The sequence below is a fragment of the Bubalus kerabau genome, chromosome 1 (genome assembly GCF_029407905.1).
Source record: "Bubalus kerabau isolate K-KA32 ecotype Philippines breed swamp buffalo chromosome 1, PCC_UOA_SB_1v2, whole genome shotgun sequence".
Taxonomy (NCBI): domain Eukaryota; kingdom Metazoa; phylum Chordata; class Mammalia; order Artiodactyla; family Bovidae; genus Bubalus; species Bubalus kerabau.
The window spans coordinates 56,792,951-56,865,039 of NC_073624.1; the positions used below are offsets into that span (position 1 = coordinate 56,792,951).

General features: G+C 39.5%; 2 protein-coding genes across 8 annotated transcripts; both read right to left on the reverse strand.

Moving 5' to 3' along the window:
• Positions 1-19,591: 19,591 nt before the first annotated feature.
• On the reverse strand, positions 19,592-35,628 carry SPIC (Spi-C transcription factor). Of its 7 annotated transcripts, XM_055575686.1 has the most exons (7): positions 35,285-35,418; positions 34,616-34,722; positions 32,673-32,698; positions 32,025-32,118; positions 30,199-30,311; positions 28,569-28,677; positions 19,592-21,213 (listed from the first exon to the last, which is right to left on the reverse strand). In XM_055575686.1, the coding sequence occupies exons 3-7, from the start codon at positions 32,673-32,675 to the stop codon at positions 20,786-20,788; spliced, it is 747 nt and encodes a 248-aa protein (XP_055431661.1). In that variant the 5' UTR covers positions 32,676-32,698; positions 34,616-34,722; positions 35,285-35,418; the 3' UTR covers positions 19,592-20,785. The 7 variants fall into 7 exon arrangements, with proteins under 7 accessions (XP_055431661.1, XP_055431697.1, XP_055431644.1 ...); XM_055575722.1 differs by lacking the exons at positions 34,616-34,722; positions 35,285-35,418 and adding an exon at positions 35,491-35,628 and having other exon boundaries at positions 28,569-28,626; XM_055575669.1 differs by lacking the exons at positions 34,616-34,722; positions 35,285-35,418 and adding an exon at positions 35,491-35,621.
• Positions 35,629-49,002: 13,374 nt separating this feature from the next.
• On the reverse strand, positions 49,003-49,692 carry LOC129641495 (cytochrome c oxidase subunit 6A1, mitochondrial-like). The gene has a single exon (XM_055566202.1). The coding sequence runs from the start codon at positions 49,550-49,552 to the stop codon at positions 49,223-49,225; it is 330 nt and encodes a 109-aa protein (XP_055422177.1). The 5' UTR covers positions 49,553-49,692; the 3' UTR covers positions 49,003-49,222.
• Between the last annotated feature and the right edge of the window lie 22,397 nt (positions 49,693-72,089).

The window sequence follows — 72,089 nt, forward strand, 5'->3', positions numbered from 1 at the left end:
AGTCCACTATTTTTTCAAAAGCTGTCATACAAGTTCCCCAGGTAATAATTTTTATGTCATGATGCTTAGGCCCTGAAATACATCATGTGATATTAATCAGGATTTGTAGCTGTAAGCCATAGTTTCAATAAAACTAAAGCTATCTTCTTACTGTAGTAAAACATGGTTTCAGTCTCTTAAGAGATCATCAAAAAGCAAGCTGGGATAATTTTATAGCTGTGAACCTAATTTTACCTCCTAATAAAAATATGATACTGCCTATTTGAAAAATTCAAAAAGACTCTATTTACAGATTTAATAGTATTTTTTAAAAAAGTTTGTTAAATTACAGATTATCTAGTTTTGTGAAAGCACAGCTCAGGACCCTGCTCTCCTAGAAAATTTTTGTTTGATGTGAAGTAAGAATTCTGAAGTGGCATATGATTTCATCATTGCAAGATATCAGACATGCAGTCCCAATTTAGAAAGCCCAGAATAAGAGCATACTGAAAGACAGCTTTGATCATTATAAGGATGTGGGCAAACATCATGCATCTGATGACTGTAAGAGCTAACATTTACTAATCGCCAACCTTGTGTCAGGCGGTGTTCTAAGTGTTCATTTAATCCTCATAAAACCCAGTTCTGAATGAGGCAGACACTAACATTTCCTCCAGTTTACAGATGAGGAAACTGAAGCACTGAGATTACGTTACTTTCCTAGGATTATACCCTTAGTGTAATCCTAGGATTGGGTGCAGAGCCTACACTTGCACAGTCCAACATGGTGACCACTGGCCCACGTGCCTGCGGAGCACGTGAAATGCGGCCAGTGGGAGCTGAGGTGTGCTGTAAGTTATAAAATACACTCCAGATTTTGAAAGCTGAGTATGAAGTATACCTCTTATGTATAGGAAGTATGCTTAGTATGAAGTATAAAGTCTCTCTCTAACAATTTTTCTAATGATTATACATTGAAATGATATTTTGGATACACAGCATTCAATAAGACATGATCAGAATTAGTTTCATCTATTTTTTTCTTTTTCATGTAGCCATGAGAAAATTTTCAGTTACACTCATGGCTTTTATTCTATTTCTACTGGAGAACTCTAATCCAAACTCTTAAACAGTCTCTTCCTCTGGTAGCAAAGCCTTTCATTGCTAACTGTTTTCATTTTGTATAAGACTATTAGCAATGTGAATAAACTGTCAGCCTGAATGATTCAATGAAGAATGTGAAGAAAAACAAAAAAAGAGAAGCAGAGATCTCATCCGAAGTTATCAGCCGTAAAATCTTGAAGCAGGAAGACACGTTGACTATTGTCTTCAGCACATAGAGCTCTGTGGTGCAAATTCATTTATAGAATGTCTCTTTATTTCTAGACTCAGTCCTGGCTGAAAGCTTTGATGAGCAAACATCAGCAACCAACTGACATATTTCTTATTGCCTTCTCAATGACAGAAGAAAAACACTTGATTATTTACCTTCCACCCCATCGACAGAACACTTGTCTGTCCATCAAAGGCTACCCAGCGTTTTTATTCACTCATGGATTTGTTTATTCCCAAATCATACAAGACCCCTGCCTTGGTGTTCTGAGGACATACAGGTTTCTTCTCCTCCTTTTTACAGACCCTAAGGGGCAAAGTCTGTGGGGCACAGGGGTGAGGAGGAAGGGAAGAAATGAGAAGAAAGGCTCTCCATGTGAAAAGGAGTGGACCATAGTGGTCAAGGCCCAGGGCACAGAAGAGAACAAATAGCTCCTGCTGTCCGTCCAGGGCTACTTCCCCTCCCCAACTCGATCAAAGTATGACCTTTGACCCCTGCCCCCCACGCTCCTCACTACTCTAATTCAGAAGGCTCTTTCAGGATTTAAGTTTTAGTTGTTCTCATCTGAACCTTCAAAGGGGTAGAATTATTTTCCAGTTTGTCGTGCAGGAATAGAAGAGGGTGTACCACAAACAATATGAATCCTGATGATCCGGAAAACTCTTTTTAAGACCTAAAGGGGAATGTCCCTGGTGGCACAGTGGATAAGAATCCACCTGCCAGTACAGGGGACACGACTTCTATCCCTGGTCTCGGAAGATTCCACATGCCGTGTGGGCAATTAAGCCTGTGTGCCACAACTACTGAACCTGTGCTCTAGAGCCTATGAGCCACAACTGCTGAAGTCCATGCACCCAGAGCCCACGTTTTGCAATAAGAGAAGCCACCCCAATGAGAAGCCCATACACAGCTAGAGAGCAGCCCCACTCTCTGCAGTAGAGAAAACCCGCACGCACAACGAAGACCCAGCGCAACCAAAACCAAAAATAGATAGGTAAATTATTTTTAAAAAAGAACAAGACAACCTGTACTCTCTGCAGACCCTGAAAGCTGCTCATCCATCTTCTCCCTTGATTCCCGCAAAGTGTTTCCACCTTCAGTGCCAACTTCAGGTAGAATATTTCAGAATAGGGAGAGCAGCCAAGACGGCAGAGGAGAAGGACACTGAGCACACCCAAATCACAACTATCTGCAGGACAACTAAACCGAGAAGGACCCTGTGGGGCTCTTGGGCGTGGAAGCCTTTTTTTGTCCCCCGTTTATTATAGCAAGATTCCAGCTTCCACAACCTTCCCTGAGTTCCAAGGGCAATTAAACAATTGCTCATGAAGGGAGGAGCAGCCAAGAAATCACCTGAGGCAAGATTAAAGGGAGGGGGACTTCCCTGGTAGCCCAGTGGTTAAAACTCCAGACTTCCAGGGCAGGGGGTGGGAGCTTGATCTCTGGTCTGAGAACTAAGATCCTGCATCACGTGTGACCAAAAAAATTAAGGAAAAGGCAGGGGCTGGGGGTGACCAGAGAAGCTCATAAGATTAGGAGACTGACCACCTGAGACCCTGCACACATCTAATCTTGTCAGCAGCCCTATCCTTGAACTATCGGTATGAAAGTGAAAGTGAAGTTGCTCAGTCATGTCCGACTCTTTGCGACCCCATAGACTGTAGCATACCAGGCTCTTCTGTCCATGGGATTTTCCAGGCAGTAGTACTGGAGTGGATTGCCATTTCCTTCTCCAGCGGATCTTCCCAACCCAGGGCTCAAACCCAGGTCTCCTGCATTGTAGACAGACGCTTTACCATCTGGGCCACCAAGGAAGTCTACATCAAATCCCACCAGGCTGGGACACATAGTTTTCGAGAGCAGGAGCCCCCTGTGTATCCCTTTGCTTGGCAAAGTAATACCCGAAACTCTGTCTCTGATGCAGAGAGGCCAAGCTTTGGGCATTGCAACCAGCAGTGAAAAAGATAGGAAACTCCCAGGAAAGATCTTCTACAGCTAAAGATATAAAGAAAGAACCACAAAACAAGTAGGAGAGGGGGTACTCACAATATAATTAAATCCCATCCTCCCAGGGTTGGTGACTCACACATTGGAGAGTGATTATATTGCAGTTTCTCCTACAGGAGTAAGAGTCTTGAGCCCCACTGGCTTCCTGGCCCAGGGATATCGTACCAGGAGAACAAGCCCCCAGAGCACTTGGCATTGAGGGCCAGAGGACTTAACTGCAGAACCGCCTGTCCCTCAGGACTGGGGGAATAGACTTCACTCTTGAAGGGAGCACCCAAAATCTCAGTGCACCGGGACCCAGGGCAAGAGCAGTAATGAGATAGGAGCCTGAGCCAGACCTACCTGCTGGTCTGCAGAGATGCCTTAAGCCAAACAACTAAATCATTAGCCACAGGTTTTCTAAAATTTAGAGCCCACCACCACCTCTGGGCTCTCGCATCCCACAGAAGGGCCAAGACCCAATTCCACCCACCAGTGGTCCTGCACTTGCTCTTCCCACCAGGAAGCCTGCCTGAGCCTTTTTTTCCCCCAAGTATCTATTCTTCCCCACACTCCCCTCCCATCTAGGTAAGAGGGGAATAATTCCTTAAAGAGGTTGGAGAAATGTGTGTGTGTTAGTTGCTCAGTCACGTCCGACTCTTTGTGACCCCACGGACTGTAGTTTGCCAGGCTCCTTCATCCAAGGGATTTCCCAGGCAAGAATACTGGAGCCAGTTGCCATTTCCTACTCCAAGGGATATTCCCAACCCAGAGATTGAACCTCAGGGGATAGGCTACCCACTCCAGTATTCCAGCCTGGAGAATTCCATGGACTGTAAAGTCCATGGGGTTGCAAAGAGTTAGACACGACTGAACAACTTTCACTTTCACTTTCACTTCTGCATTGCAGGCAGATTCTTTACCATCTGAGCCACCACGACCTGAGCCTCTAAACTGGCCTCATCCACTGGGCTAGGGGCAGGCGAGGAGGGGAACACGCACCAGAAACAAAAAAACTATGATCTCTGAATGCAGGCCAGACCCTACCCTGGGGCTAGCTGGGCCCACTTACGGGCCAGTGCAACCTTCGGGACGCCCAAGAACCCACACTCAACTGTGTAAGGAAACACCCCCCACCCCCCAACTCATGATCTGAAACAAGCTCTGGGATCCCTGGACCCTGCAGCCAGACTCCAGGAACCAGCTCTGCCTGCCAGTTCAGTTCAGTTGCTCAGTTGTGTCTGACTTTTAGCGACCCCATGGACTGCAGCACGCCAGGCTTCCCTGTCCATCACTAAGTCCTGGAGCTTGCTCAAACTCATGTCCATTGAGTCGGTGATGCCATCCAACCAGAGTCTGGAACTAATCCAAGGACCTGTCTTCTTCACCTATAGCGGTGGGCAATAGCCCCTGAGTCGTCTTAATAATGTTTTCTTTTTTTTTTTTTTTTTGGCACACCATGTGAGGCTTACAGGATCTTAGTTCCTGACCAGGGATTGAGGCTATGCTCTCGCCTGTGAAAACTCAGAATTTTAACCACTGGACCACCAGGGAAGTTTCCCCCAATAACTTTTTAAAAGGCATATTGGTGTATCTAAAATAACACAGATATTTCCTCTTTTCTACTTCATGTCCTAGATCACTGATATATGCTGGCCAACTTAGAAGACATTCTATGCAGAGGCTGCATTTTAGCTTAGGACCTATATGTCAGATGCTGTGGACACAGAAAGCTGAAGACTCATAACCTATAAAGCAGATACTAGGGGGAAAATCTGAGGAAGTGATAAAAAGTTTTAAGGAAATCCTTGCAGTTGTACTGCGTTTACAGTTTTACATGAATTATCCCTTTAAAATACAGAATACCTGACAAATCAGGACAGGAGGTATTGTTCCCATTTTACAGATGAGATTGAGTCTGGGAAGTTGAGCTGTTTGCTTAAGGTCAGCTGTTAGGAAGTGGCAGATCCATGCACACCCAGGTTTTCGTACCACTCTGAATTGTCAACTTTGCAAAGAGCTGCTACCAAGAGGCTCTGACCTAGTCCTGGGGAAAATTCTAACTGACCATTTGTGCTTTTCTAGCCACATGAAGCTACTTAAATTAATTAAAATTAACTGCCACTAAGCATTCAGCCTTTCAATTGTTCTAGCCACATTTTAAGTGCTGTGAAGCCATGTGTAGCTAGAGGCTGCCGATTTGGATAGGACACTTCCATAATCCCCCAAATTTTTACTGGATAGCACTTTTATAAATTCATTTTAATTGGTGTTTACATTCAAATAATAGTCAAAGTGTAAGGCTTTATTTAAACCTCATAAAAACTCATAGAAGAAGGCTCTGTTTTATCTCCATTTTCAGATGAAGGAACCAAGGCCAGAGGGATAAAGCAGCCCTCTGGAGATCATGTATCTAGTGAGGAGATGTAGCAGGGCCTTGAAGGCAGCCAGTCTGGCACCCAGAGTTCAGTTCAATTCAGTTGTGTCCGACTCTTTGCAACCCCATGGACTGCAGCACGCCAAGCTTCCCTGTCCATCACCAGCTCCCAGAGCCTAATCAAACTCACATCCATCAAGTCAGTGATGCCATCTAACCATCTCATCCTCTGTCATCCCCTTCTCCTCCTTCCTGCAATCTTGCCCATCATCATGGTCTTTTCCAATGAATAAATTCTTCACATCAGGTGACCAAAGTATTGGAGCTTCAGTTTCAGTATCAGTTCTTTTAGTGTATATTCAGGACTGATATCCTTTAGGACTGACTGGTTGGATCTCCTTGCTGTCCAGGGGACTCTCAAGAGTCTTCTTCAACACCACAGTTCAAAAGCATCAATTCTTCAGCAGTCAGCTTTTTTTATGGTCCAACTCTCACATTCATACATGACTACTAGAAAACCCAGAGTTGGTTGGTGTGTTTAACCCCTGTCAGTCATTCTGAAAGTGTGGTCCCTGGATCAGCAGCATTAGCATCACCTGGAAACTTGTTAGAAATGCAAAGTCTCAGGCCCTACCAGATATACTGAATCAGAAACTCATTGAGGGACCCAGCTCTCTATGGTTTAACCAGCCCTCTGGCTGACTCTGCTGCATGTTTGAGTATGAGAACCACTACACTCTCATGTTGCACTCCCACTTTTTTTTCTGGATGCTAGTGCCTCTCTCACCAGTGCACACTGTTCCTACCACCTTTCCTCTCCCCACTGGTAACCACTAGTTTGTTCTGTATATCTGTGAATCTGGTTTTTTATTATATTCACTATTTTGCTGCATTTTTTAGATCCCATGTATAAGTGATATCATATAACATTTATTTGTCTTTCCTGTTTGACTTATTTCACTTAGCATAATACCCTTGAAGTCCGTCCATGTTCCTATAAATGGCAAGTTTTCCTTTTTCATGGCTGAGTAGTATTCCACATCTTCTTTATCCATTCATCTGTTTATGGATGCTTAGGTTGCTTCCATATCTTGGCAATTATAAAAATGCTGCTATGAACATTGGGGTGTATGAATCTTTTTGAATTAACATTTTCTTTTTTTTTTTCTTTAGATATATATCCAGGAGTGGAATTGCTGGGTCAAATGGTAATTCTATTTGTAGTTTTTGTGAGAAACATTCATACTGTATTCTGCGGTAGCTGCACCAATTTACATTGCCACCAGGGAACTCCCACTTTTTAAGCATCTATTACATACCTAGCACTGTGCTAGGTCACGGCTATTGTTATCTTTTAAACTTATAATGGTAAGCCCCAAAAAATCTTTTCAGCAGAATAAAAAGGATAGTTAATTAACCTGAACTGAACCCTTACTCTGTAGTGGACTCAGGGGTCCATTTCTCAGTCCAATGGACTTGGAACCATCATCTAACTTGCCGGTGGTCACACAGCCAGTAAAGGTTTGGGCAGCAATGTGAATCTGGCTCTTGGCATCAAAGCCCATCCTCTTCTCCATGGACCCTATTTAGAGGATAGTGGAGAAGGAACACTGTGTCCCTAAATACAAATGAGTTTTAAAATTCTTTGCTGCTGCAATGTGTTCCACTCTGCTATTCTTCTAGAGGAGACTAACTTTCCCTTCTCCTTTCCAGGTTACATTCTATCCATTTTTTAAATTTAGTCCTACATAAAAATAACTTTTCACATCAGAAGATATGTATCCTAGAATGTACCAACCTGGAGTTCAGAATTTCTATTCTTGGGAATATCTTGGCAGTTCAGTGGTTAGGACTCCATGCTTTCACTGCCAAGGGCATAGGTTCAATCCCTGGTTAGGGAAATAAGATTCCACTAGCCACACAGCACAGCACCACCCCCCAATTTTTTTTAATTTTAAAAATATAAAAAGAAGAATTTTGATTCCTAGAGGTTATCAAACAATGGAAATTCACTCATTCATTCTTCATGTAATACATTATTGAGTGCCTATTGTGTGGCAGGCATATTCCTAGGCAATGCTCCTGTCCTCTTGGGGCTTATGGTCTAGTGGGAGAGACAGAAAATAAAATAAGTATAGATTGTAAAAAGCAGTAAGAAGGAAATAAACAAGATGCTGTGTTAAGGAATAAATGATGGCCATTAAGGATGCCTTCTCTGAAAATGTTATCTTTGATGGATACATGAAGCATGAGAAGAAGCCTGTTATCCAAAGAGCCAAGGAGATGGCCTTTCAGACAGAAAGAACAGCATGTGCAAAAGCCCTGAGGTTGAAAAGAGCTTGAACTAAGACTGTGGAATATAGGAGCAAGGGAAGAGTGATGTGGATAGGCTAAGCTGAGGTTGTAGATGTAGGAAGGGGTCAGGTCATATAGGGCCATGTGGGCCAAGGTAACTCATTTGCATCTTATTCTAAATGGATTTTGTGCTTTCACAAAGGAATGCACAATCTGATTTATACTGTTAAAAGATCACTCTGGATGTGAAATGGTTTTTAAAAGTCAAGAATGGAAGCAGGGAGAATAGCAAGGAATTTGTTGCTGCGGTCCATAAGATGATGATGGTGATGGAAGTAAGAAAACACATAAAAGTATTTTGGAGGTAGATTATGTGCTCTGTACCTGACTAATACAATTTTGTAAAGTTTAAAAATAAAATAAAATTTAAAAAAAAAGAAAGAAAAACTAAAACATAAAAAAATAAATAAATTAAAAAAAAAAAAGTAATGAATAAGCAAGTGTTCCAGGATGTCTCTGGTGGTCCAGTGGCTAAGACTCCGAGCTCCCAATGCAGGGGGCACAGGATCGATTCCTGGTCAGGGAACTAGATCCCACATGCCACAACTAAAAATCGAGCATGCTGCATTTAAGACTCGGCACAGCCTAACTGATTAATTAATTAATTAATATTTATAAATAACTGTGTTCAGTGAATGAATGGATATTTCTAAATTGCACCCCTGGACACTGTCTTATTTAACATGTTTCCCCCATACTTATCATGGTACCTATTTAATAACTACTTGAACAAATGAATCTGGCGAGAGGACTATAAAAAGGATTCTGGGAAGAAGAGTTCTAATTTTTCTTCTGAGAATAATAAAGTAACAGTTGTCATTTATGGAGCACTTTTTATATGCCAATTGTGCAGTCATCAGTTTGTCCTTACAACGGCCCTGGGAATTGCTACGATTATCATCCTCATTTTAGAGCTGACATTCACAGACTTCCATGCAACACATTTATTTAATAAGTGCTTGCTGAGTGCCTGAAGTTTTGGGTCTTGTGAATAATAAGTGGCAGATCTAGCCTTGAACTTAAGACTGTCTAATTTTGAAGCTCATGTTCTTTGGAGTTTTACTAGTGCAAATTAGAGAATTAAAAACTTGAAAAATCTATAACCTTCCTAAACCTGCTCCGTCATTTATAGGTAACAGCAAGGACAAATGTGAGTCGGTTAGGCTGGGCTTCAGGCACACCATAAGCCTGTACCCCTGACCTTTATCCCCAACTCAGAACGCCTCTATGCATGACACCAATATCTTTTGCCGCGGGTGGAGACAGAGAACTGGCCAGCTCCACACGTCTGCATTCCCACTTGCTCTCCCAAAGTTCCAACTGCCCACAGCTCCCCTGACATTATGCTCTGATTGCTAAGTCTGGTCTGGCACAGGGACAGAGGGACTCCGAGGCCGAGGAGTTGAGAATTCTTGCTGGCCGCTTTGGGAGGGCCGGATAACACAAGTGAGATGCTGGCATGCTAAAAAGAGGGAGGGCTATTTTGAGACTCTGTTCAAGTAATGTTTCACAGTGGAAAAACGGTAGCACTCTGCACAGGATATGACTTGACAGGAGTTATGGTTCAGGCGTCAGTGCCCTGGGTTTCTATTTTCATTGCAAAAACTTGTAGTGTGAACCTAAAAAGGCTGGCCCCTAACAAAGAAGTAAACATCGGTGTGAAATCTGGAAACTTTTCTGAAATATGTCATAGTTCAAGATTGGAGGCTCACTGTTTTAAATACATCATGGCATAGCTACATAAGGAATACCAAGTGGCTATTAAAATGATGGGCTTCCGGGGTGGCACTAGTAGTAAAGAACCCAGCTGCTAATGCAGGAGGTGTAAGAGACGCAGGGTCAATCCCTGAGTTGGGAAGATCCCCTGGAGGAAGAAATTTCTTGCCTGGGAAATCCCATGGACAGAGGAGTCTGAAGGGCTACAGTCCATAGGATTGCAAAGAGTTGGACACAACTGAAGCGATTTAGCATGCATACATACATTAAAATGATCATATAAAACTATTTTTGGCCACAAAGAAATATGTTCATGCTACATTCTTCAGTGCAAAGAGATTATTAGAAACATATGGCACCATGTGTAAAATATGTGCATGGCTATTGTGTATAGAAAAAATTTGGAAGGAGATTTTTAAAAAGGGTGTTATTATGCCTTTCTTTTTGTTATTTTATCAACTTATTGTAAGAATTAGTTGGATTATCATTATTACAAGTTGGACTATTATGGATTTTTTATGTATAACCAGAAACAAAAAATGAAGCAGTTCCCATTTTGAAGGGAAAGATGGTGATCAAAGGGGTCCCTGACCAACTGGTTAAGGGTAATCCTATAGAGTAAGTATTGGGTAAGAAAGGGCTAAAGTCCCTAACTCAAGCTTTATTTCTAATATTCTCATGAAATAAAGTATTTTATTCTAAAATTATTCCCAACTGTTTATATATTGTGTTGATTAGAGGTATATATTTGAGTTCCAAGAACATCTAAAAAATCAATAAAGGAAAAAAGAAGAAATACACATGAATCAGTCATCATACCCACAAGTGTATAGTCAGTTAATAGGAACTAATTAACACTGAAATCTTTGGGACAAGAACAGCTGTTAAAGTAGGAGTCTAGTAAAGACAGAGAACGCTGGGAGAGGAAAAAATGAAATCTGCAAGGTAGGAGATGCGAGAGCTTCGGGCACCTTGACCGTGAGAGCTAACGTGAAGGACACATGGTGGAGGCAAAATAGAAAGGCTACCACACCCTGTGCCAGTGTCAAATTCATCTGCCAGGTTCCGTTTTCCTGCTCCTTCAGTTTATTTCCCCTCAATTTTTCCCTGGACTGGATATTCTGCCTAAATGCACAACATTTAAACTGCACAACATTTTGAGTAAATATTTAATCTAAAAGAGGTTTTTCATTAATACTTTGGAAGACTATATTCAACATTATACAATTGTGATAGATAGCACAAAGTTCCACATCGTTATGCTATGAGTTGAACTGTGTTTCCCCAAAATCCATATGGTGCAATTCTAACCCCAAAGCATCTCAGAATGTGACTTTTTGGTCAGAGTCCATGCAGATGTAATTCATTAGGATGAGTTCACACTGGAGTAGGCTATGTTTACTATGCTCAGTCTCTCAGTCGTGTCTAATTCTTTGCAACCCCATGGACTATAGCCCACCAGGCTCCTCTGTCCATGGGATTTTCCAGGCAAGAATACTGGAGTGGGTTACCATTTTCTTCTCCAGGGGATCTTCCCCACTGAGGGACTGAACTGAGTCTCCTGCATTGCAGGCAGATTCTTTACCAACTGAGCCACTGGAGTAGGGTGGGCCCTTAATCTGATATGACTAGTATCCTTATAAAAAATGGAAATTTGGACACAGAGAGATGCATAGAAGGAGGATAATGCGAAGAGATTACGGGGAGAAGATGCCATCTACAAGCCAAAAAGACAGGCCAAGAACACATCCTTCCCTCATAGCCCTCAGAGGAACCAACGCTGACAATGTCTCGTTTTCCAGCTTCTAGTCTCCAGAAGTGTAAGGCAATAGATTTCTGTTGCTAGAGCCACCCAACCTGCTATCCTTTGTCACGACAACTTTAGCAATCTAATACAAGGTGCGATATATCCTAACGATATGTGTGTGTTGAATTCTACCAATAGGCATCTGAGTTGTGTCAGCATAAATTTTCCTATGTTATGGGGGATGTCACCAAGTTCATAGGTAAAGAACTTGCCCAAGGTCAGTCAGAGCTGGAAGTCATAATAAAATTACTATTCTATACATAGTCATCTGATTTATGTACATGCTAGAAGTTTATATTTTCAAGTGGCTCAAAACATTATTTGTTTTTTTTACATCAATAAGGTATCAAGTTGGGGGCTTCCCCGGTGGCTCAGATGGTAAAGAATCTGCCTGCAATGCGGCAGACCGAATCTGGGTTCTGTCCCTGGGTTGTGAACCTTCTCTGGAGAAGGGAATGGCAACTACTCTAGTATTCTTGCCTAAGAAATCCCATGGACAGAGGAGACTGGCAGGCAATGTCCATGGGGTTGCAAAGAGTTGGACATGACTGAGCAACTAACACACACACACACACACACACACGATATTAAGTTATATTTGGGGCTACTTTTAGGTGGGGTGAATATAGGTAGGTCATTTAGTCCTCAGGATAGCCTTGAGAGAAATATCTACATTATAATGACAAATAAGTTGAGTGTCTAAAATTTTAATTCACTGCCCAAGACTGAAGATTCAAACATAGTCTTTTCTAAGCTTGGTATACATTCACATATGTTTTAAAAAGGCTTAGTACCCCTATATTTTACTATTTTATTATGTGAATAATATCTTCTATGCCATGAGCCTCATTATAACACTTTCACCTAGTTAATTTATTTGTGATTTCCTTTCTTTTATAATATCCTCTCCACAATCCCCTTATCAAAAGTCATATGGCAATCCAAGAAATAATTTAAAAAGTTCTCTCATTTACTGCAACCATAATGAGTCTCCTTGTACTCCACAGAGTCAAATGATCTGATTAAGTTATTCAGTATGGAGGTAATAAGATAGCAAAAATATTTTTATGGGTTGGAATGACATATTCCTTCTGCCACTCAGGGGACATGATAGGATATTCTTACTCTACAAAAATGTTTTTACATCATCATGATATCATGTGGTCCCTACATATAATTACTTCTAAAAATATCCATTTAGAATGTTGGGTTGTTTTTGCCTCTGAAAAAAATTGCATAGGGAAACCTAGGGAAAATGCTAATTTCTTGTGACCAAATGGCATAGAACTGATAGTTTCCTTTGTATTTGAAAGTGCCTTACATATTTTAAAGTATGGCAATATAATTATTCCTTTTAGATAGCCTAAGGATTACTAGTGTCTCTTATGTTGATTATCTAACCTTGTATTAGATTAGGCTGATTTCCTAGTGATTTTAAGAAAAGTGCCATACCAAATTAATAAGTCATGTCATTGTGAAGAAAACCTCAAAATAAGCTTACCCAACATGGCAATGAGTAAAATAGTGTAATAGGTAGTTAAAAATAGATAAAGTTTATCCACCCATCTGCTTCCCAAAAAGTCTATAAAGCAGCAGACAATGAATACACTTAAAGGTATATTTGATAAATAAAGATAAAACAAATATAAACAAGAAGGGTAATTAAATCAGAAGTCATGAATGAGAGTGTTTAAATAGATGGATAAAAAAATTAATGGGGTTGCTTATTACTGAATGTCTAGGATGTGATGTTTCAAATTTCCTAACCATCAGAGAAAAAAAAAGAGGATGTGAACTTCCCTTGCAGTCCAGTGGTTGGGACTGCCAGGTTCCAATGCAGGGGGTGCAGGTTCAATCTGTGGTTGGGGACTAAGATCCCACATGCAGGGTGGCACTGTCAAAAAAAAGGAAGATTAAATGTAATCAGTATTTCTCAAATCTTCCCCCTAAAGTTCAAAGAGAATGATTACTAGGGTATGTAAACTGAAATAATTCACCAGAAGTGAAAAATCACTTTATGATTTAGCATATGAATTCATGGAAACATTGTATTCTAACACTAATACACTGAAATTTATTTTAACAAAAAATAATTTTTTTATCATTTCTACCTGTGAGTTTAAATTTATTTCCAGAATAAAGTAGCACATTAATCCTGTAGCTTAATACCAAATTCTAACAACATGGTACATTTTCTATTATTCCTGGGAAGTAACAAATTACAAAACTCTCATTACCTGATTTGTTTTCTAAAATCACACAACAGAATTTTTAAAGTGAAATCTTAAGATGTAAGTATAACATATGTACAGGGATTTACTTTAGAAGATAGTAGAAAAAATATGTTATAAAGACTGGAACCCAGTCTTGTATGAGCTGAGTCCCTGCCTGAATTAAGGTGATCTGCTACCAATCTATCTTCTAATCAAAATTAAGAGAAATCCTTCTGGGGGAAATAATATCATCAAGAATCCCTATAATTTTTCACATTCAATGCCTGAAATTCAAATGCAAAGAAAAACAAAAGCTTGACTTTAGTCTCCCTTTTCTTGGTTTCTTAAATTCTCTGTTCTCTTAAAATGCAGTTTTCCACCTGAAGCTTGGCACCATATGATTTAGACTCCACAATATATGTTGCTTACAATATTCTAAAATAATACCAGTTGCCACCAAGGACAATGAATTTCTGCAAAACAGAATTTATTGATTAGGGATCCTCTCTGTGAGCTCTTGTTACTCACCTCAGTTCTAGAGTGAGGAGAAACACTACATTTGATTTTAAATGACCATATATACAGAGAAATGGAGCCAACAGGAAAAGCAGACTATAGAAACAGATCCAGAAACGATTCAATGGAGGCGCAGTAACTACCTTAGCCAAGAAGAGAAAACTTCAAAAACCACAAAGAAGAAACATAAGAACAAAGTTGATTTGCCTCTGCCTGAGAAGTCCAAAAATTCGGAGGCACCAGTTATCAGGGAAAGCAGAGAGCAACACAGAATTGAAAACAGAGTGATTAGTTGAAAGTCTTTAAAAAGAGAAATTGCATCCCAGGTCCTTCATCCAGAAAAGTAATTCTTCTATCTAATAGGAGATCACAGATTTATGATGTAGAGAAACTGGATTAGAATGGCTCCAACTTAGGTTGGGAAGTAGAGTTAAGTGTGAAGATGAAAATACTAATATTAAGGGAATATCTGCTTACTGAATGGTGGGCTCTCCAGGCCCTTATTCAACTTGTTCTGAAAACCCCAGGAATCAGGAGTATGCCTTTTCTGTCTCCCTAAGAATATTCTTCTCAGGTAGGTTCTTTTGCAGGTGATAATATTTGGGGCCCCCAGAGAAATAGCCAGCTCCCAGCCAAACCACCTTGAAGTCCATAGCCAGCAACTTCTACCCAAAAGTGGCTTTTAGTGCCTTACACATTAGTGGAGAGACAAGAATCACCATTTATTGGAAGAAAGTCACAAACATAAAACAGAAGAAAAAGCAAATAGGAAAAACAAAGCAGGATCAGGGGTGGTGCTTGGAAAGAAAGGAGATTATATTAGAAATGAAGAAAAACTGAAAGCTACATATATATGTTTGATAACTCAGAAGAACAATTTTTTTTAACCTTGAATGCTCTACCAAGTCAAACTAAAAATCAGATATGAGGAAAGGGAATTCTCTGGCAGATTAGGACATCATGATTTCATTCCTGAGGGCACTGGGTCAATCCTTGGTGTGGAAACTAAAATCATGCAAGTCACAAGGCAAGGCCAAAAAAAAAAAAGATAAAATGAAGATATTTTTACACCTGTAGGGATTAAAAATGTTAACTTGCTATGAAGTTATAAAACTGAGCGTCCTAAGTAATTTGATTTAGTTTAGGGCTTGTGTTGGGTCCTCTCCCTCCTCCAGAGGCAAAAACTGAGATAAGAATGTGAATGTTAGTAGTTTGAGAGGTGGTTCCAGAAAACACCATTAGGGGAATAGGGAAGTCTAAGAACACGTCTCAGCATTGTTCCAACTAAGAGGTGAAGAAGCAGAGGTAAGTATTGAACAACCCGCAGCCTTCGCTGGTTGAGAGCTGGTCTTACAGGACCACTGAACTCTGAGCACTTTCAATCTACTCCTCACATCCTCAGAGCCAGCTCTGGCAACCAGAAAATGCTCTTGAGAAAAGAATATCAGTTATCTTTTATACTTGTAACTGGCCAATTATGTTATTTTGAGCTCTTCAAACAATCTCAGTGAAACTAAATCATAAAACTAGAACATTTTAAGAATTTCCTGAACAAAGGAAAACAGATATGAGTGAAGCCTCCTAGACTGTAAAAGCTACAAATTATAGGCTTTAATTTCTTAAATCAGCTTCAGTTATAGAAATATGTCACAATTTTACTTGATATCCAGAGAACTTAAATAACATGCTGAAATTACTTCTCAGAAAGATAAGGAAAAGTTGTTTAGAAACTGTTTAAATTCCTATGACCACAGAAGCACTAAGAACAAAGAGTATTTTTGGAGATTAGCCAGGTAGGGCAAAGGTCTTTAAAATCAAACTATACATGCTCTGATCCTTGTTATTGTAGTTTAAAACTCTAATGAACATTTATCATTCTTTTGGCTGCCCACTTTCTGAACCCCTTTCTATGTTTGGGGAATTCTTGACCTAATGAGTCTCGATAGGATGAGAAACAGTCTCCCGGTATAAGGATTGAAAGTTCCAGATAATCACTTTTCTAGCTTTCTTTGCAGCCACACATGAACACATGACCAAGCTTCAGCCAATCGGAAGTTTCCATCACAGATTTCAAATACAGATCTAATGATGTACAGAAGCAGGGAGGGCAGACAACCAGCTCTGAATGCAGCAGCAGGTGCAGCAAGATAGTTGCTGGGGGCAGGAGTGATCTATGCCAGCTCTGTTCAGTGACATGCGAGAGGACGTAAGCTAGGCCTCTAGTGGCAGTGATGTCCTCACTTGGCCAGATCTTTGGTGTGGTCTGGGGCTTTTTATCTGGCTGCTTGTTCTCCAGCCTTCTCATAAATTTTGTAAGCAATCTAACGCAGTTGTGCTTATCCGCTCAGTTGTGTCTAACTCTTTGCGATACTTTGGACTGTAGCCCGCCAGGCTCCTCAGTCCATGGGATTTTTCAGGCAAGAATACTGGAGCGGATTGCCATTTCCTCCTTCAGGGGATCTTTCCATCCCAGGGAACCAACACGTATCTCTGCACTGCAGGCGGATTCTTTACCACTGAGCCATCAGGGAAGCCCCAAGCAATCTAATACCTTTCAATAAATTCTAGTGTATACTCAATGAGTCCAAGTTGACTTCGGTTAGTGACAATCAAGGAAGTTTACTGCTTCAAAATTCAGTACCAGAAAGAAGGGTATTGTCAATAGCAAATATTAAAACAGTTTGAGTCAAGGTTTTTTGTTATTTGAAGCCCAGGGCATCCCAACTGATCTCCCTGATTTTACTGAGTTAATTAGAAGAAACAAAGTGTTCCAAAAGCTATCAGTCTGACTCAGGACTTCCATGGTGGTCCAGAGGCTAAGGTTCCATGCTCCCAGTGCAAGGGGCCTGGGTTTAATCCCTGGTCCAAGAGCTATATCCCACATACCACAACCAAGTTCTCATGCTACAACTAAAGATCCCAAGGGCCCAAACTAAGACCTAGCACACCCAGAGAAATAAATAGTTTTTAAAAAAAGGTATCAGTTTGACTCTGAAACTCGTAAATGTGATCTTTCATCACATGACTTGTTATAATTGCTTATGTAAAATTATTAATTAACAAACTGAATTTCCTATAATGACCATTTCATGATCTGGGTGAACAAATAATACTTTACATAACTATGAAAATAGTTCACCCAGATCATGAAATAGTCATTATAGGAAATTCAGTTTGTTAACAGTTTGTTAATAAATGGTACATGAACTCTCTGGCCTTTCATTGGTTAATCCATCACTACACATCCTGAATGGGTTTGCTTATCAAAGAGAATCTTCACTAGCACCTGAATCTTCACTACAGCCCCCGAGAATAAAACTTCTTCTGACAGCCGATCCAAACACTGCACAAAGTTTTGCTTTTACACAATTTGCAAATATCTTATTTTGAACCATATCTATTTCTTCGGTGCCAATGATGAACTCATCAGATCACCATTCAAATATTCATGGGCCCTCCATATTGGGATTTCTGATCATGTGACCCACTACTGAAAACACCTGGACACTCTGGATTCTTTTTCCACTTTCAGCTCTTTGCTAGATGAGTCCATGTCCTGGGTAAGTCAGGGCTAATCTTGACAACTCTTGAAGTGAACATTTCAAACATTCATGGGGTACCTCGCTGTTCTTGCCTGGCAAAGAACACACACGCCCTTTTTGTGTTGCAGTCCTCTTTCTTTTATGTTCCCTCTGCCCTTAAAATCCATCCACATCTAAATTAGAAAGGCAGACTGAGTGTAAATACTGAGTCCTACCTTGACGTTAGCACTGATTGAAACTTTCTCAGCCTGTCCTGGCTGCTCTACTGCTACTGCTGCTGCTAAGTCGCTTCAGTCGTGTCCAACTCTGTGCGACCCCAGAGACTGCAGCCCACGAAGGCTCCCTCGTCCCTGGGATCCTCCAGGCAAGAACACTGGAGTGGGTTGCCACTTCCTTCTCCAAGGCATGAAAGTGGAAAGTGAAAGTGAAGTCACTCAGTCATGTCCGACTCTTAGCGACCCCACGGACTGCAGCCTACCAGGCTCCTCCGTCCATGGGATTTTCCAGGCAAGAGTACTGGAGTGGGGTGCCATTGCCTCTAACAGAATACTGTAAACTGGGTGGCTTATAAACAACAGGACTTTATTTCTCACAGTTCAGGAAGCTGGGAAGTCCAATCAAGGTGCTGGCAGATTTAGTGTCTACTGAGGGCTTGCCTCCTGGTTCACCCTACTATCCTCTCAGGGTGGAAGCAGAAAGGGAACTCTCCCATCTCTTTGATGAGGGCACTAAACCTATTCATTAGAGATTTCCTTCATGACCTAATCACCTCTCCAAAACCCTACCCCTAAAGACTATAACATTGGGGATTATGTTTCAACATGAATTTTGGGAAGACACAAACTTGTCTATAACAAACCTAGACTACATGTGGGTATGGCCAATATTGAGTTAGTCTCCATTTAGTCACCTGGGATCTACCATGTTCTTTCCCTGAGGAAGAAAGGGCGCCGGGAGGGCACAAAGGAAAATGGGAAACTGGGAATGCCGGACACAGTGCAGAGTACCATCCACTATATGGTCACAGCAATGTTGCAGATCTAACACAGCAAGCTCCCAGGAGCTCTTGACCTGCTGGCCAGGCCTTTTTGGCCCAGACTGAAGATGGCCTATTTAATCTAGGACGTTCTCTTGCTTCATGGTAATACAGATGGCTTTCCAGGTGGCAGGAGTGGTAAAGAACCTGGGAAGATCCCCTGGAGGAGGGCATGGCAACCCACCGCAGTATTCTTGCCTGGAGAATCCCATGGACAGAGGAGCCTAGCAGGCTACAGTCCATAGGGTCACAAAGAGTCGGACACAACTGAAGTGACTTAAAAAACCTGCTAAGCAGCAAGTAAGAGTTTATTCTGGGAGTTTCTTATGGGACAGCTTCCATGCAAGACTGCCCACATCCTGGCTCCGCTCCTGGGTTTATTATTTGCAAGCCTCCATCTTTTATTAAAGCCTTCCCCGCCCCCCCCCCCCCCCCCCCCCACCAGCTTCAACTGTTTCGGCCTCCTTTAGCTGGGCTAGTTCAAGGAAAGATCATGATCCAGGGTTGGGCTCGAGAACTAATGGTGCAAGAGCACCTCCCTGTGGTTGAGTGGCAGGAGAGCAAGAAACTTTAGCTCCTGGATCTACCCAAAGCAAGAGAGAAAAGCAAGGAAATGATTTGTGATAAGTGTAAGCTTTGGAGTTTGTAGGTGACATTTTCCTTAGACCATTTCTTTAGTGCTGAAGGATTACAGACCATGAGGTCCGAGGTGCAGAGGATAGCCACTGAAGTTTTTATTTTTTAAATCTTTATTTATTGTATAGAAATATAGTCGATTTACAATATTATATTAGTTTCAGATGTACTACACAGTGATTCAATATTTTTCTAGGTTATACTCTATTCAAAGCTATTATAAAATGTTGGCTACATTCCCTGTGCTGTACATTACATTCTTGTATCTTTTTTGTTTTATATTTAGTAGTCTGTACCTCTTAATCCTCTATGCCTATCTTGCTCCCCTCCCCCCAGCCCTCCCCCTACTGGTAACTAGTTTGTTCTCTATATCTTTAAGTCTGTTTCTATTTCATTATCTTCGTTTGTTTCAATTTTTAGATTCTACATATAAATGGTAACATATAGTATTTGTCTTTCTCTGTCTGACTTATTGCAGTAAGCTTAATATCCTCTAGGTCCATCCATGTTGCAAATGGCAAGATTTCATTTTTTAGCTAAGTAATACTCTGTGTGTGTGTGTGTGTGTGTGTGTGTGTGTACCACATCTCCTTTGTTCACCTGTTGGCTAGAAGGTTGCTTCCATATCTTGGCTATTGTAAATAATGCCACTATGGGAGTTCCCTGGTAGTCTGGTGGTTAGGATTTGGCATTGTCACTGCAAAGGCCTGGTTGGGAAACTGATATCTGACAAGCCACACAGTGCAGCCAAAAAAACAACAAAAAATTTTTGTATCTTTTTGAATTAGTGTTTTCATTTTCTTTGGATATATACCCAGGAGTGGAATTGCTAGATCATATAGTAGTTCTAGTTTTAGCCACTGAAAATTTTAAAGCCCTGAATATAATTTAGCAAGAATACCATCACAGCAATCAGTTTTTGTTCTGTTGCTAAAGCTATTGGATATATGCTAAAGTGATTTTTTTTTTTTTTTGGTCTGAGTGACAAGAAAATAATGTTTAATCAATATGCAAATCAAACTGTCTCCACCGGCATTATTAATCTAGAAAGAAATAATTGCATAGTTACTAGTAAGAGGAAGGACATTTAGTCTATACTTTCAAATGGGACAATCATTCTAAAGAGCTGTTCACTGGCAAAATTTCTCCGCAAGTTAGTATAGATTATATGCCATGTCATAAAAGATAACAATCATGAAGTGTTTTTTTTCAGTATTTGCTTTTAGAGAAAAATCCTAAAACTTGTAGAGACTTCTGATGTCAGAAAATAATGAAATGTAAGAGTGTATTTAGCAATCAGAGTGACTTAGCTCATGGTAATTGGCATATGTATAATTATAATTTGCATTCCAGTTATTTAAACTGAGATATCCTTGATCAGGTTGAACATACTGTGAATAGAAGATCTCTTTTTCCAAGAAATAAGGTGCAGACAGTCTTTGGAGAATGGCCTCACTGAACTGGTAAGTTAGCTTTCTCCGGATTTTGATGATTTCCCCAGTTCTTCCATAATTCCTCAGTGCTCTGGCCATTTTCTGGTAAGTCATGGTCTTCCGGTTGCCTTTTCTTTTTCCCCAGAGTTGGGCAAGTTTTTCTTTGTTTTTTGATACAAACTGAAAGATGCCTTTGGTTTGATCTATCCACTGAATACAAGATGCCATCTCTGGATTACATAGGGATTCATGAAGGTATTCAAACAGTCGGAGCTTCTTCCTGCCTAAAACAGAGGAAAACAACGTCATGCTTCACCATGGCTCTACGCAGAGCACCTTCTCAGGAAGGATTTGTTGAGTGACTACAGAATTGAAAGTTCCATTGGGATTGGTTTCCCTCCTATTCACCCTCTTAGAATGTATTTATGATATCATTTTATGGGACTTGGCCTATTGCAGTTTCAAATGAAACTTTCTTTGTTGGGGAAGTTGTCCAAAATGTAGTCCTTCATTGGAAAAGGGAAGCATGGAGCCTCTTTACCCTAGTCTCTTATCTGTCATGTGGTCTTTCTTTACAGTTAAATCTTGACTTCTAGTTTTATGTTAAACTGTCTACAGAACAAGACTGAGAAAAATGTACTACAAAGTTTAGTGGTTCTAAAGAGAAGTTTCAGGACTTCCTCAGTGGTCTGGTGGTTAAGAATCTGCCTTTCAATGCAGGGGATGTGGGTTCGATCCCCGGTTAGGGAACTAAGATTCCACATGCCACAGAGCAACTAACACCCGACACAGACAAATAGTTGTTTTGTTTAAAGGAGAAGTCTCAAAAGACGTTTCCCAAAAGGCAACTCATTTGAAGCAGCTTTATTCAAGTAAGTTAAGTCAAATAAGCTAAAGAAGGTGAATGCATTTTGTAAAATGTAAAACAATGTGCAAATTCAAGTGAAATCAGTAATGCTGCTGCTACTGCTGCTAAGTCACTTCAGTCGTGTCTGACTCTGTGTGATCCCATAGACGGCAGCCCACAAGGCTCCGCCATCCCTGGGATTCTCCAGGCAAGAGCACTGGAGTGGGTTGCCATTTCCTTCTCCAATGCATGAAAGTGAAAAGTGAAAGTGAAGTCGCTCAGTCATGTCTGACTCTTAGTGACCCCATGGACTGCAGCCTTCCAGGCTCCTCCATCCATGGAATTTTCCAGGCAAGAGTACTGGAGTGGGGTGCCATTGCCTTCTCCTGAAATCAGTAATAGACTTTTGTAAAAATGCTAACTCTGGTTCTGCATAATTACTTGAAAAAAAATAGAAAAAAAGCAAAGTTGAAATGCCAAAATATCTTCATGACATTCTGACATTATTAATGAGAAATGACAAAGAGCATGGTGATGTTTTTCATTGCTGTGAAATAAAATGATACTGCCAGAGCTTTTAATCTCTTTCAGAACACAGCCCTTTATATTTCAGAGTAACTAGAAAGGAAACTTTGAGAAGATTTGCTGTGATTGTTGCTTGTTTGGCTGATTGGAGAACAAAGGTGACAACCCGTTTTATGACTTCTGAATTGGCCTATAAACATCATGGTCCACCAGATCTGTCAGTAGCTAAAAGTTCCATGGCCAAATTCCATTTTCCCCTTGAGAAAGTAAAACAGTGGATTCCCAAACTGCTTTAAACAGTCTCTGGGGTGTAAGACTCATACATTGGTCATTATTCATCCAAAAGCCTCAAAGATTATCTTTTGTGTTATATTATCTTGAGTTTATGAATTGAGAAATGAAAGGGACTTACCAAAAAACATATTATGAATTAAAGTCACAGACTTAAACAAGCTCTCTGGCTCTCATCCAATGGTCAAATCAATTATAATGGATCCTCATCTTTTAAAGTTTGTTTTCGATTTTGAAAAAAAAGATGTTTGAACTTTTGTGTTTTGAAAATAAAGGTATATGATAAAAAAATTCAAACAGAAGCACAAGCTGAAAGTAAAAACTCCAATCTAGTCTGAATATCTTTAGAAAATAATTTACTTTTTGCATATATAATCATATGCATATTGGAGAAGGGCATGGCAACACACTTCAGGATTCTTGCCTGAAAACTCCCATGGACAGAGGAATCTGCCAGGCTACAGTCTATGGGGTTGCAAAGAGTCAGACACAGCCAAGCAACTAATACTTTATCCTTTAAAAGTGAAAATTGGTATAGTATTTTGTACTTTTTCCAGTGTCTAATATATCTTAAATAAATCATTGAACCATATAGAGACTAGCTATAGATAGAGGAAATACTAAAGTGTTGACAACAGTTAGTTCTGGGGGATAGCATGGGAAGAAAGAACATTTTTTCACTCATTCTTCACATACTTCTGAATCATCTGAAATTTTCATGAGCATTATTACTCTTGAATTATGGAATTACAAAGGATTAAAATCCAAACCAAAATGGTAATCAGAGATCATTCTGCTTCAATACTTAAAGTATGCTCTTTTGCATTTTAATAATTATATATGTTCTATTTGTGTGTGTGTGTGTGTGTGTGTGTGTGTTAGTTGCTTAGCCGTGTCTGACTTTTTGCAACCCCATAGACTGCAGCCCCACCAGGCTCCTCTGTCCATGGGATTCTCCACTGGACACTGGAGTGGGTTGCCATTTCCTTCTCCAAAAGGAACTACAGAAAGAAAGAAAGTGAAGTCGCTGTCTCCCAATAATGAATTCTTGAAGTATTTTGAAATTTCATTGTTTCAAATGTATCACGACTTCAGGTGGATGACAACTCTAAAAACAGAAAATAGTAAATTATATTTTCCCTAATTGCAAAGATCCACAGCCCAAAACATCAGTGAAAAGATATAGGCATCATACTCTGGACTTAGTTGGTTTGTTTAAAAAAAAAAAAAAGAATAGGAGACAGAGGTAGAAGCATTATTGTCCTAATATTAAATTACTGCCATTATTCAATACTTAGTAGTAATGTTCAGTAGATTTACTTCACTTATGTGATATTATACATTATTCCTTTCTGGATTAGAGTATTACTGCATAGTTAGATTTTATAATTCTAGAATACAGTATACTGTTTTATAGGAACAAAACTGCTACTGCTGCTACTAAGTCACTTCAGTCGTGTCCGAGTCTGTGTGACCCCATAGACGACAGCCCACCAGGCTCCTGCGTCCCTGGGATTCTCCAGGCAAGAACATTGGAGTAGGTTGCCATTTCCTTCTCCAATGCATGAAAGTGAAAAGTGAAAGTGAAGTTGCTCAGTTGTGTCTGACCCTCAGCGACCCCATGGACTGCAGCCTACCAGGCTCCTCCGTCCATGGGATTTTCCAGGCAGAAGTCCTGGAGTGGGGTACCATTGCCTTCTCCATAGGAACAAAACTAGTTATCCCCAAAAATATTCATTTAAAGTAATTTTAAGTATGAACATGTAAAAGAATAAAATTAGAACATTTTCTCACAGATTTATAAAAATAAACTCAAAATGGACTAAAGACTTAAATGTAAGACCAGGAACCAAATGTAAGACCAGAAACCATTAAACTCCTAGAAGAAAACATAGGAAGAATGCTCTTTGACAAAAAGTGTAGCAATATTTTTTTTTAATCTATCTCCTAAGGCAAAGAAAACAAGAACAAAAATAAACAAATGAGACCTAATTAAACCCAAATGCTTTTGTACAGCAAAGGAAATCATCAACAAAACACAAAGATAATCTACTGAATGGGAGAAAATATTTGCAAATTATATGAATAAATGGTTAATATCCAAAACATGTAAATAGCTCAAGCAACTCCATATCAAAAAGTAAACAATTCCATTAAGAAAATGGGCAGAAGACCTGAATAGACATTTTTCCAAAGACATACAAATGGCCCCAACAGGCACATAAAAATCTTCTTATACCCAACATTGATACTGATTAGAGAATCAGAATCACAATGAATATCATCGCACCCTATCAGAATGGCTATCAGCAAAAAGACAAATGGGACTCCCCTGGTGGTTCAGAGGCTAAGACTCTGACTGACACAGAGGCTAAGACTCTGTGCTCCCAATGCAGGGGGCCCAGGTGCGATCCCTGGTCAGGGAACTAGACCCCACATGCTGCAGCTAGGACCTGGCACAGCCAAATAAGTAAACAATAATTTTTAAAAAGACCACAAATAGCAAGTGTTGGCAAGAATGTAGAGAAGAAAGAGCACTTATGCACTGTTGGTGGGAATGCAAATTGGTAGAGCCACATGAAACACAGTGTGGAGATTCTTCAAAAAGCTTAAAAAAGAACTACCAGTGACTTCCCTGGTGGTCCAGTGGTTAAGACTCTGTGCTTCCAATGCAGGGGCTCAGGTTCTATCCCTTGTTGGGGAACTAAGATCCCACATGCCATATGGAGTGGCCAAAAGAAAAAAAAAGAACCACCATATGACCCAGCAATCCCACTCCTGGGTGTATATCCAAAGAAAATGAAAACACTAATTTGAAGATACATGCATCCCAATGTTCATAGCAGCATTATTTATAATAGCCAAGATATGGATGTAACCTAAGTGTGAATAAACAGATGAATGGATAAAGAAGATGTATATACACATACATTTGAATATAACTCATCCATAAAAAAATAAAATAAAATTTTGCCATTCGCAACAAAGTAGATGGACCCAGAGGGTATTATGATAAAATGAAAAGTCAGACAGAGAAAGACAAATACTGTATGTTATCACTTATATGTGGAATCTAAAAAAATCTAAAAAGTTTAAAAATTAACAAATATAGCAAAACAGAAACAGACTCACAGATATAGAGAATAAACTAGTGGTTACCAGTGGGGAGAGGGAAGGAGGGAGGAGCAAGATTAGGATAGAGAATCAAGAGGTGCAAACTACTATGCATAAAATAAGTTACAGGGATATATTATGCAGTACAAGGAATACGGCCAATATTTTATAATAATTTTAAATGGAGTATAATCTATAAAAATTTTGAATCAGTATGTTGTAAATCTGACACTAATATACTATTGTAAATCAACTACACCTCAATAAAAAATATAAATTAAAAAAATAAAATAATGTTAGCTATGATATCATTTTTTAAATTGCAGTATAAAGTTGTGATGCACCTTACATGTCTTTGTATTTAGTAGGTGTATACTATCACAAACAACATTGCAAGGAACATCCTAATACATATTTACATACACATATTCCTGATGTTCAAGCTGGTTTTAGAAAAGGCAGAGGAACCAGAGATCAAATTGCCAACATCCGCTGGATCATAGAAAAGGCAAGAGAGTTCCAGAAAAACATCTATTTCTGCTTTATTGACTATGCCAAAGCCTTTGACTGTGTGGATCACAATAAACTGTGGAAAATTCTGAAGGAGATGGGAATACCAGACCACCTGATCTGCGTCTTAAGAAATTTGTATGCAGGTCAGGAAGCCACAGTTAGAACTGGACATGGAACAACAGACTGGTTCCGAAAGGAGTTCGTCAAGGCTGTATATTGTCACCCTATTTATTTAACTTAAATGCAGAGTACATCATGAGAAATGCTGGACTGGAAGAAACACTAACTGGAATCAAGATTGCCGGGAGAAATATCAATCACCTCAGATATGCAGATGACACCACCCTTATGGCAGAAAGTGAAGAGGAACTCAAAAGCCTCTTGATGAAAGTGAAAGTGGAGAGTGAAAAAGTTGGCTTAAAGCTCAACATTCAGAAAACGAAGATCATGGCATCCAGTCCCACCACTTCATGGCAAATAGATGGGGAAAGAGTGGAAGCAGTGTCAGACTTTATTTTTCTGGGCTCCAAAATCACTACAGATGGTGACTGCAGCCATGAAATTAAAAGACGCTTACTCCTTGGAAGGAAAGTTATGACCAACCTAGATAGCATGTTCAAAAGCAGAGACGTTACTTTGCCAACAAAGGTTCATCTAGTCAAGGCTATGGTTTTTCCTGTGGTCATGTATGGATGTGAGAGTTGGACTGGGAAGAAGGCTGAGCACCGAAGAATTGATGCTTTTGAACTGTGGTGTTGGAGAAGACTCTTGAGAGTCCCTTGGACTCCAAGGAGATCCAACCAGTCCATTCTGAAGGAGATCAGCCCTGGGATTTCTTTGGAAGGACTGATGCTAAAGCTGAAACTCCAGTACTTTTGGCCACCTCATGCGAAGAGTTGACTCATTGGAAAAGACTCTGATGCTGGGAGGGATTGGTGGCAGGAGGAGAAGGGGACGACAGAGGATGGGATGGCTGGATGGCATCAGTGACTCGATGGACGTGAGTCTGAGTGAAGTCCGGGAGTTGGTGATGGACAGGGAGGCCTGGCGTGCTGCGATTCATAGGGTCGCAAAGAGTCGGACACGACTGAGGGACTGATTTGATCTGATCTGATGCATCTTAGGTATTTGAGGAAATAGCCATAGTACTAGACTATAAGCATAGTGATTTATGTGGGTTTTCTAACTTAATTTTTACAGCAATCTTACAATGTGTGTACAATTATTATTATTTGCTTTTCTTTATTTTTTGAATACGAATACTGTGGTACAGAAGGTTAAATGATTTGGCCAGGCTCACTTAATTAACCCAGAGTTCACACTCAACCACTGAGTCATAGAGTCACTAAGAGTCGAAAGATATGAACATTTAAAATTTTGGGAGGTATTGCTAAATTGCTTTACAAAACTGTACCAGTTTATACCCCCTTTAATAATGCATGTGAAAAAAAAAATAATGCATGTGAGTGTGTGTGGCCCACATCTTGGCCAACACAAGTTATTATCTTGCTTTAACACTTTTTTCTTACCTGTTAGATGAGATCACCTTCAATTTATGAAATCAGGATTTCAAATTTATGAAATAAAGTTATTATTATGTAACTTGTTTTCTGTGGAAAACTTAATAGAGAAGATGATTTCTGTCCCTAGGGCTTCACAATTGGAATAAGATTGCTAAGACAATTTATGGAAAACTTCCCCCTTCTATACCTAAAATTTATATACCTTATTCTTTTTTTAATTGAAGTATAGAAGATGTGCAATATAAGTTATAGGTGTACAATATAAAGATTAACAATTTTTAAAGGTCATATGTCAATTAAAGCTATTATAAAATATTGGCTTTATTCTCTGTGTTGTAGAATGTAACCTTGTATCTTACTTTATACATAATAACCTCTTAATTCCCTACCTTTATATATCCCATCCCCCTGCTGGTAACCAGTAACCTGTCCTCCATATTTTACATCCTATTTTTTTTTCTTTTTTAGGCTCCACTGGATGACATGCAGGATCTTAGTGACTTGATCAGGGATCAAACCCATGAGCCCTGCATCAAGAGTACAGTCTTAAGATCTGAACCACCAGGGAAATCCCCTTACACCCTATACTTGAACACAGATTTATTTGAGGGACTGACGCTTCGCACCTTCACACCATCTCTATGAAGCAAAAGGAAAGCTCATTCAAAATAAACAGCTTGGAGTCTTTTGTCTGTCAAAGTTAAGTTATTCTCAGTTGTGAGAAAAGAACATTTTGCAAGTCATTTCCAAACTCAGATATGAAATCCCCTAAAAACTGCTTTGATAAAGACTTGGTTCTTTTGCAAAGAGTGAGGTATCCACATACCTTTTCCTCCCTTTTGCTGGAGAAGAGCAGGTTGTACCAGCTGGTTTTCAGGGATGTTCTGCAGAGATTGATGAATATTTCCTTCAAAATAGAGGTCCGTAGCACTGTTCTATATAAATAATGTATCAAGATGTTAAATGGGACTTTCCGTGCGGCCACCAATTGATGGCCAAAGTCAAAATCTGAGGGCAAAAAGAATGTTCAAGAGCTCTCAAATTTTGAAAAGCGCTACCTTCAATGGCTGTCTCCCAGGGCAAAGCCAGCATCAAACCCATATACAGAGAGTGCCAAGGGACAGAGGATACTGAGGAATTCTGAGTATCCTCAGAATTGAGAGGAATTGTGAATTCTCTCTTCTCTCTGATAAAGGAGAGTGGGTTACTTTCCTCCTTTCCCCTAAAAATGACCAGTAAGAAAGATTCAAAAGAATCACTAGTAGAAATGGAAGTGCCAGCAAAAAGGGAAGACAAGCTTCCATTCCTGAACTGGATGCCCATCTAGACGAGACAAGGCGAGACAGATGGCAGGTGCGGGAGGGCAGAGCCAAGAGAGGAGGCAGGAGGAAACCGCCTGAGCTTCTACCATAACGTATGGCAAAAAGACAGGGCAGAAGGGGCTAGACTTGAGCCATCCCCATACAGCAGGCAACGAGTTCCCAACCACAAGGGGCTGTGCTATGCATGCTGCGGGTAGAATCTGAAGAGGAAGTAGGGTTGCCCTAGCAACTGAAAATATTAGGCATCCTCTAATTTACCTGGTAACCCTAAGGGGAGGTGAGAGAGGTTAAAGTAAAACCAAAACTCCCTCTTAAAAGAAATGTCTTGTTGGAGAGACCCTGACAGTACAATTTACAGGGACAGAAAAAGGATATTTGACATAGCATGGTTGAAAGTAATGACTGAAAAAAAAGAAGGCTACTTTATATTTATACTCTGTTTAAGAGTATACTCTGTTTAAGAGTATTAAGACTGTTTGATAAAATGGATACATCAAGAAAACAATGCTGAGAATTCCATGGCAGTCAAGTGGTTAGAACTCCACACTTCCATAGCAGGGGGCATGGATTCAGTCCCTGGTTGGGGAAATAAGATCCCACATGCCATGACATGGCCAAAAAAATAGATAAAAATAATTTTTTAAAAAAGAAAACAATGCAAAAAAATACACGGAAGGAGAGACGGTAGGGACACTTCCATTTGCAGAAGGCGCTAAAATAGAAATGAATTGGTCCAATATACATAGCTAGCTCTGAGCTTGGGATGGGAAACAAAGCGGGTTAATACAAGATTGTAGGTAAAGCCAGTACAGGGAATGTTTTTAGGGGAACCATAGCTTTTCTGCAGTTTTCTGGATGGACTGAGGAGAAGCATTGACTTGAGAACCCTAAAATACCTCCTCTTTATAGAATCATTCAGACCTGTCTGAAGTCAGATGAAGAACAACGATAAAGGGGAGTTTCCTTCTTGACAGCACTGATGATCCCCCAACTTGCCTGCCAAATTCACACCACAGGTGGCCCCAAGTGAGCATTTTCAGTCAGTTTCAGCTAGCATACACCAAGGGAAGGCTGGTGTAAATAGGAAATTTGCTTGTTGCTGAGGGATGACAGTCTCCTGGTAAAAGTACTCACTATTACTGTTCTCCAATTGTAGATGGGTTCCTCTCCAGGCTGCACACCATAGCTGTTGGAATTTCCTCTCATATGAGAACGGTGGTTGATAAAAGCCAGGTAATTTTTGTAATCTAATTTAAAAACAGAGAAAGAAACTGACAAGGTCAAATTTTATATTTGTGTGTGTGTATGATGATAAATGCTTATGTGATTGATCGTGGCATTTTTATATGTGAGACACTAAATTTATTTAGGATAGAGAATAGGCAGATCTGTCTCCTAATGTAAAAGAAATAAAACCAAAAAACAAACAAATGGGGGGGCTTCCCAGATTGTTCTAGTGGTAAAGAGCCCACCTGCCAATGCAGGAGTCATAAGAGATGCGGGTTCCACCCCTGGGTCGGGAAGATGCCCTGAAGGAGGGCATGGCAACCTACTCCAATATTCTTGACTGGAGAATCCCATGGACAGAGGAGACTGTTGGGCTACAATCCATAGAGTCTCAAAGAGTTGGACACGACTGAAGAGACGTAGCATGTTCACACACGAACAAATGGGATCTAATTAAACTTAAAAACTTTTGTACAGCAAAAGAAACCACTGACAAAACAAAGACAACCTACAGAATGTGAGAAAACATTTGCAAATGATGTGACTCACAATAGGTTACTTTCCAAAATATATAAAGAGCTCAATATAAAAAAAGAACAATCAAAAAATGGGCAGAAGACCTGAATTGACACTTCACCAAAGAACACATAGGGATGGCCAATAGGCACATGGAAAGATTCTCAACATTGCTAATTATTACGGAGAAGGCAGTGGTATGCCACTCCAGTACTCTTGCCTGGAAAATCCCATGGACGGAGGAGCCTGCTAATTATTAAAGAAAAGCAAATCAAAACAATGAGATATCATCTCACACAGGTCAAAGGACCATCATCAAAAAGTCTACAAAAAAAAAAAAAAAAGTCTACAAACAATAAATTCTGGAGAGAATGTAGGAAAAAAGGAATCCTTGTACACTGTTAGTGGGAATGCAAATCTGTACAGCCCCTATGAAAAACAGTATAGAGGATTCTCAAAAAAATAACTAGCGTAAGATTCAGCAATTCCACTCCTAGATATACATCTGAAGAAAATGAAAACTCTAAATTCAAAACGATACATGCGTTCCAGTGTTCACAGCAGCACTATTTACAATAGTAAAGACAGGGAAACAACCTAAGTGCCCATCAACAGACAAATGGATGTGGTATATACATACAATGGAACATTACTAAACCATAAACAATGAAATTCTACAATTTGCAACAAGTATATATCTAGAGAACATTATGCTTAGTGAAATTAGTCAGACAGACAAGTGCTAGATGATATCACTTATATGTGGAATCTAAAAAATAATACAAACAAAACAGAAAGATATTCTCAGACATAGAAAACAAACTTGTGGCTATGTAGAGGGACAGGGAAGGTGGGAAGGACAATTCAGTGGTACGGGTTAAACACACTACAATGTATGAGAAAGATAAGCAACAAAGATATGTTATACAGCACAGAGAATTATAGCTATTATCTTAGAATGACTTATAATGGAGTGAATCACAATGTTGTATACCTGAAATTAATATAATATTATAAATTAGTTATGTTTCATTAATATACAAAACCTAACAAAAATTGTTTAAGGTGGATAATCCTGTTTGATTTCTGCCTTTAGAACCGATCCCAGATGCATGGGGTAAAAAGGATCTTTTCTGTTCAGGTCATTATTCTCATGTGTGTGTTATGTGACCAACAAGCCATCTGATGTACAAACAGAAGGAGACTGACATCTTTACCTGAGGAGTACTGAAAGTCTCCAGTTGAATGCTGTCTCAGTACTTCAAAAGCATCTTCAAATGCTTGACCCAGCTTGTCTTGTTCAGCACAAGCCTATTAGAACAATGGCAGAACTCTGGAGTTAAGAAATTACCAACTGAACTTAATTTTGCTGATGTAAAGGAGGGCTTCTCAACCACAGCACAACCTATTAGCATTTTTGGTTGACTGTCTCTTTTGTAGAGGGTTGTCCTGTGCATTGTTGGGTGCAAAACAGCATCCCACTAGATACCAGTGTCAATCCCACTGGTGACAACCAAAAATATCTTAAACATAGCCAAATATGCCCTGGAAGACAACATCAAGCCTGGTTGAGATCCACTGCTCTACAATATAGTATCTAAAACTAGTGCTCAATCTATAGTATGGTATTTAATGTTTTATAAATTTTTAGCAAGGAGTTAGTTATATAGCAGAAGACTGATTTAGAAAAAGGGATCGAGGAAGTATGTTTATCAAACAGAATCTGGCTCATTATTTAAAAAATGAAATGTTCTTAATTTCAAAAGCATATCTCCAAGACCTAAAATTAAACTGTTTTGTAACCATCTCATACCCTTATTAATCTAATGAGGAAAAATAAAGAAGATTTTTAAATGTCAACTTACCATGCTTCATTAAAAAATTGACAGTTCTGAAAAAAATTAATATGTAAAAAATAAAATTAGTGTTTCTATTTAATTTGCCTCTGAATAAAAAAGACTACTTAAAATATACCTTATATAAATCAAAAGTACCATCTGAATTTTGATGAGTACAAGTTTCCTTTCTACAAAAATTTCCTCTGAAGATTTATGTTTGCTTTTCTATCATTACAAAATGTCTTTTAAAAAATATTTCTTTATTATTTATTTGGCCACACTGGGTCTTAGTTGCAGCATGTGGGATCTAGTTCCCTGGCCAGGGGTTGAACCTGGGCCCCCTGCATTAACCACTGGATCACCAGGGAAGTCCTCCAAATTTCTTAAATGTTAAAATAGCTAAATATGTATTGCTGAATCACTTTGCTTTACACTTGAAACTAACACACTGTAAAGTAAATATACTTCAATTAGAAAAAGAGATTAAAAACATAAATAAAATAGCTAAACAGTTAACCATGCAAACCACTTAAGATATGAGAATACAGAAATAATTTGAGTATATTTAAGTATGTCAAGTATTTAAAAATTCCTGTAAGTATTAAAAAGTTCTGGAAATGAAAATCTTTTTAACCTTAGCCAGGCTGTCCATTTATAACAGTGATTTTGTTTTTTAACTTTCTGGCGTCATATAGACTTCTGAAAATCTGTTGAAAGACATGCTTTTTCTCTCATAAAATGTGAATTTACCTTACAAATAAAATGTACTCTATGAAACCCACCTGTAGAGTTTCTAAGAATCCTGGTCTATAATTTTACATCTACTTTCTTATCTCTGTAAGTAAGTTTTGTTTTAAATAGTTATCATACTGACCCACATTAAATGTTTTAAAACTTTCTGTTCTATACACTACACAACACAAACAAATCCACATAAGAAAGAGCGGGCGGTGGATCTACATTGTTTACCATTTCATTTAGCACACCAAACCACACTGTTTATACAAGTTTTTAGAATTTATCCTCCAAACACAATGAGCTTTCTCTTTAATATTTAACCTTGCATAAGATGATACAATCTAATACTATTGCTAAACATATCCATAACATATCAATATAATATGTCAAACATCAAAATTCTGTTCTGCTCTTTGAAATCACTATGTCATTTAAAAGAGCTCAGCCATAAGAATCCGCCTGCCAATGCAGGAGACCCAGTTTCAATCCCTGGGTTGGTCGAGAAGATCCCCTGGAAAGGAGAATGGAAACACACTCCAGCACTCTTGTCTGGAGAATTCCATGGACTGAGAAGCCTGGTGGGCTATAGTCCATGGGGTTGCAAGGAGTAGGACATGACTGAGCAACTAACATGAGAAGAAAAACCATTTAAGAAAGGTAACTATGGGAGGTGATGAATGTGTTAACTAATCTTATGGTGGTAATCCTTTCCCAATTTATATGTGTGTCAAATCATCATATTGTACACCTTACACAGTGTTATACATCAATTACATCTCAATAAGGTTGGAAAAAAATACAGCTTCTCAATGTGGAAGATGTTGAAAAATTTAGCAAAAACAACAAAAAAAGAAAATCCATAAATAATTTGAACGATGATTTCTAATGGATATTACCAGTACAGGTATTTTTTAAAGGCCATATCAATAACTTTCAATTCATTATGACTCATAAGCACCAAAGGAAATACCTACCTAGGTGAGTGCTGTACTTCGAATTAAATACTTATATGCAACTACTCCCTTTGACTAAAATAGCCCCCAAAACAATCATGACTCTTTAAAGTAGCAAACCCAAATGGAAGGAAAAAAGCTTGAAAACATTATCGATCACTTCAATCGCTTAATATTAGTACCAGAATAGGCAGTCAACGAAAAACACTCCTTAGGTCAAAAAAAGAAAATTAATAGTTATTACAAGGAGTTTTGAAAAGCATAAACTAAACCACTTACCAGGAAGACACTTTACCAAATTCTTTCATTAATACCAGAATCGTTAGGACAGAACTGTCAGGAGCTCACTGACAGGGTTGCATTAAGTAGCTGTTTTTAAGGAAGTGCTACAAAAGGGGATTTTTTTTAAAAGATACAGTGCCTTCATTATTTCTCTTTCATGATATGGCCAGTAGACACCAGGGGCTATTATTTTGAAGTGGCACAGAATATTTGTATACTATAGGCCAAAACCATTAGAACAAACCCCATGAACCCCCACCCCACCCAGCATAAGTTGTGGCCCCCGGGCCCACACAACCCGACTGGGCACCTCTGATCTGTACAACCCTTGTTCATATTTCTTTTTTTTTTAAATTATTCTTATATTTCTTCCCTGATTCTGGAGCCTGTGTTGCTTTTCTTGCCTGAACCATTAACAGCCTTCACTCTGGTCTTTCCTTTCAAATCATTTTCTTGATAAAGTCATTCAGTGACTGCCCCCACCTCTACACACACAAACCTCCCCCACTTGAGATCTTAAAGGCACAGGCCCTGGCCCTGGTGCACAGGCCCTGGCCCTGGCGCACAGGCCCTGGCCCTGGCACTCAGGCTCCTCATTTCACCTTATTTACCACCACTCCTTTAAGAGGAGGCAATTGAATCCATGCTATAGTCTTCCCTCCACACCTGGATAAAGTAACAATTCCAAACCAGAAGCTTGTGGACATGTTTGAGGCCGGTGCACTTAGAGAGCAGGTCCAGCTCTCTTGTTTAGCTTGAAGGTTTATTTGGGATGGTTTTGATGGCGCTGATGGAAATTACGGGGGACTCCATTCACCTGTAATGCTTCCTTCACAGCCCACCCCTCTGCCTATTTACCCATTTTATCTTACCTGTCCATCAGAGGCCAATCCAATATTTACAAGTGCTCCAGGTGGAAACAACTTACCCCTCTGAAGCACAGGTCTGCAACACTCTCAAGTAACTGTAACCTTCTGTCGTTTTAATAGATGTCACAGTTAGCCAGGGGGAAAACCACCTAAGAATTTTTTGTAAACCTTGTGGGTGGGGAAGAGAGATTTTCTATTTTGCATAATTGGAATCTGAGCTCACCTTTGATATGGGACTATTGTTCTAGACCAATTACGTTTTTTGCCGAGTTTTATTATGCAAATATAAACACACATCCCCTCTTGTGAAATGTAGATGTTATAAGTAACAACTGTATAAAACCAAATTGCTAATGCTGATGAGTTTTTAATCTGTACCATCGCCAGTCTACGCCCTTTTCGCGCCTTTTGATTTTCTTTGGTTCATTTAGTCAACAAATACATATCAATGATCTCTTTCCTCTGATGGATACTGTCCTGAGTCCAGGGATCACAACCCTTAACAAGTTCTGATGAGGAAAAATGAAGTTTTTAAAAAGCAAACTAGAAAAATGTTATTAATGATGAGTACTGCTACTGCTAAGTCGCTTCAGTCGTGTCCGACCCTGTGCGACCCCATAGACGGCAGCCCACCAGGCTCCTCTGTCCCTGGGATTCTCCAGGCAAGAACACTGGAGTGAGTTGCCATTTCCTTCTCCAATGCGTAAAAGTGAAAAGTGAAAGTGAAGTTGCTCAGTCATGTCTGACCCTCTGCGACCCCATGGACTGCAGCCTACCAGGCTCCTCCGTCTATGGGATTTTCCAGGCAAGAGTACTGGAGTGGGTTGCCATTGCCTTCTCCGAATGATGAGTACTAAAAAACAATAAGAGAAAGGTCATAGTGAATGTATATGGTCATGGTGAACGGTAAAAAAAATTCTAAGGGAATGTGTATGAGCTGAAATCCAAGGATAAGAAAGAGTGAGCAAAAGAAAAGCAGAAAAGCTGCGAAGCACCTCTCATCAGAAGAAACAGCAGATGCCAGGAATCTCAAGTGGAAATGAGTTTGGTTTATTTAAGGCACGAAAAAGAACGGCAGTGGGGCTGAGGTACAATGAGTCTGGGGGCCAAGAGGCAAAGGTAGCAAGAAAGGAGGATGGGTCTGGATCAAATACACACATCAAGCCCCCCCCCCAAAATATTAGTAATATAAAAATGTTCAAAAGAATCTAAAAATCACATGTGATAGTAGTTACTGCTCTGCTCCATTTCACAGATGAAGTCTCTAAACCAAGGCTCAAACACATTTTATGATTTTTTTTTCCCCCTAAAGTCCAATTGCTAGTGAGAGATGGGCTGTTCTGGGCCCAGATTTGGGCCCAAATGACTTCATGCAGATGCTCTCAACTGCCATGTGCTGGAGTCCTATGTCCGTAGATTAGGTTCCACTGGACCAGGGTTCTCAATATTGATGGCAGTCTCCATAGCACCCCGAAGAATCTCATAGCAGCACAGGCTTGGTATGTATTTGAAATAAAGGGAAAAAAGAACAAGTCAATATTCTAAGCCCACATTTTCCCCAAGAGGTGTCTCCAAAGTTTTATTTTGCAAGATGTAAATAAATGGACCCTGAAGAATAGTTGAGTGAAACCAATGAGCACATGATGTTTGGGGGGCATGATTCTATATTATAGATGAAAAGTAGACATGTGGTTTTGAGTCTTTTGTAAAGGTAAAGTATGAAAATGCTTCCAGCAACTTAAAAAAAAAGATACATTCTTTTAGCATTCTAGGGGTTAAGGCTCCTATTCCTTGAGAACCTAAGGAAAGTTATGATCAGCTATTTCTTCAGGACAATGTCATCAGCACATTTTCAGGCAAATTCTCCTAGTCAGGCCAACAGAACCCAGTTTAGGAACTCCTACTATATTCTATTTTCAAAGCCTTCTTATCTAAGTATTCCTTCTTGAGATATTTGTAACCAATGTACACATAGAGCATCTTTTTAAAGGTGGTCATCAGTGTTTCCCTTCTCTCTAGGTCTGAGCTGAGTAACAAAAGCTCTACAGAGAGGATCCCTAATCAACAGATTCGCTTTTGCAAAAATTCATTGTCCTTGGTGGCAACTGATATTATTTTATAAAATTGTAAGTAACAGATGTGGTAGAGTCTGAATCATATGGTGCCAAACTTCAGGTGGAAAACTGCATTTTCTGAAAATAGAGAACTTCGGAACCCAAGAAAAGAGAGACTAAATTCAGGTTCTTTCTTCGCAGTTGCTATTTAAATAATTCAATTCTTTAGGGGAGTTAAGAACTAGATCTTAATCTTGATAAGATCTCTGAAAACCTAATAAGCAAGTAATATTGCTAGACCAGGAAGAAGCTGCTAGAGAATTTGTTACGTCTGAGTAGCATTCATAGAACCATAGATTACAAGATACATAGCTAACTCTCACCCTCATTTCACCCTCATGCACTGGATTATTCTTTGAAATTTATTGAGACTTGTTTTGTCCTAGGCATAGGGCCTATCTTGATGAGTGTTCTATTTGCATTTGAAAGAATGTGTGTTTTACAGTTATTATATGTGGCACTGGATAAATGTAAATTAGATCAAGTTGGTTCATAATGTTATTCAAACCTTCCAGATCCTTACTCATTTTTTTTTCCTTTGGATTTTCTATCAGTTACAAAGACTACAGAGATTACAAAGAGGACTGTCAAGCTATAATTGTGGATTTTTATATTTCTCCCTTTAATTCTGTCAATTGTTGCTTTCATGTGTTTTGAAGCTCTATTATTTGAGGCAAACTTATTTAGAATTGTTATGTTCTAATGAGTTATGCTCTAATGAGTTCAGCCTTTTATTATTGTAAAATTTCTTTCTTTCTTGTAATCCTTTCTGGTAATCCTTGAAGTCTAACTTTGATATGACCCACACTAATTTTCTTATTCCTTTTCCTTTCAACATGTCCAATTTGTCTGTGTCTTTGTATTTAAAGTATGTCTCCTTAAAGTAGCATATAGATGGGCATTGATTTTTTACCTAGTTTGATGACCTCTACCTTTTTAGTGCTTAGTTTAATTTAGTAATTACTGCCACAGGTAGATTTAAGTCTACCATCTTGCTATTTGTTTTCTATTTATTTTTTGTTTCTTTGTTCTTCCTTTCCTCCTTTCTTTTGGATTAGATAAGTATTTTACTATTTCATTATATTCCCCCATTAGCTTTTTATTATGTCATGGTATAATAATGGCATGATATACTTCTGTACTTTGTCTTTAGTGGTTGCTCCAGGGGTTACAATATGAATTCTTAATTTATCGCGTCTACCTTGAGTTACTATTATATTGCTTCATGCATAATATAAGAAACTTATCATAATGTAGTTCTGTTTACAGCCCCTCTCATCTTTTGTGCTACTCTGTCATATATTTACTTCTACATAGGCTATCATAATATATTATTTAATCCTCAAAATAATGCCCTAGGAAACTGTTACTATCCCTGATTTCCAACTGTGGCTCCATACATACCACCCATCTGTGTAAACTTGGACAAGTTATTTAAACTTCCAGTTTCCTCTACAAAGTGTAGATAATGATTTTACTTACCATATACACTGTGAAGATCGAAGTGAATTCATGTCACGTACTTTGAACAGTCCAAACATCTAATATGTGTTGAACAAGTGTTAGGTCCTACTTTGTAATTATACCAGTATTATATATAAAGTAACAAAGGGACGAGGGAGTGAAATGACTTACTTAAGGTCAGTGAGTGATAGCAGTGAAGATTTTCAAACCAGTTCTACCTGACTCCAGCCAAAGGCTTTTAACCATTCAATCCAACTTTGCTTCTTTATCTATGGAATAAGACTGAGAATGAGCATAAGAACAAGAATTCGATAATGGCCTTATGTCAAAGGGCTCTTGAGAGGTTTTACTGAGATAGTGCAGAAGAGTAGTAAACACGCCTGGTGGTAGCTATTAATCACCAAAACTGCTCCTGTTTTACTATACCTGAGACCTTCACCACACCTGTCCATGGGATTCTCCAGGCAAGAATACTGGAGTGGGTTGCCATGCCCTCCTCCAGGGAATCTTTCCTACTCAGGGATTGAATCCCCATCTCTAATGTCTAACCTGCATTGGCAGACGGGTTCTTTACCACTAGCGCCTCTTGGGAAGCCCATAAACTCTAATAAAAATTTTTTTTAATTTTTAAATAAAAGAAGCAAAGGCAAAAAAAAAAAGAAAAAAAGCGCTCCATAGGCTCTAGTATTTATTGTAATTACTGTAATAGCTCCCACAAGTATTCATACCAATGGAGGAAACTCCCCTGACACAGGATTGGTTAAAAACAAAAAACAAAAACACGACGCAGCTGGGGACTCTTTACCCCCTCTCAGTGTCTATGCTGAGAGCTTTGTAATTTCCTTCTCTTTAATAATTTTAATTTGCTTCCTAATACAAAAGACGGGGAAAAAAAAACAAGCCACGCAGCCATATACGGAGGCAGGGAGAAAACAGATTGACTCTCCTGGTTTCCATGGAGGCACTGACTGGAGGGGTGGAGGTTTGTTCAGAGCCAGGACAGAGCCTGTGCGAGAGCTGTCTCCAGTCCTCTCACAGCTAAGGTCTGAAAACCTACTGTGTATTCTAGGCAGGGAGAGGTGAGCTAACCCATTGTGAAATTCTTATACATCTTTATCTGGAACCTCAAGAGCATATATGCCTCTCCACTTCAGCCCTTCTAGCCTAGAGACTTCTAAATCTAAACCATTCGCTGGCCTAGGAAAGGGAAAAGGAATGACTCCTCCCTAGTACTGCCATGATGCCTATTTTCACTTTCTAGTTCACTGAGAAGACAGGCTTGCAATTGATTCAGCTTCATCTCCAGACCCTCTTGTCTAGGAATTTTTTTTCCCCTAGCCATTTGTGAGTGGTAATTCCCTATATTTTAGCAGAATCAAATAGCAGGGCAATGATATCTCTCACTGTGGAGAAACAGGGATCCCATTCCCAGAGAAGTGAACTGAGTAGGAACTGATAAGGAAAGTGGGATGAAGTGGGGAGGAAATTCTCTGAGCTCAGAATAGTTTGGGAAACTGACAGATTAAAGGGATCCCAAGTTGCAGCTGTGTGCCTATCGCAGCTTAGATTTTCTAGCTTCAGGTGTTTTTCATTATAAAATTTATAGTTTCTTTGTATTTAACTTTTATCAGATAACTGCAATGAGCAAAAAATATACTCATTTTTGACCTTCCCAGATGGCGCTAGTGGTAAAGAACCTACCTGCCAATGTAGGAGACAAGGGAGCAGTTCAATCCCTGGGTTGGGAAGATCCCCTGGAGGAGGAAATGGCAACTTACTCTAGTATGCCTGCCTGGAGAATCCCATGGACAGAGGAGCCTCGTGGGTACAGTCCATAGAGTCGCAAAGAGTCAGACATGATTGGAGTGACTTAGCTTGCATGCATACTCATTAAAAAAAAAATCTATAGAATGCCTTTGGTATGGTTAGAAGAAAGAGAAAGCTTTGAAATGTCTTCTTAAAGGGGTTCTCAGTATTGTTTTGCTTTAGTTTTTTTTTTTTAAACTTTCATATAATCTTCATTATAACCACCATGATCATACATTATACCTTCATAAAATTCTGTCATTTTCAGCATTATCTCTGTTATAATAACTTTGCCAACTCCAGGGGGTAGGGGGTGGATGGGAAACCATTCTTACATGTTTTTGTTTTCCCAAAACACATGGTAAAATACTATAATCCAACATAGGACTTCAGTGGAAGTGGGATGGGTGAGTACTGCATTGTATCATTTAACTCACAATAGCCCGTAAGGCTGGCAGGGTGTTATTTTCATTTTGCTGGTGAGGAAGTCTACACCTAGGGAGATCAGAGATCATTCAGTGAGTGAGTGTTAAGTGAGAATTGACATCTCCTTGTTCTCAACTCAGTTTTTCAGATATTGTCTCTAGAAGATATTAGTAAATACCAACTGACTTTTAAATTTGTATTTTCTTCAGTTCAGTTCAGTAGCTCAGTCGTGTCCAACTCTTTGAGACCCCATGAATCGCAGCACGCCAGGCCTCCCTGTCCATCACCAACTCCTGGAGTTCACTCAAACTCATGTCCATCGAGTCGGTGATGCCATCCAGCCATCTCATTCTCTGTCGTCCCCTTCTCCTCCTGTCCTCAATCCCTCCCAGTATCAGAGTCTTTTCCAGTGAGTCAACTCTTTGCATGAGGTGGCCAAAGTACTGGAGTTTCAGCTTTAGCATCATTCCTTCCAAAGAAATCCCAGGGCTGATCTCCTTCAGAATAGACTGGTTGGATCTCCTTGCAGTCCAAGGGACTCTCAGGAGTCTTCTCCAACACCATAGTTCAAAATCATCAATTCTTTGGCGCTCAGCTTTCTTCACAGTCCAACTCTCACAACCATACATGACCACTGGAAAAACCATAGCCTTGACTAGACGGACCTTTGTTGGCAAAGTAATGTCTCTGCTTTTGAACATGCTATCTAGGTTGGTCATAACTTTCCTTCCAAGAAGTAAGTGTCTTTCAATTTCATGGCTGCAATCAACATCTGCAGTGATTTTGGAGCCCCCCAAAATAAAGCTAATATACACAAATATAAACAGTTTTAGCATATAAAACTAGGTTTATTTTTACTAAGAAAAAATGTTTTTAAAAAACATTACACAGCTGCTTTTCTACATCAAAGTTTTGTGGTTGGGGTTTATGAAAAATCTATTTGAAAAGAAAGGAAGAAAAAAGAGCATGAGTTATCAAAATATCATGAGCTTCTAAAAGGAGATCAGTCCTGGGTGTTCATTGGTAGGACTGATTTTGAAGCTGAAACTCCAATACTTTGGCCACCTGATGCGAAGAGCTGACTCATTTGAAAAGACCCTGATGCTGGGAAAGATTGAGGGCAGGAGGAGAAGGGGACGACAGAGGATGAGATGGTTGGATGGCATCACCAACTCAATGGACATGGGTTTGGGTGGACTCCAGGAGTTGGTGATGGACAGGGAGGCCTGGCGTGCTGCAGCTCATGGGGTTGCAAAGAGTCAGACATGACTGAGTGATGAACTGAACTGAACTGAATGCCCAGATTGGATATAGCTGAGATCACTTTGAAGTGTCAATTGGTATACATTGCAAAATGTATGCAAAATTAGACAGCTGCCAATAAGACCAGCAGGGCTTCCCTGGTGGCTCAGTTGGTAAGCCTGAAATGAAGGAGACCCAGGCTCTATGCCTTAGTTGGGAAGAGCCTCTGGAGAAGGAAAGGGCAACACTCCAGTATTCTTGCCTGGGGAATCCCATGGACAGAGGAACCTGGCCGGCTACAGCCCATGGAGTCACAAGAATCGGACTGAGTTACTAAACAACCACCATCAATAAGACTATCAGGAACTGTGATGCTGCTTCCACCTGATGATGCAGGGACAAGTGGGAGCTGCCATGTGGGCAATCAGTTTCTCATGGCCAAGTGCTGCAAGAGTTTCAGTTTGGAACCAAATCCATCAACTTTGACAAAAGGTTTTATTCTGTTTTTAATGCTGTGGTTGAGATTAACAAAAATTAAGAAGTCTGATTTGTTGTTGTTTTGCTAAGTCCTGTCTGACTCTTTTGCGATTCCATGGACTTGTCACCTGCCAGGCTCTTCTGTCCATGGGATTTCCTAGGTAAGAATACTGGAGTTGGTTGTCATTTCCTTCTCCAAGGGATCATCCCAACCCAGGTACTGAACCTGTGTCTCTGGTGTCTCCTGCATTGGCAGGTGGATTCTTTACCACTGAGCCACTTGGGAAGCCCAAGAAGTCTAATAATACCAACTAAATGAAGAAGATGTGAATCAATGGGAATTCTTCCCATTACTAGTAGGAGTCTAAACTGGGACAACCATTTAGGAAAACAGGTATTTACTAGTAAAGCTTAGGAGTATACACAAGTGATACTTTTGTACATGAAAGCCAGGATATATGTGAAAGATGTTAGCAGCTGTGTTTATAATGGAAAAGCTCTGCAACATCTCATCTCTCTCAATCTCTCTCTCTCTTTCTATATATATATATATATGATATATATATATATATATATATAGGTAGATATGTATCTACCTATCTATCTATATGTACACAAAGACAAGGATTGATAAATAATACATATATGCCTACATATAGCCCAGATGGCACAGTGGTAAAAGAATCTGCCTGCCAATACAGGAGATGCAAGAGAAGCAAGTTTGATCCCTGGGTCCAGAAGATCCTCTGGAGAAGGAAATGGCAAACTACTCCAGTGTTCTTGCCCAGAAAATCTCATGGACAGAGGAACCTGGTGGGGTACAGTCTGTGGGGTCGCAATAAGATGGACATGACTGAGCACAAGCACAAGCTCTATATATACATTTACGTATACTGGTAAGAGAAACGATAAATTGAGGTATGTTCACATAATGGAATAATACACAAAAGTGAAAATGAATAGACTATAGCTAAATGCAATAACACGGAAGAATCTTGAGTATATCAAGTTCAGTGAAAAAAGTAAAACCCAGAAATTTACCAGGTTCAGAAATAAACAACTAAACAATATATATTTATTCAGGTTTTCTTTTTTTCTTTACAAAAAGGTTATCTAACAAAGCAAGTTAAACTCCAAGACAGAAAATTCTAAGGAGGTGATTTTGCTTTGGATCACGAACACACTCATCAGTCAGTATTATAAATTTACTTTTTTTTTTTGCCCATATCACTTGTGGGATCTTAGCTGCCCAACCAGTGGTGGAATCCAGGCCCATGGCACTGGGAGCACAGAATGTTAACCACTGGACCACCAGGGAAGTTACAAATTACACTTTTAATTCTGTTAAAACTCCAGCATGATTTAAACATAATCTATACATTTATATCATGAAATAAATAGGATAGTAATAAAGATTTACAAAGCACAGAAAATAGGTTTTGTCCCCCTCATCTCAGCCTTCAGTCAATTCCTAGTGTTATTTCTTATTTGAAGCCTTTTACTCAAATGGGAATAATTTTGCCATCAGTTCAGTTCAGTTGCTCAGTCATGTCTAACTCTTTGCAACCCCATGGACTGCAGCACACCAGGCCTCACTGTCCATCACCAACTCCCGGAGCTTACCCAAGCTAATGTCCATCAAGTTGGCGATGTCATCCAACTATCCCATCCTCTGTTGTCCCCTTCTCCCCCTGCCTTCCATTTTTCCCAGCATCAGGGTCTTTTCAAATGAGTCAGTTCTTCACATCAAGTCCAAAGTATTGGAGTTTCAGCTTCAACATCAGTCCTTCCAACGAATATTCAGGACTGATTTCCTTTAAGATGGACTGGCTGGATGTCCTTGCAGTCCCAGGGACTCTCAGGAGTCTTCTCCAACACCATAGTTCAAAAGCATCAATTCTTTGGCATTCATCTTTCTTTATAGTCCAACTCTCACATCCATACATGACTACTGGAAAAACCATAGCCTTGACTAGACGGACCTTTGTTGGCAAAGTAATGTCTCTGCTTTTTAATATGCTGTCTAGGTTGGTCATAACTTTTCTTCCAAGAAGTAAGTTTTTTTTAATTTCATGGCTGCAATCACCATCTGCAGTGATTTTGGAGCCCCAATTACCCCCCCAAAAATTTTTTGCCATCAGATAACACAATACCTCAGGCTGCCCTTGTGGCTCAGCGGTAAAGAATCCACTGCAGTGGAGGAGACTCTGGTTCCATCCCTGGGTTGGAAGATCCCCTGGAGAAGGAAATGGCAACCCACTCCAGAATTCTTGCCTGGAGAATCCCATGGACAGAGGAGCCTGGGAAGGGGCCACAGTCCATGGGGTTTCAAAAGAGTTGGACACGACTGAGTGACCGAGCACATATGCGAAAAGCAGACCCACCTTCCTTTACACATATTTAGTAAGGCATCTTATTGTGTTTAATGAGAAACCAAAGAGCTTGGCTATTTTTCTTTTGCATTCATGGTGTGAATTCCCATGGTTTCTGTGGAAGTGAAGATCAGTTGTCAGGTTTACAGTGTATATAGATGCTACTGTGCCAGAATGTGGCACATTCTGTGAGGGGATGTGAGAGGATCATTTCCAGTTGAGGTCCAAGTGAGAGACTCCTGGATCTTGGAAAGGGGAAAGCATAGCCTCCATTAGCTGAAACAGCAAGACGAAGAAAAACCAACCTCAAAGTCTCCTGAAAGAGAAGGACAAGAAGGAATATCTGAAAGGAGATGAGTCATTCAGACAGGAGGGCTGCTACTGAAGGAACAAGCCTATTCTAGAACTCCAGAAGGAGAGGTAATCTGCTTCTAGGCAAAAGAATCCATATCGTAATGATAGATGCAGGGCGTGGTAGTGCATGAGTATTAGAAATCTCTATCATCTTTATCTTGAGGTGCAGAGCCAGATAAAGGGTGGGCCAGGCAGGCAGGATCCAAGACCTAAAATATGTAAATCCAAAATAAGACCACAAACAGATGTAAGGGAAATGTTTTTTGTTTTGTTTGTTTGATTTTCAGTAAGATCCTTTATTTACCTTTTGTTCTCAACCACATCACATGAGTACAGGTAGCCAGGTACCTGTGTGGGCTGTTGGCTTTGTAAATGTAGAGCAATCAGTATGTGTAGAAACCATGCATCTCAATGATTCTTTAACAAGAAACTTAATGAGCAAAAAGACTTCATGTGTGTTTGAAATGTCTGCCCTTTCCTGCATTCCAATCACTGAAAATTATGTGTTGAAATTTTACTCAATGTAGACATGTTGTCTTTTTTTTTTTTCCTTTGACCACGCCACACAGCTTGTGGGATCTAAAGGGATCTTCAACCAGGGATTGAATCTGGGCCATGGCAGTGAAAGCACCAAGTCCTAACACTGGGAGTGATTGAGAGTCTTCTTGAGAATCCCTTGGAGCAAGATCAAACCAGTCAATCCTAGAGAAAATCAACCCTGAATATTCATTGGAAGGACTGATGCTGAAGCTGAAGTTCCAATAATTTGGCCACCTGATGCAAAGACTGACTCATTTGAAAAGACCCTGATGCTGGGAAAGACTGAGGGCAGGGGGAAGAGGGGACAACAGAGAATGAGATGATTGGATGGCATCACCAACTCAATGGACATGAGTTCAAGCAAACTCCAGGAGACAGTGAACGACAGGAAAGCCTGGCATGCTGCAGTCCATGGGGTTGCAAAGAGTAGGACATGACTTAACGACAACAATGACAACTAACCACTGGACCACAGGGAAATCCCTAAACATGTTTTCTTTGCACATTTTGTTAGTAACTACCTAGTGTGTTTCAGGTCATCTTTACTTCTGACAGTTGTTCCTCCCAGAAGCTGCTGGTTCGCTCAAGGACAGGGCTGTAAGTAGTTGGCAAAAAAAATGTTTAATAAACTGTGGGTTAGAGGGGAGAAGTGAGACATCTGAGATACTCCCTCTCATATCTCTGATGGTCTCAGAACTGCCTTCATGTATTCCTTCTGATAGTTGCTGTGGGTTTCCCAGGTTTCTCAGTGGTAAAGAATCCATGGGTCAGGAAGATCCCTGGGAGGAGGAAATGGCAACTCATTCCGGTGTTCTTGCTTGGTGAATCCCATGGATAGGGGAGCCTGGTGGGCTACAGTCCATGGGGTTGCAAAAGAGTCAGACAGGATTTAGTGACCGAACATGCACACCTATATAGATGCTGTGCTAGGTGCTAGGATATATTTGTGGATAAAACTAAAATTCCCATCTTTGTAGCATTTCCATGGGGGAAAGACAGATAATGGGTATGACAATTAAGTACATCACATAGCATAGTAAACAGTAAGTGGTTCATGAAAAAAAGAAAGCTGAATAGGGTAATGAAAAGGAGGAAGGAGAACAGTTCCTCTTTTAAATAGGGTCATCAGCCATGCCGTTTTAAGATGGTAGACTTTGTGCAAAGCCTGGAAGGAGGTGAGGAAGTGAACTGCTCAGTTGCCAGGGAGACAAGTCAAGGACTGAAAGAAGCTTAGGACCAATAGTTTCCTAGGAGGGAGAGCTGCAATTAATTCCTGGGATTATATTGGGGTCACAGAAGTAGTCTTTATTTCACCTTTCCTGCTTTCAGAACCCACTTCTAAATGCTTTAAATGTCACATTACTATCTCATGGATATTGATTTGAGTATTGACAAAATCAGGTTCTCAGGATGCCCACTTGTTTCTCTCTCTTCTGGTGCCATTAATGCTATGAGTGATGTGTGATGTGTGCTCAGTCACGTTGACTCTGAGACCTCATGGAGTGTAGCCTGCTAGACTCCTCTGTCCATGGAATTTCCCAGGTAAGAATACTGGAGTGGGGATTGGAGTTGCTATTGTCTACTCCAGGGATCTTCCTGGCCCAGGGATCAAACCCACATCTTCAGTGCCTCCTGCATTGGCAGGCAGATTCTTTACCACTGTGCCACCTGGGAAGCCAGTGCTATGGGTAGTGGAGGCATACATTTTCTAACTTCCCTGGTGGCTCGGATGGTAAAGAATTTGCCCACAATGCAGGAGACCTGGGTTCAGTCTCTGGGTTAGGATGATCCCCTGGAGAAGAGAATAGCAACCCACTCCAATATTCTTGCCTGGGAAATTCCATGGACAGAGGAAGCTGGCAGGCTACAGTCCATGGTGTTGCAAAGAGTTGGACATGACTGAGCAACTAACACTTGGATTGAGAGCTTGCAAGCCCCTATGCTATGATTAAGTCAAAATTGGAAGTCAAATTGCCTTACTAGAAGTTTTAGCCCAGTTTGTAGCTATCATTTTAATTCCTGAAATTGGATTTAGGGACTCAAAGTTGCTAATGCCCTGTGGCACTTTTAGATAGAAGATAGCACTATGGCCTCAGGGTTTAAAATACAATGCCCACAGGCATTAAAAAAATCATTAAACCTGTAAGGAGATAAGGCAATTTGAAGGAGAACAAGTAGTAATAGAAAACAGAGTTACCACACCAGGGCTTCTGATATTGGAGTTGTCAGCCACAGGCTTTAAAATAATTATGTTTGATAGTGTTTAAGGAGATAAAACACAAGATTGAAAATCTCAGCAGAAGACTAAAAATCATTTTTGTTGATAGCAGAGGTTAGGGGTATGGCAGATTTTAAGAAAAACCAATGGAAATTCTAGAACTAAAAGCATAAAGTAATCTAGATTAAGAACTCAATATGTCCATTCATGTCTTTTCTATCTTAGAAAATAGAAAAACAAACCAAATAATTTTGTTCACCTTTTCAAAAAATTTTGGCTTTGCTGATTCTAATTGTGCACCTTCTTCTATTCTTTGTTCTCTGTATTATCTATCTCCTTTCATTCTGTTTGGATTTATTCTGTGTTCCTTTTCTAATCTCTTATTTGAGATACATGTCTTTAATTTTTGTTTGTTTGTATTTTATTAGCTAACATGAGCATAAAAGGATAAAAGTATTTGCTTTATCCTACAAGTTCTGTTTGTTTTTTTCTATTAAGCAAGTTTTTGTTTTTTTTTTAATGACTAAATTATTTATTTAAGCCATCTCCTCCTGCTATTAGCAAAGGGATGGAAGATCAGTATAATGGTCCTCAAGTGTAATGGTCATCACTGGATACAAGGTGGTGAGCTTGAGGTCCCGTATACTTTTCTGGTCCATGCGTGCAGAGTAAAGGTCCAAACCAGTGCTGTGGTCCCCACTGGGTAGTGGTCCAGGTTCTCTTTATTCGTCTTCATAGCCGGTTGGAAGAGGATTCACATGAGGGTTATGGAATAGGGTATGGTTACCATCTCCCCAGGGAAAGGGCTTGCATCTCATGTGGAGATGGGGGTAGGCCACAAACTCGGGTCTCTCCTCCTCTCCGTGGCGTGACTTCAGGAAGACATTCAGCATGCTCACTCCCACCCTGGGGAGCGCCACGAAGTAGGTGAGAGCCTTCCACACGCGAGCTGAGCCCTCCTCGCCATGGGTGCCACTGGACATACACCGACTCAGCTGCAGCCGGGAACGACCCAGCAGCCCAGAAACCCGAGATCCAGCTGCTGCCGCCATCTTCGACCTGGGTCCCCATTCAGCAAGTTTTGATGTAGAGGGTTTTCACTATCATTCTGTTCTATTTATTAACTTTTCATTATTATTTCTTTTTTACCCTGGAGCAATGTATATTTTAAATTTCTAAGTACAGTATCTCAAAGGGCTTTTAATATGTTTTTTGTTATTAATTTTTAATCCTGAGACCGTGTTCTCTAATTACTATTAAGTTAAGAATTAGCAACAAAAAGAGAACCCAAAAAACTTCCTCTGAAAAAGGCCAGGTAGTAAATATTTTAGGCTTTGCACAATATATGTAATAGTTTCTGTGACATATTCTTTTGTTTTTGCCACACCACGTGGCTTCCTGGATCTTCGTTCCCAGGGCAGTGGTGCAGTGGTGTGTGCTCAGTCTTGTCCAACTTCTTTTGACCCCGTGGGCTATAGCCCACCGGGTTCCTCCATGCATAGAGTTTTCCAGGCAAGATCCCAGACCAGGAATCTAATCCAGACCCACGGCAGTGAAAATGCTGAGTTCTAACCACTGGACTGCCAGGGAATTTCTTTGGCGTATTCTTTAATGGACTGTTATGTAGGCATTACAATGAGGCATTTTAAAAATATCAATATGGAACTCTAAGTTACATTATAAAATAGAAAATTCAAGATCTAGTGTATATATGATAATTCAATTTGTATTTTAAAGAATATATTAAATACCTGTGCTTACATATGCATGGAATATCCTGGAAGGATATATAGGAAATTGTTAAAAATGAGTGTCTCTGGAGAAAACTGGGGACTGGGTACCAAAGATGTGAGACTTACTTTTCACTATACACTTTTTGATATTCTGAATTTCTTTTTTATAATGTGTGTTACCTAGTTTAAAAAGCATTAAACCTTTAAAAAATTATAGGCTGGCATTTTATCATATAATACTGTTTAATATATACTTTCCTCCCTTGTCCAGAAGAAATGTCACAATTAGAAATAAAAGTTACTTTGAAAACAGGTAAGAATATTTTATTAACACCTAATCTCAGTAGAATAAAGAAATCTTCTTAAATGTTGATAAAACAAATGTTGAAAAACAAAAAACCTTAAGCATGCATTTAAAAACTGGCTGTTTGTGGCCTTTAAAAATTATATTTTACACAGAATTACCTCTTGTCCGAAGTCTGTTGTTCAGATTCCAGAAGAGTTTAGCTCTTTTTTTTCTTAATATATATATTTTATTGAAGTATAGTTGACTTACAATATTTTAGGTACACAGCAAGGTGATTCAGTTATACATATACACATGTTATTTAAAAATTATTTTCCATTATAGGTTATTACAAGATATTGACCATAGTTCCCTGTGCTATTTTAAAAAATTTTTTTAATTTTTTGGCCCCACCATGCAGCATGTGGGACCTTAGTTTCCTGGCTAGGGATCTCAGGGATCGAACCCACCTCACCTGCATTGGAAGCAGAGTCTTAACTGCTGGACCACCAGGAAAGTCCCAAGTTTAGCTCTTTTAAAAAGTTGAGGTGACAAAAGTTAAAATCTAGCAGAAAAAGTCCAAGAGTCATAGAGTTTAATATGAGGAAAGTTAAATTTCAAAAGCCTTACGTAAGAAGTAGCAGAGGGCACGGCAAGAGCATAAACTTTGAAAATCTTTCACCTTGTAATAGCTACAGGAATTTGAACAATGGCTTACCTATTGGTTCATTTTCTTATCTGTAAAGTTTATCAACTACCTGACTCCTTGGCTATTCTGGATCAACTGAGAACACACATCCCAGAATGGAGTATTGAACAAGAGCTGGTTTTCTCTCTCTTCCCTTGGTATATTGTCACATAGAAGGAACTATGATGATATAAATGCTGCTTTGACTTTTTTTATAATAAGAAGAAAATTATAAAATAACACTAAAGAAAATAAATGAATGATAAACATATGAAATGTTGCTCATCAGTATCATTGTCATTGGGGAAATGCAAATTAAAAACCACAATGAGCTACGTCTACACACATACTAGAATGACTGTAATTAAAAAGATTGATAATTACCAAGTGTCAGCAAGCATATGCAGCGATTGGAACTTTCATAAGTTGCTGGTGGGAATGTAAAATGGTATAGCCATTTGGAAAATAACTTGTTAGTTTCTTATAAAACTGAACATGTGTACCTCCTGTTATGACCCAACCATTTCACTCCTAGATAGTTGCCTGAGAGAAATGAAAACATGTTCAAATAAACACTTGTATGAAAATGACCATAGCAGCTTTATTCATAATAGCTCCAAACTGGAAAAACCCAAATTTCTATCAACTCATGAATACGTAAACAGTTTGCTATATAGACATGCAATGGAATTTTACTCAAAAGAAAAAGGACAAATTATTCATACACATTCATTCAACATGGATAAATCTGAAAAGCATTATGCTAACTGAAAGAATCCAGACACAAAAGACTACAAACTGTAAGATTCAATTTATATGAAATACCAGAATAGGCAAAATGATAGTGTCAGAGATCAGATCAACGGGTGTCTAGGGTTGGGGACTGGGGGAAGGGACTGGCTGTAAAGGAGCACAAGAAAAATCTGGGGGAGGGGATGATAAATATTCTATGTCATAATTGTGGTGATGGCTGCACAACTGTATGAGTGCTGAGTTGCTTCGGTCATGTCTGATGACTTTATGAACTGTGGCCCTCCAGGCTCCTCTGTCCAGGGGATTCTCCAAGCAAGAATACTGGGGTGGATTGCCATGCCTTCTTGTAGGGGATCTTCCTCACACAGGGATCAAACGCACGTCGCTTACACCTCCTGCATTGGTAGATGGGTTCTTTACCACTAGCACTACCTGGGAAGCCCACATAAGTGTATACATTTGTCAAAACGCTTTGCACATTTAAAACTGGTGAATTTTATCATGTGTAAATTATACTTTGATAAAGCTGATTTTTTAAAAACTAATGATAGAAGATATAATGAACAACCTTATGTCCAAATTTAAGTTTAGATGAAATGAGCAAATTCTTTGAAAAACATAACTTACTGAGGTGACAAAAATAGGAAGGTTTTCTAAACTAAGTACATTTGTGAAAATGAAGCTAATACTGGCAAACAAACCAGCATCATACTTGTCAGGAGCATGTAGAGGATGCAATTAGGACTTATTTTTTTGTTATTGTTGCTATTTTATTTTGAACTAGTATTTTGAAGCCATATTTATCCCTCCTTTTTCTGTTTGCTTTTTTTTCTGCACCAAAAGGCTTGTGGGATCTCAGTTCCCTGGCCAGGGATTGAACTCTGGCCACAGCAGTGAAAATGCCTGAATCCTAACCACTAGATCGCTGCTGCTGCTGCTGCTGCTAAGTCGCTTCAGTCGTGTCCGACTCCGTGCGACCCAAGAGACGGCAGCCCACCAGGCTCCCCGGCCCCTGGGATTCTCCAGGCAAGAACACTGGAGTGGCTTGCCATTTCCTTCTCCAATGCATGAAAGTGAGAAGTGCAAGTGAAGTCGCTCAGTCTTCCCTCCATTTTCTTAGAAACTTTTTCAATGAATACTATATTGCTTTCAGAAAAAAAAAAAATTCAACTACATTTGTTTACCAGAAACCTGGAGACATGTATTGTTAAAATTAATTATGAAAACCACAAAAGAAAAACAAATGATTAAATATATGAAAGATATACATAACTCAGTGTGAAAATAAGTATATACCCAGGATATTAAAAAAATTATAGTAGAAAGAATTTTTTCCCCCATTTATCCTGTCTTTGTAATTCCCAATTTGGTTTTGGTAGAAAATAAAATCTTACTTAATATGTCTTTATGAACATCTGGTTGTGGGTAGGAGAAGAAGGTAGGTCTCTGGATTGAATTTTTGCTTTCTTTAAACAGAAAACTATTAAAGAGATTATTCCTACCCCCATTTTTCTTACCCTTAAAAAAAGATAAAGCTAAAGTTGAATCTGTAAGTTATTGACCTTGCTTTTGTGTATCTGCACTCATTCAAACTCATTTACATAGTGTACTTCCTCTTGGATATCTTCTCATCTATTTTTGCTCTTTTTTTTTTTTCTCAATTTAATAAATCAAGAAAAATTGTCAAGGGCACAGAGTCCTAAAGCTGGAGACAGATTCCTTGGGTCAAAATCCCAGCTCTTCCATTTTCCAAATTCAAATTTTCCTATGCCTAATATTAATAACAATAACAACATCACTGACAATTATGTACTATATGGCATAGAGCAGTTAAGCAACTTGGCCAAGGTCACGTAGCACTGGCTACCTGGGAAAAGCCTCACCTTTATGGAAATTCTATGCAGAGGCAAATTAATCTAGACCCTCCCATTCAAGTCCGGGAAAGCAAAATTCCCTTCAACCCTCCATTGTTGATTGAGCAGCCACGGAAACAAGACAAGACTTACAACCTTAGGTCCTTGATCATCTCAAGGGGAGGTGAATGAGGAGATAGCCCAATAGTCATGTGTGAGAAATAGACATGGGAAGAAAATTGGGGAGTTGATTTAAGTATGGATATGAGGTCCTAGAATAAATCAGGAAAAGCCAAGGGACTTTGGAAAGGTAACCTTAAAGCATGCTCTTTAGAATCATCTTGGGGCTTCCTAGGTGATGCTAGTGGTAAAGAACCTGCCTGCCAATGCAGGAGACATAAGAGATGAGGGTTCATTCCCTGGGTCGGGAAGATCCCCTGGAGGAGGGCACAGCAACCCAATCCAGGATTCTTGCTTGAAGAATCCCATGAACAGAGGAGCCTGGTGGGCTACAGTCCATAGCGTGGCAAAGAGTTGAACGTGGCTGAAGCAACTGAGCACAGAATCACTTTGAACCTACAGATTCTGCCAATGTCTGCTAACACAATTTTTGTAGTTGCTCTTCCAAAGTGAATTGACAAAGCCAGTCTGGTGAACACAGGGTTCCAAGCTGTTTACCTGGGACTGAATGGTCTCCTGGGATGTGGGACTTTCAATTTTGAAACTGAAGAATTAAAGCAACCCTGGTCAAACTGGAAGACTTAGTTGCCACTGCAGAAGTAAACCATAACAATGATTGCTAGCATCTGTTGATTACCTGCACTGTGTTAGGGGCTTCTCAGGTGGCTCAGTGATAAAGAATCCACCCGCCAATGCAGGAGATGCAGGAGATGCGGGTTCTATCCCTGGAGGAGAAAATGACAACCCGCTCCAGTATTCTTGTGAGGAGAATTCCATGGACAGAGGAGCCTGGTGGGCTACAGTCCATGGGGTCGCAAAGAGTGGGACACGACTGAGTGACTGAGCATGCATGCCTACTATGTTAGATGGACACTGTTCTAAGAATTTTCCATATGTTTGTTCATTTAACTCTCCTAATAACCTGCCATTTGAATACTATCAGTAGCTCCATTTGGAGAAGGAAATGGCAACTCACTCCAGTATTCTTGCCTGGAAAATCCCATAGATAGAGGAGCCTAGTGGGTTACAGTTCATGGGGATGCAAAGAGTCGGACACGACTTGGTGACTAAACAACAACAATTAGCTCCATTAGGCAATGAAGGACACGTGCTCAAGGTCATGGTTCCGGGAAGTGTTGGAACCAAACCCAGACATTGTCCTTCTGGGGTCGACCTTCACATTGTTCTATCCTGGACAAACATCCAAATATCCAGCTGTGCGTTATGTCTTAGTATCTTGGATCCCCAGGAAAAGCAGAAAGGTCAGACTTGCAAAGGGCCAATATTACAATGAATAATGTGTCTGACTACGGATCAGAAGAAAGGTCAGACTTAAGAACCAAAGCATTAAAAATGTCTCTTAATTTGAACCCAGGACTGCTAGACTCCCAAGTCCATGACTCTCTAGGGCAAAATTCCTTCTGCTTTGGATGAAGTTCTAGGTCCTTAGGATACTTTGCAATTGGTTCTTATGGGTTCTGACTTGTTCCCAGACAACAATGGTTTAAATGGGACTCAATCTCAATATCGCTTAGCCAATATTTTTTTTTAATAAGTTATCATTAGTTGAGAATGTACTGTGTGCCTGGAATTGTTCTGAATACCTTGCCTATATTAAATCATTTAATCCTTATTTCTTGTAATTAGTTGTATGCACGCCTGCAGAAGAAAAATTTGAAAGTTATCTCTTTACCCTCTTTTAAAATTGATGATGGGTCATGAGGAAGGGGAAATGTGTATATTTATAGTTGATTCATGTTGTTGCACAGCAGAAGCTAAAATGACATTGTAAAACAATTATCCTCCAATTAAAATATAAATTTAAAAAAATTAGAAAAAATAAAATTAATGCTGGCTAGTTGGATAAAATAAATTGATGGAGAATGGAACATGTTGATACTTCAATTAGTATTTCTCCTGGTATATAAGTAATTTTGTTTTCTCACAGCTAATCTCTGCTTTTGCAATATTCTAATTTATAACCTATTTGTTTTCCTTTTAAACACAGTTTAATTTCCCCCATCAAAGTTCTATAGAAGTGTTCTTGGTGATTTATAAACTCATGATCTCGGTGTTAAGGAGCTTTGGAAATGTTGGTTTGCTTGTTCTTAAAGGTTTTATCAGGCAGTTTATATGCCCCCATGCTTTAGGGGAGAGTGAGAAACCACCAGCATCTGTGGAATTTGTTGAATGATTTGACTTAGAGCACTAATACTTGGGGAAGAATGGATTTGAATGGAGAGGGCTTTTTTTTTTTTCACCCTAATTCTCAACCACTCTACTAGAGCCTTGGATTTCTGTTGCTAGAATATTCTTGCTTTCAAGTGGGATTTCCACTTCTCAATTTTTATGTTGTCATAGGACTAACAGTCATAACAATTCATGTCCCCTTCCAACCACCCCACTCAGAAACTGCATTATTTTCCTCCTTCAAAACCTCCAAGGAGGACTTTCCTGGTGGTGCAGTGGATAAGAATCTGCCTGCCAATGCAGGGGATGTGGGTTGGATCCCCGGTTCGGGAAGATTCCACATGCCGAAAAGCGACTAAGCTGATGTGCTGCAGCTACTGAAGCCCAAGTGCCCAGACTCCATGTTGCAGTGAGGGAAGCCACGGCGATGACGCTGCAACCAGAAGCCCGCGCACACCGACAAGCAGTAGCCTCTACTCTCCACACTTAGAGAAAGCTAGCGGAAAGCAGCAAGGACCCAGAGCAACCAAATAAATTAATTAATTAAATTTTAAAAGACCTTTAAAGAAAAAACCTCCAAGAAGGGAGAGACCAAAACTTATCTTCGAAAACCAAGACTAGTGAATCAAAAGCCTTTATGGTAAGGAAAGGCAGTCACAGCTTGGATTTTGCCAGTTAGTCTCATCAATGGTGATTTATATTTATAGCATTTTGTATACATTCTTGCCAAAAATGTACTATCCTGTGTCCAGAGCAGTGCCTGCCACCAACCAATAAATGCATTTTTTTTTCTTTAACATTTATTTATTTGGCTGTGCCAGGTCTGAGACATGTGGAATTTTTTAGTTGCAACATGCAGGATCTAGTTCCCTGATCCTGGATCAAACCTGGGCCCCCTGGATTGGCAGCTTTGAGTCTTAGCTTCTGGATCACCAGGGAAGTCTCACAACTTTCTGTTTTAAAATAATTTCAAACTTTAAAGAGTTGCAAGAATAGTACAGATTCAGCAGTTATTAATGATTTGCTACATTTGCTTGTCTAACTGTTTTTATTTTTGGAGGCCCCGCTGAGATCTATTTATTATTTATGCATAAATTTTTAATAAATCAACAAATATCACGCTCCTTTATGTCTAAATAGCTTGGTATCTATGTCCTATAAACAAGGACATTCTCTTATATAGCTGTGAGGCAACAGAAAACATATATTGGTCTCTGCCCCCAGTCCCTGAAATCTTTGTAAATTCCTTCGTGATAAGAGAGAGTACTAGGTACATGTTTTGTTCTATTGATGTGACTGGATGACCGCCCTGGATGGCTCCTATGTGTGGGCTGGTCACCAGAAAGACCAAACTGTGATTAAAGGCTTGGAATTTTCAGACCCAGTCTCCATCCTCCAGAGAGAGGAGGGGGTTAGACACAAAGTTAATAACTGATCACACCTACGCAAGGAAGCCTCCATAAAATCCTGATAGTGTGCCGTTTGGTGAGCTTCCAGGTAGGTCCACACTGGGAGGGTGATGCACCCCATCTCCATGGGGCCAGAAGCTTCTGCATTCAGGATCCTTCTGGATCTTGCTCTATACTCTTCATCTGTCTGTTTACCTATATCTATTTTTTTGGGCTCCAAAATCACTGCAGATGGTGACTGCAGCCATGAAATTAAAAGATACTTACTCCTTGGAAGGAAAGTTATGACTAACCTAGATAGCATGTTCAAAAGCAGAGACATTACTTTGCCAACAAAGGTCCATCTAGTCAAGGCTATGGTTTTTCCTGTGGTCATGTATGGATGTGAGAGTTGGACTGTGAAGAAGGCTGAGCGCCAAAGAATTGATGCTTTTGAACTGTGGTGTTGGAGAAGACTCCTGAGAGTCCCTTGGACTGCAAGGAGATCCAAGCAGTCCATTCTGAAGGAGATCAGCCCTGGGATTTCTTTGGAAGGAATGATGCTAAAGCTGACACTCCAGTACTTTGGCCATCTCATGCGAAGAGTTGACTCATATGAAAAGACTGATGCTGGGAGGGATTGGGGGCAGGAGGAGAAGGTGATGACAGAGGATGAGATGGCTGGATGGCATCACTGACTCGATGGATGTGAGTCTGAGTGAACTCCGGGAGTTGGTGATGGACAGGGAGGCCTGGCGTGCTGCGATTCATGGGGTCGCAAAGAGTTGGACACGACTGAGTGACTGAACAGAACTGAACTGATTATCATGTCCTTTAGTAAACTAATAAACATAAGTAAATACTTCCCTGAGTTCTGTGAGCTACTCTACAAATTAATGGACTCCAAGGAGGGGGTCTTTGGAACCTCCCACCTACAGCTAATAGTGAGAGGCACAACTGGTGTTAGAAATTAGTATGTTAGCTCAAGGGGTGAAGGGCAGTCTTGTGGAACTGAGCCCTTAACCTGTGGAATCTGATGTACAATTGTAGAATTGAGTTAAATTGCAGGACACCCAAGTGGTGTCAGAGAATTGCTTACTGTGGGGGAAAAAAAAATTCTTGGTGACCAGAAATGGAGTGTTTTGGACTTCTCTGGTTGTCCAGTGGCTATGACTTCATGCTCCCAATGCAAGGGGCATTGTTTCAATCCCTGGTTAGGGAATAGATTCCCACATGTTGCAACTAACGATCCCACATGCCACAACTGAAGATCCTGCATGCTGCATCCAAGATCATAGATTCTGCATCCCCACAACTATGACCCAGCACAGGCAAATAAATATTAAATTTTAAAAAGTTAAGTATTTTAGTTAAGTAGTAAAGGAGACTCATAGGGAAAAAACATAAAGGTGGAAAACTGAGTTTTTTCCTTTTTAATAACCATGGTGTAATTATAAGGTTTGGGAAATTTATTATTGTTATAATACTTAATATATTGTTCATATTTGAATTTCACCAATTGTCCCCAATCCCCTCATTTGGAAATTGATCATAGTGAGAGTATATGTAGTTCATTTATCTGTAATGAGGTTTTGTAATAAAGCACTTAGCTCTTGGCTTGGCACAAAGTAAGTGCTCAATAAAAATTAGTGATTGTTACTATTATCATCAACCTGTACAATGGCAGGCAGAGACAGCTAGTTCTCCTTAAAATTTTCTCAACTTCTTTCGCCATTGGGATGGGGTCATATGATCCAGTCTGGCCACAGGACTATAGGTGGAAGTGCCATGTGCCACTTCCGGGCTGAGGGAGTGCCTTACAACCTGGGGTTCTTCTCCTGCCACAGTGACCCTGGAGGCTTTGTGTTCCAAATGGAGTAGCTACAAGGTGGAGATAGGCTGCCTATTTAAGTTGGTGTTGGAAAAAACTCTCTTGATGACCAAAAGCGTCTTAAGTGGGGTGTTCTGTATGAGTAGTTAAGGAGAAGAAACACACAGGGAAGAAACACACAGGTGGGAAACTAAATTTAAAATAAATAAGTAAACTTTTTTGTCTTAAGCCACTGATATTATATTTTACTACAGTAACACTTAACATTTCCTTGATTAGGTAGCATGTCTACATAATATGTGAACAATAATTTGACAATTATTCAAAAGACTAAAACATACTGTTAATTCTATCTTTACTGCTGGTTGACTCTATGTTTATTGATACTCATTTTAAGTGTTTATTGAGACTTCCTGACTGTCCTGCCAAGTGGCAATGCAAAACCAGAGTTCCTGTAATCGTGAGTATAATAGTCTAGTGGGGGAAATAGGCATTAATCAAATAATGGCATAAGCAAATGCAAAAACGTAACCAGCTTATGCTATGAAGAAGGGAGAGGATCATAGTGCTATAAGAGGCTATGATTGAGAAACAAGATCTGACACTAGCAATGTCATCTTGGGTAACCTGGCTTGTTGTTTACTTGCTAAATTGTATCCAACTCTTTTGCAACCCCATGACCTGTTGCCCACCAGGCTCCTCTGTCTGTGGAATTTCCCAGGCAAGAATACTGGAATGGGTTGCCATTTCCCTCTCCAGGGGATCTTCCCGACTCAGGGGTCGAACCTGAGTCTCCTGCCTTGGCGGCAGATTCTGTACCACTGAGCCACCAGGGAAGCAACCTGGCTTAGTATCCTTAGTAGTTTCTCTATAAAATGAGTACATTGGCCTAGTTGATCCTGAAGGTCCCTTCTTTTTTAACTCTCATAGTCTATATTTCTGTGTGGATTCCTCTTTTTTCCTTGTTTGTGTGAGCACTTTTTAATTAAAAAAAAAAAAAAAAAACAAATTTAGCAGAAAATTTGGCTAGCACATGAGGCAATGTGACTTCTTTCCTTATAGCTAACTTAAATACAATAGAGTTAGGCAGCCTCCCTCAATGTTTTTGCTGAAACTTTGGAATAATGCTTACTAATCATCTGCAGGGGAACCTTGTGAGCCATGAGTAAGCAGTTTCATTGAGTGACAAAGGCAGGAGGCTGACATCCATTTAGCAAATTCTCTGGGGTAGAATTCGAAAAGTCCATGAAGAAATCTGAGAGTGGAGACAATATTTCCCCCTTTGGCTACCTGAATTCCCATATCATTTATAACTTCAGAAAATCTTGAAATAGCAATGAAAGAGTTTTCTCAGGAACATCATAGTTATTTTTTTCTAATGCTTCAGTGCGAATGTTTTATGGTAGCTGGAAATCACTGAGGGATAAAGAAGAGAAAGAGCTCAGAAAAACTGAGTTTATGGTAGCTCAGTCACTGAGGGATTGGCCAGAGAATGCAGATTTGAGTCTGCGTGCAGAGGTCATGTGCTCTAGGAAGGCCCTGGCTATCAGGCTAAAGAGAGCACCCACAGTGAAGGATCCAGGGACAACAATCCTGCCTCACAATGTTGCCAAGGACCAACAATGAGTACCTGGCTTGTTTATTATCAAAGTTCACTGCCTCATACCAAGTACCATAATAACATGAAATAGTGGACTTAACACAATCTAAAGAAAGAAACAAAGTACTCTGAGTAAGAAAAGTAAAAGGCATGATTTTTCCCCCTGGAATGATTGGAGGTCTTTGCTACCAGTTTCATAACACTTGTCTGCCCTAGATAGGTGTCAAAGAGGAAAAAACGACAGAAAAAAATTAGCACAAACTCCAGTTCATGTGACTTTGATTCCCACGTTGATGGCAGCGAAAAAGCCAATACATAACTGCAAAATAACTTTAAAAAAATTACATGACTAAGCAAAACTGGTATTAATAAGCCAGTTCTTCTTTTTATAAAGGACTCGAAACTTGCTAACATAATAGGAGCAGTTTTCTCATGCCCATAGAACCATTTTCACATCCCACATCTTGCCAGTTTGGTATTTCCTTCCTTTATTGCTTAAAAGATTGTCAGACATTTTTGAAAGGAGAGAAGAAGTCAATTGAAATACATTTAGACTGTTCTTTAAACATTCTAATAGGACAAGGAGAATTTAAAATATCAAAATGATTAAATATGAGGAGTTTATTTTTTGAGAAGGCAAGGAACTTTGGTTAATGTTTTGTATCTCTGAGGGGGAATACTATATTTTGTTCAAAGTCAGATCAGATCAGATCAGTCGCTCAGTCGTGTCCGACTCTTTGCGACCCCATGAATCGCAGCACGCCAGGCCTCCCTGTCCATCACCAACTCCCGGAGTTCACTCAGACTCACGTCCATTGAGTAAATATGGTTTTTTGATTCATTCAAGCAAAGAAATTTACTTTACTTCATATTGTTGAGTTGTCTCAAATATTATGTCTACATAAAGTTCTTAATGATAATACACATACCTAAGATTGTATGGAGACTTTGGGGACTCACTTTCAAATCCTTTTCTTTTTTAATCAATGGAATTAGTGTCTCATGGGAAATGTCAACGTATGAAACATATGAAAGCCACTTTGATGGGAGAGATGATTGAAGACCCACCTCAAACTCAATCCAATATTCATGTCAAATAAACTTCATTTCACTACTTTATCACCAGAAACCAACAAAGTATCTGGCACAAATGTTTGTTGAAAGAATATGTTATGCTGCTTCAGTCAATATCAAAAAGAGGTCATCACTTATAATACATATTAGAAAAATTATAAAAATAAATAAATCCCAAGTATTCATCAACAGATGAGTGGATAAAAATATTACATATACATTTTATATGTGCAATGGAATATTACTCAGCCATAAAAAGAATGGAATTTTGTCATTTGCAGCAACATGGATGAACTTGGAGGGTATTATACTTAATAAAATGTCAGAGAAAGACAAATACTGTATGATATCACTTATATGTGGAATCTAAAAAATACAACAGACTAGTGAGTATAACAATAAAGAAGCAGAGTCACAATGCAGAGAACAAACTAGTGGTTACCAGTGATGAGAGGGAAGGCGGAAGGGGAACATAGGAGCAGGGGCTTAAGAGATACAAACTATTAGGTATAAAATAAGCCACAAGGATATATTATACAACACAGGGAATGTAACCAGTATTTTGTGACTATAAATGGAGTATAACCTTTAAAAATTGTGTATCACTATATTGTACACCTATGATGTATAATATTGAATAGCAAATATATTTACTATAGAAAAAACAAATTAAAAAATAATGTAATAACAGAAACTACCATTTAGCATATTCTTTTTAATAATAGTAATTACCCAGGTAACAGCCTTTGAATACGTTTTAGTTCTTGGCAGAGCAATGTGAATTCATTTTCATTAGAGAAATATATTTTGAGCTCAATAGGGTACATGCGTGTGTGCTAAGTCATTTCTGTTGTGTCTGATTCTTTGCAACCCTATGGACTGTAGCCCACCAGGCTCCTCTGTCTATGGGATTCTTCAGGCAAGAGTACTGGAGTGGGTTGCCATGCCCTCCTCCAGAGGGTCTTCCCAAACCACGGATCGAACCCATGTCCCTTATGTCTCCTGCATTGGCAGGCTGGTTCTTTACCACTGGCACCACCTGGGAAGCCCCTCTCAAATGCTACAATGAACTGAAGAGCTCAAGTAACTGGTATCCACTTTGCCTGGACAATCTTCTCTAGTCTTCACATGACTGGCTGCTTCTTCTCTTTCACCTTTTAGGCTTCAGCGAAGATGTTACTTTCTTCCAGGTCTTCAGGGATCCTTCTATCTAAAACAAGCCTTTTCCCGCAGTTACATTTTATCACACTACCCTACCCATTTCCTCCACAGAATTTATTGCAATCTATATGTACGTTGTTCATTTATTTGTTTATGTGTTGAAAGTGACATGTTCTGCCTCCTTTGCAGGCGAAGCCCAGGGCTAGGCACAGTGGCTGGCCTATTGTCAGGGCTCAATGAATAAAGAATCAAACATGTAGTGCCCCAAAGTACATAGCTGTCCATGATGAGCTTAGAATTTAATAGGAGTTTGAAAACAGTTTGTGATTGGAACAGCTGTGGATGGAGGGGTTCCCCAGCTCTGGGGAGGCACTCTGGAAGGACAGAAGACTTTAATATCAATTGATTAATATCAGCCCCCTGTTTGAACACCCCAGACCAACTTCTTCCCATCCATGGTACTGAACCTCACTTTCTTCAACTGTAAATAAAAACAATAACATCAAATTTGATGTCTATTGATAAAAACCTTCTCTTCTCCATGCATACTGATAAATTTCACATGAGGCAAGGGGACTCTATGGGAGCGCCTCATCGTGTATATTTAGGAGATGGGAAGTAGGGGGTGGGGTGACTCATTTTGAGCCAATGAACAGAGTTTTATTACGTAGATTGAGATCCAACTGGGAATAGTTAGACTTTAGTTAGAGAGGGTCTACCAGTTTGTATGAAAGGCTCAGGAGCTTCCTAATAGGCTCTTATTTCAGGGGAATTAGTTACTGGAGAAAAAAACCAATTTCGAGTGTTGCTTATCATTTATCAGTCAGATTGAAGAGCTTGTTCATCGTGTCAAAAGCAAGAACTGGACAAGCTGTTTTGACACAAAGGTTTTAGTAGGACATAGTGGGGGAAGGAATGTCCCGTTTTTCTCTGTAGTGCAGTGATAGGGTTACCGAATCAGGTCCAGCTGTTTAGAGCTCAAAAATCGATACTCATGAGACAAGACAAATCTTGGTAGGAAAGGAAAGTTACTTCTAATCAGAATGCCAGCAATCTGGGGAGATGGTGGACTCAGTGCACCACCTCCCTTCTCAAAACCAGGTCCAAAGATTCTGCTCAGCCATGAAAGTTTTTAAAGGGAAAAAGGGAAATAATCTCAATCATTGAGATGGGGGGGTCAGAGTCGTCACCATCCCCCACTGTTTGCAGGCTTGTCGACTTCAGATGCTCTCTTGTTCACACAGTTTGTTGATGAGGTTACTGAAGGGGAAGCTAGGGAAGACATCCGGTCATCTGTTAATTATTTATTCTTCATTTCTACTTCTTCGATCTACAGAAAGAATCAACAGATTAGGTGAAGTATTGTGTGGTCAAAAAGATCTGAAATGTGTCCTTAGGCCAGAGATGTGTAGAGTGTGGGGGTGCCTGGTTTGGGGTTAGTAACAAGACAAGGAGACCTCCTGCAGAGAGCTCTGTCTTTACAAAATCTACTTATAAGAGCGCAGTGTGAACTCCCTGTATGATGGCACCAGTATCCACCTGTATCTATTCCCATTAAGTGCAGGTTGAGAGGACATATCTGTGGACTTTGCAGGGGGCCTAGGAATCTTCTAGTCACATCTAGAAGGTAGAACCTAAGAGATGCTCTTTATTACTGTTACTCAGCTTCCAACTTTTCATTTCACTTTTTTCCTCCATGTCTCCCCAACAGAACATTTTACGAGTGTTAAAGAGAAGGAAGTAAGTCCATGTGTATTGATATAGAATATTCTCCAAGCTATATCATTTAAAAATTTTTTTATTGGAGTACAGTTGATTGACAATGTTGGGCTACTTTCTGCTGTGCAGCAAAGCAAATCAGTTACACATATACACACACCCACTCTTTTCTAGATTCTTTTCTCACATAGGTCATTACAGAGTATTGAATAGAGGCCAAGATATATTAAGTGTAAAAAAGTGCAGAACAATGTAAATATTATACTACCATTGATAATAAAGGAAATATACATATAATGCATAGAAGACATTGGAAGGATACACAAGACCACTCAGATCAGTTCAGCCTCTCAGTCATGTCTGACTCTTTGCAACCCCATGGACAGCAGCACGCCAGGCTTCCCTGTCCATCACCAACTCCCAGAGCTTGCTCACACTCATGTCCATCGAGTTGGTGATGCCATCCAATCATCTCATCCTCTGTCGTCCCCTTCTCCTCCTGCCTTCAATCTTTCCCGGCATCAGGGTCTTTTCAAATGAGTCAGTTCTTCGCATCAGGTGGCCAAAGTATTGGAGCTTCAGCTTCAGCCATCAGTCCTTCCAATGAATATTCATGACTGAAGTCCTTTAGGATGGACTGGTTGGATCTCCTTGCAGTCCAAAGGATTCTCAAGTGTCTTGCTTCAACACCACAGTTCAAAAGCATCAATTCTTCAGTGCTCAGCTTTCTTTAGTCCAACTCTCACATTCATACATGACTACTAGAAAAACCATAGCTTTGATTAGACAGACCTTTGTTGGCAATGTCTCTGCTTTTTAATAGGCTGTCTAGGTTTGTCATAGCTTTTCTTCCAAGGAGCAAGTGTCTTTTAATTTCATGGCTGCAGTCACCATGTACAGTGATTTTTGGAGCCCAAAAGGCTCTTTAGTTTGTAGTGATTAATTCTGAGAAGGTGACTCTGGGTGTGGAAATCTGGGGAGAGAGAGACTTTTTTATTATTTCTTTTTCAACCATATCTACATATATATATTATCACATATCTTGTATACATATAACTTTTAAAAACTATGCATTGCAAAAAATAAAATTAAAAACTACTGATAAGGAGAGTGAAAAAGTTGGCTTAAACCTCAACATTCAGAAAACTAAGATCATGGCATTTGGTCCCATCACTTCATGGCAAATTGAGAGAGACTTTATGTATTATTTTTTTGGGCTCCAAAGTCACTGCAGATGGTGATTGCAGCCATGAAATTAAAAGACGCTTACTCCTTGGAAGGAAAGTTATGACCAAACTAGATAGCATATTCAAAAGCAGAGACATTACTTTGCCAGCAAAGATCCGTCTAGTCAAGGCTATGGTTTTCCCAGTAGTCATGTATGGATTTGAGAGTTGGACTATAAAGAAAGCTGAGCGCCAAAGAATTGATGCTTTTGAACTTTGGTGTTGGAGAAGACTCTTGAGAGTCCCTTGGGCAGCAAGGAGATCCAACCAGTTCATGCTAAAGGAGATCAGTCCTGGGTGTTCATTGAAAGGTCTGATGTTGAAGCTGAAACTTCAATACTTCAGCTACCTGATGCGAAGAACTGACTCATTTGAAAGGACCCTGATGCCGGGAAAAATTGAAGGCAGGAGGAGAAGGGGATGACAGAGGATGAGATGGTTGGATGGCATCACCAACTCAATGGACATGAATTTGGGTAGGCTCCAGGAGTTGGTATTGGACAGGAAGGGCTGGCGTGCTACAGCTCATGGGGTTGCAAAGAGTCGGACACAACTGAGTGACTGAACTGAACTGAACTGATAAGTTAGTCTGAACTGTCTAATATTGACTATAACTATCTAGCCTAAATAAAAGGAAAAGAACATACCATTTAGAAAATAATATGTAAACATTTTCAGTTTTCATATATATGAGAAATATTTTCAGTTATACATATATGTTCAGTCACTAAGTTATGTCCAACTCTATATGTGTATAAATATATGTATATATACATGTATATATACACACACATACATATATATATTATTATTATTTTTTAATAAGGAACTTTCTTATTTTGGGTAGGCTGGTTTCTTTCCCAGAACAGAACATAGCAATACTGCTTAAGAGGTCTGGCTCTAACATCAAACAGCTTGAGATTTAATCTTAGATTTGCCACTTACTAGCTATGCACCTAGGGTAACTTAATCTGTCTAAGCTTCAGTTTCTTTGCCTTTGAAATGTGGGAGCATAGTCGTACCTAATTTATATGGTTGTTAATGAAGACTACATGAAGTAATGCACTTGAAGTGGTTAGTGTATTGGCTGACCCAAAGTAAGCACTTGATAAGCATTATTAGAAAATGCATGATGAAAATGAAGGGCACACAGCAGTGAGGATTTGTGGGAAGTCAACATCTGTTTTCCATTTTGAAAAATGTGGACATGCAGTGACAAATATCGATAATAAAACACTTTAAGAGACATTCCATTGTGTCATTAAAAATCTAGTAATTTCCAGTCACTGGTTGAAGTTTTGGATGTGGATTAAGTGGCAGGGCTCAGTCAGTTTAGAAGAGACTGTATTACCTGTGTTATCGACACATCTGTCTGGATGCTCTCACTATTCCTAGTTTTCCCATGTGTCACTTAACAAGGTGGATAGAACCAGGGAACAAAGAGAAAGAGAATAGTCCAAGCCTGATTGTAACTAATGAGCTGGGCAACCTCAAGGCCACACTGGCCCCACTTGCAAAACAAGGAGACTGGCCCAGATGATCTTTGAGGTTCTTCTAGATCTAACAGTTCTACAAAAATGCCATGCCTGCTTAAGCTCTTCTGGTCTCTACCCATTCTATATCCTGTGTTACTCCATTCTGATGAACTCAGGTTATGAGGTGACAGAAAGCTTTGTAAAGCGGGAGCTAAAAATAATCTCTTCCCATAAATATTTTATCAAAAGCTAGAGAGCTAAATAAAATAAAGGTAATTAAAAATCAGTATTAATGTCTGTTTTCTGAGAATTTTCACTTGGTTATTCATTTTGTGAAGAGAAGTTTCCACCAGAAACTAAATTAAGAATGAAAATCCTTCAGAGTTTAAATAGAATAAACAGATTTAAATGACTAAAATCTGCTAAGAATAAGAATCGTTTTGCTTTATATCTCCTATTCGGGTGACCCAGTACTTTTAACAGGTGTACTCATTTAGCTCATATTTTCTAGCATTTTGTAGAAATGTTATAAATTATGTGTAATAATGATTAAATGCTTTACATTTGTGGAATTGGTGTCTCATAGTTAACCAAAAGATTTTTACAGTTTAATAATTTACAATCAAAACACCTGTCTGGTCATGAATTTGATAATATACAACATAGCTCTTTTCTCTTGTCAAAATGACAAATTGATATTTGAGTTAGGGTTTATTTTATAAAGCAAATATTGCAAATTGGTTTAAAAAAACTGTTCAATAGAAATGCAAAATAGGGTGGTATGTTCTGGAATGCTTCTTTTTTCCCACAATAGTGAGTTAGGCAATATTCAAAGAACTTCCTTATTTTAACTTTAAAATTTAAAACAACTTCTCTATATCAATAATAAAGTTTCTTTGTTTTTCACCAGGCAGGGAGTTCACTTCATTATTTGATATGCAACATGGTATTTGGTATAAAGCCTGTTGTTTAACCAGGCTACTAAAATCATGCTATGATACTAATTCATATGCTATAGGACCAATCTTTTATTCTCTATAATGCTGAAGTTCTCATACAAACTATGTGCTTTTAGTTTTGGAAGTTGGGACAGAAACAGCAGTAGCAAATTTCATTGTTTCAAATACCAAAGAGAAAATTTTATAAACTCATTTTAGGAATTTTAATATCATTAATTTTTGAACAGATCAAATTATGGGGAAATTCCGCACTGCCTCTTTCCTCCATGTTCTGGAAAATGACAGTATAGACAAGCAAAGCATTTATCTTTGGGATAATAATGCTGAAGTGTCATTCAGTCATTCACCAACACTTTATTGTGTATTTACAATTTCTTTCCTCACAGGAAAGAAAAAGAAGTAAAAACAAAACACTGGGAACAGGAGCACTAGGTTAGCCTGGGAAGGCTAGAGGGTAGAATTTGGATCACTGAGCAGAGAAACAGGAAAGTGGAGAGAATGAACCATATTTTGGGGGGTTTGTTTGTTTTACTTTTTAGCTGGGCAACAGATATGTTCAATTTTAGATATGTGAATCTTGAATGCACGTTCAACGAGAACTTTCTAGTAAGGAGTGGGAGGTTCAGAACTGGAGCTTAAGAGAAAAACAGGGCTGGAGAAATGATTGATTTCTTCCTAACAGATCATTTGAATCATTGGACAGTAAATAGGATTGATTGTGCATTTTGAAGTTGTCTGTTGCAGGTTTATTACATTTTGTTTATTTTAAAATAAATCTTCAAACTTCGCTTTCTTAGCTGAGAACAACACAAGCTAGTTCAGTGATCTCAATCACAACTATTATGTTCACTAACATAACTTTATTTCCTTTTCCTGCTAGTGCAACTGTAACAGCAAAAAAAAATTACAGTAGCAAGTTTTTCTTTAAATTCCATTTGCAAAGTCCTACTCTAGTACATTTCGCCTGTGTTCACTTTTTAAATGTGTTAGCTAACTTCGGAAACCACAGCTGTCTTGTATCCTACAAAATGTGAACAACTGTATCAACGGTTATTACAGTCAATGCACAGCTGACTGACTTAAATTTCTCAAAAGTTAATCGTGCAATTTAATTTTAACATGAAGATTTCATGCTATATTTACCTATTATGCTCTTGCTCTCCTCCAGCTTCCGGCAAGATTTATTGACAGATTTATTTCAACTACCAACTTCTATGCGGTATTCTCATTTGGTAGGGACTGAGTCTTATTGTGGTAGACTCGGTGGATGGAGTGTCCCGGGGTGATTTCTGAGCACTGATGCCATGACTCAGCGGTAGATCTCTCCTACATACCTGTGGTGTTGATTCAGTTCATATAACGGAGCTTCCATGTTGGTTTCCAGAGAGACCCTTGCAATGTAGACAAATACATTCACTTTATAGGGGAGAAAACTGAGACTCCACATGAGGAAATTCAGAGTTACAGCTGATGGTATGGGCTTTGGTGTTCGATACCCTAGGACTTAAATCTAGGCTCTGTCACTTTTAACTAGATGACCTTGGGCAAGTAAAAACAAACAAACAAAAAAGTCAGCTAGTTTACTTTTATTAAAAGAGTAATTCATGTACATGGTATAAAATTCAAACAGTACAAAGGGTATACAATAAAAAATGTCTCCCTGCACTTCAAGTCTGTCGTCTTCTGTGCAGAACGATTCTTAAGTGTTTCTTGTATAAATGTTCAGAATGTCATGCGTTTGCAAGCACAGCATAGTACAAATGTGGCTGTGCAAACGTGCAAGCATATACATAATTCCTAAAAGTGACATTTTGGTCAGGGGTATGTATATTTAAAATTTTGTATGTAGATCCTGCCTAATGGTAAATGGACTGTGGATGAGAGTGACAATTTTCCCACACGGAACTACTTAAAAAATTTACCAATTAGATAGGTGAATGTCATCCTAATGTGCTTCCTTCAAATTATTTTTAAAATATAACACATAGACAGGAAAACACACAAAATATAAATATGCTATTCAGTGAATTATTAAAGAAGCAAACAAGTCAGGTCAAGAAAGAGAATATCTAAACATTCCAGAAACTTTCCTCATGCTTCCTCCTACCCCATTTCTCCTTTCCCAAAATTAACATTATAGTTCAGTTATGATAGCTTTGCCTGATTTTGAATTTATATCCATGGAATCATACATAGTATACTTTCTTTGGTGTCTGCTGCTTTTGCTCAGTAATGTGTTTATGAGATGTCTCCAGTATACAACTCTAGTTCTTTTATTTGTTTTGTTATAGATTTCCATTATGTAAATACATGGCAATTTATGAATTCTTCTACTGCTGACAGACACTTGGGTTGCGTAGTTTTTTATTTTTTGTGAATAATGCTACATAAATGTCCTTGTACGTGTCACTTGGTGCACATGTGCATGCACTTCTGTTAGGTCTATACCTAGGACCACAGCGCTGCCACAGCCATGTCAAGACCAGTCTAGCCTTTGCGAAGATGAACCACCACACGCAGAGAGAAGCCAACCAACTCAGCCAGTGTACCAGTTGCATACAGCTGCGTGAATAACCTCCAGCAAGATCAGGAAAAGAACTGCTTAGCCAATCCATATGATTGTGATAAATAACACTTACTGCTGGTTTAAGTCCCTACATTTCAAAGCAGTTTGTTACACAGCAATAAATAACTGACCTAGAAATTGGTACCAGAGAGATACGGTACATAAAAATTGCATTTCCCCATGTAAGGAAATGGCACCCTACTCCAGTATTCTTGCCGGGAGAATCTCATGGACGGAGGAGCCTGGTGGGCTACAGTCCACGGGGTCGCAAAGAGTCAGACACAACTGAGCGACTTCACCTCATGTACATGCATTGACTTAGGAACCATACTGTGAATGGGGGCTGGAAAAATAAAGAGGCTGTTAGTGAGAGCTGGAAGACTGGCAAAAATTATTTTAGGAAAGGATAGAAAGGTGGTGAGAAAATATTAACGAAGGCTTGGAAAAGAGTGAACTGTGGTAAACAGCTGTGGAACAGTGGATAAAAATGCTGCCTGTGGTAACTTGAAATAGAGATAAATGAACTTGCTGAACTGATATATTTCCAGGGAGAATATTGATAGTGTCATCTGGCTTCTTAGCACTGAGTTTGATAAGGTATGGGAAGAGAGAAAGGCACTAGAGAGCTTTTCAGTTTGTAAGAAGAATTTGGAGGAAATACAGAGAGCCCAGACTTCCTGGGTCAGAAAATAAAACTGTTCCTTATCCCAAGTTTCTCCAGCTGGCAAGAATTTCAAAATAAGAAATATCCCCCATTCTATAATGAGGTTTGAGAGGAAATAAAGCAATGAGAGAAAAGCTCTCACTTCTGGTATAATAACTTTGATAGAGAGACAAGCCGGTCTTGCCCTTGGGGAAAAGGGGAAGGTGGGAGGAAGGGGTAGGGTTGGTCAAGAGGCAGTCTATA

Excerpts from the sequence above, each read along its gene's own strand:
- SPIC (XM_055575669.1), bottom strand. Across the intron at positions 30,312-32,024 it reads AGACTTTCAGTACTCCTCAG|ATTACAAAAATTACCTGGCT; the intron begins GTAAAGATGTCA and ends TTTTTAAATTAG. Across the intron at positions 21,214-28,568 it reads CCAGCAAAAGGGAGGAAAAG|GCAGGAAGAAGCTCCGACTG; the intron begins GTATGTGGATAC and ends CCTCTGTTTTAG.
- LOC129641495 (XM_055566202.1), bottom strand. The coding sequence starts at position 49,552 with ATGGCGGCAGCAGCTGGATCTCGGGTTTCTGGGCTGCTGGGTCGTTCC.